Source organism: Juglans microcarpa x Juglans regia, chromosome 4S (assembly GCF_004785595.1).
Source record: "Juglans microcarpa x Juglans regia isolate MS1-56 chromosome 4S, Jm3101_v1.0, whole genome shotgun sequence".
Classification (NCBI taxonomy): Eukaryota; Viridiplantae; Streptophyta; class Magnoliopsida; order Fagales; family Juglandaceae; genus Juglans; species Juglans microcarpa x Juglans regia.
In genome coordinates this window covers 12788322-12860410 of record NC_054601.1, presented here as the reverse complement: position 1 = coordinate 12860410, position 72089 = coordinate 12788322, and the positions used below count along the sequence as shown (strand labels likewise).

The 72089-nt window shown below is 35.3% G+C and overlaps 4 protein-coding genes across 9 annotated transcripts; 1 reads left to right on the top strand and 3 right to left on the bottom strand.

The window, feature by feature from the left end:
• Window positions 1-8321: 8321 nt before the first annotated feature.
• On the bottom strand, window positions 8322-19349 carry LOC121263538 (small nuclear ribonucleoprotein SmD1a). The gene is made up of 4 exons (XM_041166485.1): window positions 19190-19349; window positions 18972-19048; window positions 8654-8845; window positions 8322-8518 (listed from the first exon to the last, which is right to left on the bottom strand). Exons 1-4 carry the CDS (start codon window positions 19201-19203, stop codon window positions 8457-8459), a joined length of 345 nt encoding a protein of 114 aa, XP_041022419.1. The 5' UTR covers window positions 19204-19349; the 3' UTR covers window positions 8322-8456.
• Window positions 19350-20736: 1387 nt separating this feature from the next.
• Window positions 20737-23370, bottom strand: LOC121262637 (uncharacterized isomerase BH0283). Its single transcript, XM_041165197.1, is given in 7 exon segments — window positions 20737-21081; window positions 21167-21250; window positions 21689-21780; window positions 21783-21849; window positions 22141-22446; window positions 22916-23122; window positions 23212-23370. Coding segments are annotated over 7 exon segments (894 nt in total). The 5' UTR covers window positions 23242-23370; the 3' UTR covers window positions 20737-20973.
• Window positions 23371-44657: 21287 nt separating this feature from the next.
• LOC121262638 lies at window positions 44658-48826 on the bottom strand. Of its 2 annotated transcripts, none has more exons than XM_041165198.1 (7): window positions 48559-48826; window positions 48225-48295; window positions 47033-47141; window positions 46484-46566; window positions 46020-46178; window positions 45486-45587; window positions 44658-45076 (listed from the first exon to the last, which is right to left on the bottom strand). In XM_041165198.1, exons 1-7 carry the CDS (start codon window positions 48629-48631, stop codon window positions 44924-44926), a joined length of 750 nt encoding a protein of 249 aa, XP_041021132.1. In that variant the 5' UTR covers window positions 48632-48826; the 3' UTR covers window positions 44658-44923. The 2 variants fall into 2 exon arrangements, with proteins under 2 accessions (XP_041021132.1, XP_041021133.1); XM_041165199.1 differs by having other exon boundaries at window positions 48225-48309; window positions 48559-48820.
• Window positions 48827-63311: 14485 nt separating this feature from the next.
• On the top strand, window positions 63312-67417 carry LOC121261840 (transcription factor bHLH7-like). 5 transcript variants are annotated; one of them, XM_041164234.1, is made up of 8 exons: window positions 63312-63429; window positions 64763-65197; window positions 65425-65502; window positions 65606-65764; window positions 65980-66045; window positions 66692-66757; window positions 66857-66916; window positions 66996-67417. In XM_041164234.1, the coding sequence occupies exons 2-8, from the start codon at window positions 64790-64792 to the stop codon at window positions 67158-67160; spliced, it is 1002 nt and encodes a 333-aa protein (XP_041020168.1). In that variant the 5' UTR covers window positions 63312-63429; window positions 64763-64789; the 3' UTR covers window positions 67161-67417. The 5 variants fall into 5 exon arrangements, with proteins under 5 accessions (XP_041020168.1, XP_041020169.1, XP_041020167.1 ...); XM_041164235.1 differs by lacking the exon at window positions 63312-63429 and adding an exon at window positions 63433-63580 and having other exon boundaries at window positions 65621-65764; XM_041164233.1 differs by lacking the exon at window positions 63312-63429 and adding an exon at window positions 63622-63755.
• The last annotated feature ends 4672 nt before the right edge of the window (window positions 67418-72089 follow it).

Sequence of the window (72089 nt, the reverse complement as noted above, 5' to 3'; positions counted from 1 at the left end):
TTAGCATCGCAGTTCTGCCTAAAACCAACCAATTATTACCAATTTCGTTTGTTCTTAGAATGGTTTATCCCTACGGTATGTCATTTTATAGTTTTGGCTTTTCTTGTCACATGCTCTTTTATAACTAACATCTCTTGAAGTTTTTAATTTTTATATGAATTTTTTAAATTAGAGTGAAAAAAAGATACACGTATAAAATAGATCATACGGTATTTATTGAGTATTTATTGTTGTCAAAAGATCCATTTAAATATTGTATACTCCACCTAAAATTCATAAAGCTCATTTGGATAATGAGATGAAATGAGATGAGATAGTTTTAGATTAAAGTTAAAAGTTGAATAAAATATTGTTAGAATATTATTTTTTAATATTATTATTATTTTGAGATTTGAAAAAACTGAATTGTTTATTATATTTTATGTAAAAATTTGAAAAAATTACAATAACAAGATAAGATGAAACCGTTTATGTATTTAAATAGGGCCTAAATGTTTTGTCATCTCGATCGAGGTGAACCACAAGAACTCTATTTTCTTAATACTCTATCATGCCTGAAGAACTTTATTTTTTTCATGCCAATGACCAACCAAGAGAATTTAGACAAATGAGTGAAAAACCAAAATGAGGGGAAGAGAATCAAAGAGCATATCCATTTCTGTCTATTGGATTGGCAGCATGAGTTAAGCTTAGATGATAAACATAGTTGATGTATAAGAACTAGCATTGGGATAAGGGTGATACTTCTCTTAACAAAAGAGGAGCAGTAATTTATGTAAAAACTATGCTTATTATTGTATTCATGATCAGTTGTGCCACCTTACCTTGATAAATTACTCTCTCTTTTGGACCCTTCGCCCACTTAGAAGTGGATTTGAACAATTAACACAAGGGTTTTCAGTCTTGTGCTTCAATTACCGACCAGCTGAATTATATTAACTACTTTTTCGAAAAGATAAATATTTTAGTTATAAATAAATTAAATAAAATAATATCTACAAATTAATATAATTTGATTCTTTTAGTATAAAATAAATTTAATGTATCTCGTGAAAGCATTTTAATTTATGAATTTATTTTTACGTAAATAGTTTATATTTATAATAGTTCCCTTTAAAAATAAAAATAAATCAATTTAATAAACTAACAAAAGGCCACATGTTAACTTTTGATAGGCTAACACTTGACATATTATGTCATGTCAGCCAATCAATGCTGATACATGACATGCTAAGGCTAGATGGCAATTCTTCCGTTAATTTTTTAACAGGAGAGATTGATAAAAATATCTAATTATTTCTTTCTTGAAATTCAATAATCAATTTTGTGAATATTAAAAACGTAAAAATACAAATACTAATTTTGAAACTAAACTACAACTTTAAGGTGCAAGGAGAAAAGCCTTCCAAGTGGGGTCCAATTGATTTTTATTAATCTTTAAAAGCATTCCTTTGTCAACTGAATCTATAAATAAATGGCTATAATTAGTTATGTTGATTAGAGAAAAATGGACTGTAGAAATTCATGGGGACACGCATTGCGTTGTATATTATTTTTTGATCACTACGTTGATGTTGCTAGGATTCAAGGGTCGTCAAGCTGGTTTTCTGAAGGGTGAAAACAGAACATTAGACTTGAAAAGAAGAAAATCTCTACATTTTGATGATGCCTAAGATTAGGGATGACAATACATGACATGACCTATGAATTCAACACCAACACAATACGAAATCAATGAGTTTGAATTAAATGTTAATAGTTCGGGTCAAAACAAATTAACCTGTTAAGATATAATTTACAAACGGATTAATAACAAGTCAACTAGCTTTGAGTTGTTTTCAACTTCATATTTGACACACTTATTAAAAAAGAACTTATTTTTGTGTGAGTCTTCAAATTTAAATGTTTTCAAAAATTACAATCTAAAGTAAATAATTCACGTTTGCTTCAATTTTAAAAACAATAAAAAAAAACTAAATAAAAGCTAGTAACATACTAACAACTAACATGCTTCAAAAAAATTTAAAAAAACATTAAAAAGGACTAATTACTACAATAAACATCCACTCTTATCATCCACATCCAACTAATCACTGTAATAAACATCAACACCCATCATTTATCAACCACATCCAAGATCATTCACGGGACCACACCCATATCCACATCAATCATAATAATATTTTCTTATAACGACTACAATTGTCATTTTCTAAGTTCCAATTATGACAAAAAAAAACCCAATATTTTCTAAGTGGCAACAAAATTAATTGCCCAACAACAAATATAATTGCCCAACAAGGCAACAAATGAACCAAAATACTTTAAATGTCTCAAGAGCCACACTTTCATTCCAACTTTTATGTTGTGCCTGAAAACAAATATGAAAAGATTTTAGTTAGAAAAATATTTTTGAACCTACATAATATATCAATACAGGAAAATATAAGCTAATATATTGTAGCTGGCTGAAAGCTTCATGTAATTTTCTTTTTCAAAAAATTAAACCTATCTGACTCATTCGAGGTCTCATGTGTCTTTGGACCTTTAGCCCTTTGGTCTAACTTTCTACTCTATACATAGTTTGGTTTTTAGCTCACACTAATACATAAAATAATTTTTTTCACTGATTATGTTATGTGTTTACACTTAATAAAATGAGTTTGGAATATTAGAAACTCTAATACTGTTTTCTAATTAAAGGTATTCCCGAAATTTATATTCCCTAAACCACATTACTTATGCTATTTTTTTTTAGGGTTCTCTATCATGTTTTTCGTGATCGATGATCTTAATTTCTTGAGGCTTAACACTACCAAAGATTTGGTCGATGTTGTCAGCTATAGACCATTACGTAGTTTAGAGATATTGATCTTTGTAGCTTTATTATTTGTTTTGGAGACTAAGATATTTATTTTTTCCAAATTACCATAAGTCTAACAACCAGATATCAAATTATTTCCAACTATCAACTAGATATTCATTATTTTCAAATTATTTCCAATTACCAAATATTCATTTTGATACTTTTCAGCCACATTCAACATAAGATAAGTCTAGTTTCATCTAGTAGGCACGTTAAGACCCAAGAAACTAGAACATGAAACTTTTGACCTATTAATACAAGACTTGAAAGTAGCAAGTATTTGGGGAGACGACTTCACATACTTAATCAAATTATGAACCCTTATGATTGAGTCATCAACATCTTTCAAGCATTCATTCACAATAAGGTTTAAAATGTGTGTCATACACCTCATGCAAATAAACTCGTGATCCGCAACACACTCCTCACTTCATATTTTCCTTATTTTAAACCAATCAATAGCGAAGTCGTTAGAGATAGCATTGTCCACCATAATTGTGAGGATTTTGTCAATGCCCCAGTCAAGCATACACTCCTCCAACTTGCTCCCAATCGTTGCCCCTTGTTATCGCTAATCCGAACAAATGTAATGATCCGCTTATGTAACTTCCAACTACTATCAATAAAGTGAGCGGTGACACATATGTAATTAATATTTTGGATAGAAGTCCAAGTGTCGGTAGTCAGGCACACCTTTGTTTGGTTGTCAGAAATATTTTCTTCAATCTATCATTCTCTCTCAAGAATAGCCTTATACAATCCCTCATTACAGTAAATCGAGAAGGAAGAGGAAACCTATGATTAAGGGATTTAGTGTATTTCTAAAACTCTTGGCCCTCAACAACCCTAAAGGGTAACTCATCCACTATCACCATCCTAGCAAGGGCAGCCCTGATTTTTTTCTCATTATACTTAGTCATCCCTAAACTCTTCTCCTCTTCCCCTCCTTCACTTCTTGCTTTCGGGACCAAAAATTGTTGACCCTTGTCCAATTTACTCTTACGGGTTTTTTAGGCAAAGTTGGATGTGCGTTCTTATGGCAGAAGTGCCTTGCCTTTTGGGATGACATTTTTAGTGCCTCCCACAATGGTTACAAATAGCTATACGTTCTTCAGGATCACAATCAGAAAGTCTTGTGAAGTGGTCCCTTACCTCAGACTTATTCTTGGGGTTTCTACTACTGGGTAGAGGGCGAGGCTTAGAATGGAAGGTACTAAGAGTGACTACCGAAGAGTCTATTGGTCCACTAGACTCTTCGATTATGGGAGCATAGCAAGGTTGTTATGGTACTAGGACGCCAGGACAAGATGCATATGTGGATGTAAGAGTGCTTATGCCTTCTATATTCATGATTGAAGAACTAGAACACAACATACAAACAAAATAATATGGTTAAGACAACCCACATGTTCACAAATAGGACCTACACAAATTGGACCTACTAAAATCATACAAAGACACAGCCCCAAATGTAATTAAATCATACCAACACAGTCCCAAATCATACCCACAAACACAGTCCCAAAGACACAAACTCTACATGCCAAATAGATTATAAAATACACATACACAAACAAAAACATACATTGAAAAAAACATACATAGACAAAAATTAGTTTCTTGTTAACAAATATATGTGATGTAAGGTCCTTATGATTTCTTCAAGAATGGAAACCACCATGTGACCCAATTATGTGAAATCACACGTAAATGTTTTTTTCTCAAATACTACACAGATTCAAATCAGTACGAGTCACTTTGATACCGTGATGGCACTCCATGAAATTTTTTACCTTTCTTTAGTTCTTGTCGCTTCATAGCCTTCTTTAGCCTCGAGCCCCTATAAACTTTTATGAAAAAATCAAAAATCAAAAGAAGAGAGAGATGGAGAGATAGACGACGAAGGCAAAATTGAGAAGAGAGAGATATGTGCTTTTTCACCACCCCTCTCAGTGTTGTGTTGGGGGTAGAATCATTGTTTTTTCAAACTCAATATAATATTTTATACTAATTTCTAACTTATAAGTTATTCCTATAGTATTTAATAGGCTATTAGTATTATAGACTTATACTATAGTATTTAATTACATGTTATTCTACTAAAGTATTACATATTATTATATTAGTTTCTAACTTAATTAAATACTAGACTTAGTATTCTATGTTTAATGTTATTATACTAGTGATTATACATTAGTATACATGTTATTATACACTAGTTATTATATATTAGTATTACATATTATATATTGGATCATTGGTTATTGTACATGACTATTATATCTTATTATATTTTAGTTATTATACATTACTATTACATTTAAAAAAAAAAAAAAAAACCGAAAGCCACATGTCCAATAATGACCCCGTCCCAAATTTTATTATACATTACTATTACATATTATTATACATTAGTGCTACATGTTATCATATATTTTAGTGTTTATACATTTAGTATTACATGTTATTATATTTATGCATTAGTAATTTAGTGTTACATGGTAGTAATATTGTAATAGTATGATATTTACATACACTAAACTATTATTAGTCAATTTAGTGTGTATATATATATATATATATTGTAGTATAAATATATTACTTTATAATAATTAGCACATGCTAGTATATTATTGAATTTAACTAACTATATAAGATATTGTTATATAAAATTTATATAATTAATATTTAGTTATAATACATTAGTATTATATGTTATTATAAGTTTATATATTAGTGTTTATCCATTAGTATTACATATTATTATGCATTTTAGTGTTTATACATTAGTAATTTAGTGTTACAGGATAGTAATATTGTAATAATATGATATTATTAATCAATTTAGTCTATATATATATTATACTATAAATATATTATTTTATAATAATTAGCTCATGCTAGTATATTATTGAGTTTAACGAACTATATAAGATATAGGTATATAAAATTTATATGATTAATATATGGAAAAACACATATTTTTATAAAATCTGTACAATATCGGAGGCAGGGGCGGAGGTGGAGTCAGAGTCAAAGCCTAAGTCAGAGTCGGAGTGTCGGAGTTGGAATTAGTCCAGTAACACCTTCGACTCCGACTTCTCAAGAGAAAAAAACTTCGACTCCACCTTGTCGGAGAGGAGCTGGAGCGGATTCGAAATCAGATTTTTGCTCAACCCTAAACTAGCTTAACTTGAAATCAACCCATTTTGACCATTTTATCTCAAAATTACAATTTTATTACTATTGAGTTGTAATATTGATATTTCTCAGTATATTTATGTTTTTATTGTTGAAATTGTAATTTTAGACCTATTCTTATATTTACTATTGTAGGATCTGTAATATTGATTTTATTATATGTTAAAATTTGAAAAATATTGATATTTTTTGTTACTAAGTAGCCTTATTTTTTTTAAAGATATTATGGCTACTAATAAATATAGATTTTAACTTTTATGTGAAATTATGTTAAACAGGTCAAATGAATTATGCGTGTTAGTTCAACTCATTTATATGAAACGAATTTAAATGAGTCGATTGTGTTGACCTATTTCTAATTAGTTATTATACGGGTTAAAATAGGTTATACGACAAGACTCATTATCTAAATAGGTTGGGTTATAGTTTGAAAGTTTGATATGTTTAACTTAACGAGTCAGGTTCGAATGGACCTATATAATCGAATGTTTATGGTTATACACAATACGAAAATACGAGTTGCCACCCCTACTAATGACCACTAATATTCGACATGTAGAATGGACTTGACAGATAATATCGTTACTTTCAAAATTGTTTAGACTTCTCTAATCTCAACAACCAAAGACCTGAAAAATATGATACAACCCCTCTATATCTAACCATGCTAAGGACCATTGTTATCCCATGGAAAACTCAATTCTAGAATTGATGATGAAATAAATTTAAAAATGTATATACAATTAGGGTTGTAAATGAACTAGACTATACGATTGCTCGCCCAATACTCGCTCGACTAAACTCGAATCGAGATCAACTCGTGAAAAAAAAGCTCAATCGTGAAAGTAGAAACCTGCTCAATTAGTAAATGACACATACTCGGTTAAACTCGACTCTACTCGATTAAGGCTCGTTAAGACATTCTCGTTCAAGCCCAATTTGGCTCGTTAGCTCGACTCAAATATAGCTCGTCCATAAATCATTGAATATATATAATTTATTTCTATATATTAGTATTCTTACACGCGCACAAGCGTGCACACACACACACACATATATATATATATATGCTTCTATACATATTAAATTTAATAACAAAAGCATAGTTACCTTTATAATTAAATATGTAATATGTAACTCAATTACTTATGCCTAGTCATTTATACCTATATATTGAATATAGTTCATAATTATATGTTAATTAATTAAGTACTTAACTGATTAATTATAGTATATATTTTATAAGAGTAGTGCTACATATACATATAATTTTACTTACACTTTTATTTACAAGACTCATTTGTTAACTTTCTTTTAAAATTCAAATTTTAAATTTTAAATTTTATAATTTTCAGCATATCAATAACTGACATGTAGAGAAATATTTTTTTTTTGTAAATTTTTCATTGTACTTAGCATTTAGGATTTTATAATGTTTAATAGTTATTATATAGGACTTAGTAGTTTCATTATCTACTAAAATGTATAACCATATAAGAAATGAATTCATAAAGATGTTATAATTTTATAGTTCAATATAAGGTTTATATATTAATTGTAAAAATTTCATTAGATTTAATATTTTTTTTTGTAATTAAGTATTTTTAATTATTCCATTCATTCAAATATATATATATATATATATATATATATATATATATATAAGAGCACAAACAAAACTTGAGCATTAACTCAACTCCACTTAACTCAAGCTCGTTAAAGAGTACAAATAAAGATTGATAAATAACTCAACTCAACTTGACTTGAGCTCATGTTTGATTAGGTGAACTCGGCTCAGGGCTTGGCAAGCTCTCAGCCCGAGCTCAAACTCGAGTTATTTGATTCTAGCTCAATTCGGCTCAGATCAATTACAACCCTATATACAATCCTGTCATCTAAAAATAATTACAAACTAATGCTAACACTATCAATTATCTTCATGGATATAAATATCATCAACCAATCAGCTGGTTGACCTTCGGTCCCTGAAACACATTCTGGGGTTTATCTATAATGGAGGTTCTATTATTTGAGTTCTTTTGAGGTCAAAATGATTGTCTATAATGGAGGTTCTATTATTTGAGTTCTTTTGAGGTCAAAATGATTGTCTATTTATACTTCTAAAGTGAAATGTTTCATTACAACTACTTAAAGCTAAAGGTATTATTCTGATTGGTCAGCACCCAAAAAAACATGTTTCGTGACATTATCAATACCAACTTTGTAGATAGGCTCTTTAAGAAAATATCAAGCATAACAAATTCAAAACATTAGATTTAAAAGCAATACCACTCGTTTCCGGTCTGTAAAGATCACCAATAAATTCTTCCTACAACAGAGGTGTTTACAAATCCGGGTGCCCCAAAAATTGAAAGCAATGCAACATGACTTAACGGCCACGACCACGTCCACGCCCACGCCCACGGCCCCGTCCCCGTCCCAATGGCTTCCCTGGAATTTAGGATAGTGTTAGAAAGATTACTAGAAGAAATTCATCACATGCCAAGAAAGATTACTATGCCAAGAAAGATTACTAGAAGAAATTCATCACATGCCAACAAAGACATCAACAGAGAGTAGCAATACCAGCAGTTGGCTTCTTGGGCTTGACTCTAGGTGCCTCTTCGACAAGCAAAGTCTCAAGATTTAAGCTGTCTGGAAGGATATAATATCGAATATTGTTACCCCTCACGCTGAGATGATCCAGAGTAACTGGATTTTTTCCCTTCAATGTTAGTTTCACTGTCTTCAAGTGTGTATTCATACTGATATCCACACCTGCAGCCAACAGGTCAATCCATCGGTCAAAACATCTATAGCTTCCGTGCACCTATCTGTGCTTTCCAGTTTAAGAAATTAGTCAAGGAACATGCAACACTATCCAACCGATCTTAACGCTATCTTCGACTCTAAACGCAACACTATCCAACCGATCTTAACACTATCTTTGACTCTAAACACATGTAAATGACGCACAATGCAACCCTGCCTAGCTTAAAGAAATCACAGCTGTGCTGAAGGAAATTCTGAATCCGAAATATCATATATCTTTAAGGAACAAGATTTTGCAGGCGCTAATATATTTGAAGCAAAAACATATTGCAACAGAACATTAGTTCTGAAAAAAGTCCTAATGGTATAGTATAAGATTCAGTCAAATCTATCAAAACACAATGAGCTAACTAAGTGATGTTCTACAAATTGGAAGTTTCCCATGTAAGCTGTCCTGGAGAGAGATGGCTCTGATACCAATTGTAAGGTATCTGCTGATATACCAACACAAGATCCAGAATTCCACATGCAGGAAAAGAACAAGAACAAGAATGAAATCAACAAATGAAAGAAAGGAAACCAAGAATCCACTTTATTGATTCTTGAAATAAGGTTTTCGAAGAACCTTAAACCTCCATACACTTCCAAGAATGAACTTTAAGCAACTGACCAAATGAATCAGAGTTCACTTCAGTATTTATACAAACAGATGAAAAAGAAACATAAAACGACGCCATAAAGCCTCCATTGCATTTCTTCCCTTCTAAGCAAAACGCACTACTTCACTTAAGGATCAAACGCCCCGTTCCACTGCTCCAGTAAGTTAATTCTGTTAACTTCCACTATGCACCATTTCACTAAAGTGCTACGCACCATTTTGCCTTATCTTTAAATCCTTGACTTCACCTCTTCACCCACACGAACCCAACTACACTGCCTCAGTCCTTCTCAGCTTCTTCTCCACCTTACTCCTTACATCCTTCTACTTCAGAAAGACAGAAGTTTAGGCTATAAGGGCATACTTACCATTTTTTTGTATTGGCTCCAGGTGTCTGAGAACAAAGTCTCGACTAATCCTAGGGGTGCATAGGCCATTGGCAAGAAGTTTCCCACAAGTGCACCTTGGGTAATTCAAGGGGAAGTTCCCCCGGTTCGATGGCCCCTAGAAATTGCTTACAACCAAGAGGATTCGAACTTTAGACCAGGAGGGAGCATACCGGCCTTTACCACTTGAGCCAACAAAGTTAACATCAAATGAAAGATCACAAGTAGAAAACAGATTGGATGAGAATTCCGCAATATTATATATCTTCCTTATACATGGGGTCAACATCCAATCAAGACAATTCTTTAGGGGGCCTAAAAATATGCATATCCAAATCTCCGTTAGATGGACTTTTCTGGAGATGCTTCGGTTGTTCAAAGTGGAAGAAGCTACCCACATCTAATTTGGTAAGACAGATACTTCAGCTCTTTGTTATTGTTGTACCTACATCTAATTTGGTAAGACAAAGGTGTTTCAACTCTATTATTTTTGTGAAGCAGATTTTGTGCATTTCAGGCGGCATGTATTAGAAGCAAGTAGCTGAGCTCCACATATTAACAAAAAATTTGCAGCCCTTCAAAACTGTCTCAAGTGTTCTCTTTATATTGCTCTCAATATTCTTTCAACTGAAAAAGTAAAAACATGTAGGGTTCCTCTCCACAAAACAGGCCTGGGTACAAAGAGCAGAAATTTCTTCAACCTCTTTGTGCATTGCGCACATACCAAACAAGCTGCGCTATTTCATGCATTATTACGTTGATCTTTGTTGGACCATTTAATTCCATGCTCATGAAACTTCATCTACTATTTTACTTTTTGAGGAAAAGTAACCTTACCACCTATTTGTTAACTAATCACACTTCCCAATGCATCACAAGTTACAACTAGTATCTTCCCAGCCGCCACCCCCCCCCCCCCCCCAAAACACTACACACACACACACAGAGTTAAGTAGCACTGTTCATCCGGGCCGGGTTTTTTCCCGGCCTTGTCAGGAACCCGGAAAACCGGGTTCTGGCCTGGATCATATACAGGCCGGAACCCAGGTTACAAAACCCGGGTCAACCCGGGCCGGGTACCGGGTTTAGAACCCGGGTTCCGGGTTTTTTTAAAAATCAAACCCGGCGTCGTTTCGCCCCCCTTCAGCCCTCTCTCTCTCTCTCTCTCTCTCTCTCTCTCTCTCTCTCTCTCTCTCTCTCTCTCTCTCTCTCGTTAAGGAACCCTAGCCTCCCTTAGTGCCAAATCTGCCGATCAAAGAAGCCCATCATCCTCGTGACCCTACCATTGTCGTCGCCGTCATCCAAGGTTTGTTTTCTTCTTTTTATTTCGATTTGGATCTCTGTAAATCTCTCCGTGCGAACTTGAGCTTGAGCATGTAGGCTTTGGCTAACAAGAATCTAGCAAACTGAGTTTTCCCATACACTACTGGTCTGATCAGTTGATGTCCTGAATATGATTTTAAGTTTTTAAGTTGTGTTTGGGTGGAAAAGGCTCAGCATTATAAGTTTTGCTGGGGGATGGTCTGGAGTTCCTAAATTAATTCTTTGTGGAGTTATTTCTTTGGTCTCTTCAGTTAAAAGTCGACTTGTGCTGTCAACTTGGCTAAGTCTCTGGAAATTTTTGCTAGCTGTCATTGTTATCTCTAAGTCTCTGGAGATTTTTGTTGAAACCATTTGGTCAACTTGGCTATTGCTTGCTGTGACTCTGGTTGGTATGCTGAATTCTTGTGGTTTTTGTGTTCTCGTTGAGTTTGCATAACCACATAACAAGTCCTTGTGTCAATGAGAACTTTAGTGATAATAATACAGAAGTAACTGAAATTAAATCTTCAGAGGATCCCATCTACCAAGGTTATAAGGCTGTCTTAGACTCGAAATCCATTGATGAAATGTTGGTAAGCTTTTCAAACTCTCCTGGTTTAGTTTGTTATACTCAAGGATTAATACAAAACATATGCTAGCTCCTCAATGTTCTTGGAATGCAGTACATGTTCATTGCCAATGGGATGAGCCTTAAGGCTCTACTAAATTTTAGCAATAAGCAGCTTTACTCTCCCAATCAGCCACCTAATCATGAACTTCATGCATGAACAAGTAGTTTCCAGCATATAAATTATACTGAGATTAGTTCCAGAGCACTGCAGGTTGTAACAATCAGCCACCTAACAATGACCTATTATATTGCTTCTAGTTTGTACAGGTTGTAACAAATGCTCCTTTCCCATATGGCGTGCAACAGCATCAAATACTAGTTTCTGATTCAGCCAAGAGAGCTATCCTGTGATTGATGGAAGAAGAAAGAGCTAATTGATGGAAAAATTTCTGATTTTTTGCAAACAATTTGTTGTGTATTAGAGTTTCATTAAAGCAATGCATGTGTTTTGTAATATTCTTAGCAAATTAGTTCAAACAATATAATATGTAGTTGATTGCATCTTGTATGTCGCATGCATTTTACATGATGAATATTGATTTTTTTTACATGCATTTAGTTAAAAAGTTAATTAATTGTTTATATGCTTATGTTGTATTAAGAAGTAAGACTAAAAGAGATTTATATTGATTTTCTATTGAGAATATGATTTGAAATTTTAGATGAAGACAAAATATTTGAAGTACAATTAATAATAAAAAAGCTTTTGTTAAAAAAAAAAAAAAAAAAAAAAAAAACGGGGTTCAACCCAGAACCCGGAATCCGGGTTTTGAAAAACCCGGATTCACCCGGGTTCCGGCCCGGGTCTGACCCGGACCAACCCAGTCCGAGTTTCAGCCCGGGTTTGAAACCCGGGTCCGGATCCAGGTAGACCCGGGTTCCCGGGTTGGAACCCGGATGAACACCCCTAGAGTTAAGGATCCATTATCATACTTCGTTCTTTTTGTCTACCTAAGCATCAGGGACAGAAAAAGGTTGAAAATGAGGAGTGCTTGGAGTTCATTTTAAATTATTCTATGAAAAGTGACATTTAAATAATATAGAACAAGGAATTAAGCATTCCACTCACAGGAACTAATTTCTCTTAAAAATAAGCATCCCAACTAAATAAGAAAATTACGAATAAATTAAGTATCCTGCTCCTGCTGTTTTCTAGTCTAATCATAAGGAAAAAAACTTCAATATGAACAGGCTGATGCCCAAGATATTATTCCATCAATCCAACCTTGTTTTTATGGGGAAAAAGAAATTTTATTAAACCAAGTAATAAGGCATAGGCCAAGTACACAAGGAATATACAAGAGAGAACATCTAATTGGAAATAGAAAAGGCAATAATGAAATCATGAAAACAAGCCTCATTAAGTACAATAGCAGATGCCCAAAGTAATAATGTATGGAAGAAAAAATATCTAATCTCTCCCAACGAGTGTTCTCTATCTTGAAAACTATGGTCGTTCCTCTCAAGCCAAATACACCACATAAGGCATAGAGGAACCATTTTCCAAACGGCAGTAATTTGGTGGTTATCCTAGATACTTCTCCAGCAAGCCAGAAGATCCACCAGCCCCCTATGCATCACCCAAGCAATACCAATCCTATCAAATATTTCATCCCATAGAACCTTTGCAACCTCACAATGGAGTAGCAAGTGATCCACAGATTCTCCATTCCTTTCACACATAAAGCACCAACACATAATGATGAAACCACGCTTCTCAAATTATCCATCGTCAGGATTTTCCCATTAGAAGCCAGCCAATCAAAAAAAGCAACCTTGAGAGACACCTTGCTCCTCCAAATACACAAAAGAGTTAAGGGATTGGCATGGCATACACTTATACAAGGATATGACCGAAAATTTCTTGATCCCGGGTTGAATCCATGGCAACCTATCCTCGCCGCCACTATCAATGTTCAAAGCATACAACATGCTGAAAAAATCAGAGATATCACCCACCTCCAAATTCTGAACAGCTCTAATAAATACCACATTCAACAGTAAAAGAGCCATTGAAGTTGTCAATCTAATTCTCCACAGAAGCATCCTGACTTCCGTCATTCCAACTTGAGACGATCCCAGAGTTAAGCATACACTATACCATAGGTGAAATTTGAAACATCAACTAACGAACTGATGCAACGATATATTTTTTTATAGGTAAAAGCTGATATTAAAATTCAAGGAAAGGCCAAAACATATCTAGGTTTATCCTCTAAAAGGACTCCTCAAGATTCATAGTTGAGCACATTGAAATAATTACAACATGCAAAAACTTCTTCCTCTAAGATAATGATAAATCCCATTCACCACCATGTCCCTCCTATACTCAACCAGGGGTATTACATAACCCCCTTACATCCCTAATGCCCCTGTTGGGCCATTTCGTTGTAGATTGCACAGCTAAAGTCCCATATTTCTGGCTGTAAATTGGCTTCAATACCATTTGTGACTTAAGAAAAGACCAAGCCACATCTAGACTTAGGATATGTTTTTTTTTATAAGTACGAAGTAATTGTATTGATAAAGATAGGCATAGCCCAAGTACACCGGAGGTATACATATGAGTACACCAAATTAAGAATTTGAAACTGTTACAAGAAAATCATGGAAGCTGAGACCATTTAACTCTAAAGCAATGGCCCACATAAATAAAGTCTACCAAAACAAACTCCTAAATTCCTCTGAGCGTTCATGATCCTCAAAAAGTCTATCATTTCTTTCACTCCAAATACACTAGAAAATACAAATAGGAGTCATCTTTCACACAGCTGCAATCTATGGCGTCCCGTGATCCCTCCCCAGCTAGCTAGTAGTTCCACCACCCTTCCCAGCATTACCCATGCTAATCCCAATCTGCTGAAGATATAATTCCATATGTCCTTTGCAAAATCACAATGTAAGAGTAAATGATTTACCGTTTTCCCACTATTTCTGCACATACAGCACCAGTTCGTAATAATAAGTCCACGCCTTCTTAGGTTATCCATGGTTAGTATCTTTCCTAAAGCTGCTGTCCAAACAAAGAACGCAGCCTTGGGAGGTGCTTTACTCCTCCATATGTTCTTCCAAGGAAAATTGGGCCTATCTTGAGCTGTAAGGACGTCATAGAAAGTGCGTACAAAGAATTTCCTTTTCTTAGAAGGCTTCCATTCCATCGTGTCTTCAGCTGGAACCGCAACATTGATGTTACATAGCAAGCTGAAAAAATCCACCAGAGCACTCACTTCCCAATCTTGTGCCTCCCTAGTGAGGTTGATGTTCCACTCCTATGAACCATGTCTAACTGCCCTCACATCAGCCACCATAACTTCATTTTCTCTTGCAATTCTGAAAATATTAGGATAAGCATTCTTAAGAGCCGTATCTCCCACCCCACACATCATTCCAAAAGCTGATTCTGTTGCCCTCCCCAAACAGCCTAGTATTACTCGAGAAAGCCCCCCACCCTTGCCTTATGTTCTTCCACAACCCAACACCATAAGCCCCCTCCCCTCATTAGAACACCAGCCCCCCTTGCACTCCCATACTTCGCATCAATCACCCCTTTCCATAAGGCTTCCCTCTCATGATTACATCGCCACAACCATTTTCCTAATAGCGCCTTGTTAAAGAACCTAACATTACAGACCCCCAACCCACCAGCTCTCAAAGGGCACACTCTTTATCCCATCCGACTAAATGAAATTTAAACTCATCACCTAGTCCACTCCACAGAAAATTGCGTTGGAGTTTCTCAATTCTATATGCAATGCTTGCCGGAAGGGGAAATAAAGACAAGTAATATGTGGGAAGGTTAGATAGAGTGCTCTTGATAAGTGTGAACCTCCCCCCTTTCGATAAGTATAACCTTTTCCACCCAGCCAGCCTACGCTCTAATTTCTCTTACACCTCCTCCCAAATTGTCTTAGCTTTAAAAGTTGCACCCAACGGGAGACCAAGATACTTCACCGGCGGCGAGGAGACCACACATCCCAATATGTTGGCCAACCCTCAAATATTTCTTAAAATTATCAAAACTTCTCATAATTTCATTCTCAAACATCACTCAAACACAAAACACTTTTCAATTTTAAATTTTCAATATTTTCATCTAATCATTGCCTAATCATTATCCAAAACACAAAAATTAATACAACTTTTACAAACTTCAAAACAAAACACAAAAATCAATACAACTTTTACAAACTTAAAAACAAAACACAAAAATCAATACAGCTTTTATAAACTTAAAAACAAAAATTATATTCAAACAATTTTTTAACTCTAATATTTTTATTCAACTTTTTCCCTCGTTTCCAAAACCCAATAAAACATCCTTACTCAAACTATTTCACTACTATTCACAAAATTCTGAGATACTCCAAGTGTCCAAACATGCTCTTATACTCCGAAAGGTTTAGCCAAGGTTACAACCAAAGCTCCTTGGAATCAATAAAAACTGCAAGAACTTGTTTCTCTAAAAAAAGTTGGGTTATCATTCACCACTCTTTCCCTCTTATACTCATTCGGGGGTATTACAACCAAACCAGTGTTGTCAAAAGCGCTAGGCGCGCATAAGCCACCTAGAGCCTAGGCGCAAAGCGCATGCATGCGCTTGAGCGAAGTAAAGCGCACATTTAAAAAAAATGATATAATACAATAAAAAAGGCTTTAAAAAGGCAAAATAATAATTTTTTATAAGTAAAAGGCAATCTAATAATATATATTTTTCTTTGCTAAATATAATAATATATTTAGCAATAATATTATTGCTATGCCTATTCCTAAACAATAAAATCTTTATTTACTAAGAAGAAAATATTTTTAGCATATGAACTCTTTTATTTCTTTTTATAAGTAAAAGGTAAATTTCATTGATGCGAATGAAATAGCCATTGCCCGTGTACACAGAATATACAAAAGAACACCTAAATACATTCTAGGAACGATAGATTAAGGACAAGAAGTCATGAGCATTGTTCCCATTAAGTACAATAGCAGAAAACCAAAGCAATAGTGTGTACAAAAATATGCTGAAGCTCCAACATTGTGCGCTCCCTATCTTCAAAACACCACTCATTCCTTTCCGCCCAAAACTCTTTTAATAAAACTCTTTTATTAGAGTATTATGCAAATGAAAACTAAGTGATTAACAAATTATATAGAATTTGAACATAAAAACTTACATACTTCTCTTGAGAGATCACGATATTTCTTTTGAGATCATGTGCGGATGGGGTCCAAGAAAAAGTGTCTTCTTCTCTTCTAGTCATTCCACTGAATTCTTGTTTTGTCTTCCAAATTATTTTATAAGCCATGTGTTATATATTTATTACTTTCACTGCCTAGCTATTGATTCACATGCTTAAATACTGAAACAAACTTTTTTTTTTGTTAAAATGTAACGAAGCACACCTTTTGCTCTTAAAGCTCTCACTAAAAGAGAAAAGAGAGTTTTAAGAGCAAAAAAGCATGCTTACACGTGCTTTTCGAAATCCACTTTACTTTTAATAAGTGAAGCACTTAACCCTTGGCGCTTGCGCTTAAGCGCTCTTTTGACAAAACTGAACCAAACACTTCAAAGAATGAAACAATACTATATTATGGCAAGGACTTGGAGATCCAAGCGAAGTTATAACAAATCCTGCAGCTGAGTCCACAACTGTTATTAGGAAAGCTTGATGGCACAACTATAGAATATAACATGCCTTAAAGATCAGGTTTTTTTACTATCTGAGAACGACTCTCCCCTCAACAACTTTTCCTTGCACATGTCAAGGCCACCCAAAATCCAAGACACCACATGCATTTTATATACAAACATAGTACAAGAAAATGAAAACCTAAGAGCTTGTTTGGTAATTGAAATTTTTTGAGATTCTCAAAACAGTTTTGAGATATGTTTTTTATTTGGTTTTGTGAAAGTGGGTAGGAAGAATGAAAATTTTGTTTGCAAAAAAAAAAAATTAGATGCGTTTGGTTTGGGTTTTGTGAAGGTGGGGTAGACAGAATGATAATTTGCTTTGGTTTTTTTTATTTTTTTCCTCACAAAAACTGAGGCAAATATTAGATGAAAACATTTTTTGAGGGATGATTTTTTTTAGGGGGGGGTTTAAAAGATGTTTGGATTAAAAGAAGAAAATATTTTAAAACGTGTTTGCAAAATCTCTTAAACAAAGCATACCCTACTTTTTTGTCCACCCCTATATTATCTCACCAACCCCTCGAAAAATTGTCATTAAAGATGTGAAGAGTCAGTAGGTGAAATTTTGAAACAAATTCCACTTATCAAAGTCCAAATAATAGTGCTATTGGCACATAAATAATAACGAAAAAAGAAAAATATGTGTCCAATCCGAAAAAAAAATTCTTCAATGAGCATAATGTTGGAAACTGAAATTCCCAACCATTTTGAAGTCAATTGTGTCTTATGTTACGCTATGCCGGTTCATAATATATTTGATGCCTATCGATGGTATGCTACTCGGATTAAGCAAGAATGAAAGCCCATACACATCCTTTAAAAAACAATAAGACAGACAAACGTTCCAACATTAAAGTCATTTATGTCCCCCGTGGTTCTCTTAATGAAGCAACTGTTATAACATAAAAGAAGAAAAGGAGAAACTACCAAAATTAGAATTTGTACCTCCATTTGCTTCCCATGTCATAAGTTCAACCCAACAATGTCCAGTGATATTTCACAATAATATCAACTAAACATTTACAGTCAATCCTCCCCAAATTGTAAAGTTAAAATCAGCATTTGTCTTAGAAACAGAAAAATGAAAAATGAGCACAACTGAACTTTAACTTAAACCCGCTAGAAGAACATATTTGCAATCTATTTGTCCCAATGCGCCATTTCCGTCAAATTTCCAGAAACCTCAGAGCTTAAATGATATAACTAACAACGAAGTGCAATCAAACCACCTATCAATACGCCTAGTTCTATAAATTAGCTTTGATCAGAGATCACTGTAAGAAAATACCAAAATGCTAAGTTAAAATGCCCAATAGTGACGGTCCAAGATTGACAGAAGCGAGCAAACACTTTTTTCCATTAAAAGCTATCGAAGAATACTAGCGGCTAAAAAGACCTAGGGTTTAACATAAACCTTAAACATGTAGGAACTTGTACTAATATAAGAAACGGGTTAGAGAGCGGGAGACCTGTTATCGTGCCGTTAACGACGGTTCCATTTTTTAGCTCGATCGACACGGTCTCGTTGTTCAACTTCATTAAAAACCTGTTCATTCTCTCAAATTAAATTTCCGTCATAAAGAAGTTGTTAAGAAGAAGAAGAAGAAAAAAAAAGAAAAAAACACAACTCTATTAGCATTGAGAGGAAAGACAAATGAAGAGGAACAGAAAGAGAAAGTGCGATAACCTGACGAGCTTCATTGTGGGGGAAGGAAGACGAAGGCTCGATGGGGGATTAAAGACAAAGGCAAAGCAGCACTGCACCGCAGTTCACAGGGTGAGAGAGATTTTTAAGTTAGGGCTCGGGCTGGCGCTGAGCTAACCGCCTTTTTTATTTACTTGTTGAAACGACGACGTAGCTCAAAATTTACTTGGAATAAATTGACTTGGGAACACTTCTAGAATACTTTCATATATTTTTTTTCAAGAGTAATACTAGATATAGTTATGAGTTATGTAAGCGTCGTATACTTCTTTTTGAAAAAGAGCAGAGTTCACCTTTAAAAAATTAATTTTTTCATATAAATCTTATATTTATTTACTTTTTTCAAAAAGCGCTTACGTACTCCATGAATGCAAATATTATTTCTCTTTTTTCAAACATCACTCAAATATAAAATACATTTTAATTTTAAATTTTAAAATTTTTCATCTAATCATTATGTAATCATTACAATTTTTTCAATCTCCCAAACAAAACACAAAACTATATACATCTTTCTCTCCTTTCCCAAAACTTTAGGTATTCTCGGAATATCTCACTACTATTTATTATTTTATTATTATTTTTTACCTAATTTTCATTACTATTCACTACTATTTAATATTTTATCATTATTTTTTTACTACTATTCACAGAATACCTGAGAATACCTTACTGCCCAAACGCAACCTAAACTCAAACTATATCATTACTATTTACAAACTATCTTACTATTAATCACAAAATTTTCATCTCATATCACTCTCCAAACTTATCTTCAAGTATTCTCAGAGATTCTCATGTATTTCATTTCACTACTCAAACACAAAACACTTTTCAATTTTAAATTTTTAACATTTCTATCTATTCATTACTTAATTATTATAACTTTTCTGAACACTCAAACAAAACACAAAATCCTATACAACTTTTCCAAGCTTTTAAACAAAAATAATATTAAAAAATAATATTCAAACAATTTTTTAACTTTATAATATTTTTATTCAACTTTTTCTCTGTCATTTTTCAAAATTCAATAAAATATCTTAATTCAAATTATTTTATTACTATTCACAAATTATTTCACTATTATTCACATATATTATAAAATATTCTTAATACACAAACAGCAAGTATGGACTTGTATTCCTTTCACTCAAGTGCCTCCAAGAATCTTAAAAAATTATCCCCATCCAATTGTCCCATCACAGTAATGCTCGTCTCCATCATTTATTTTGTCATTCTTAATCATTTTGCTTGATGTATCATATTTTAAATGAATTCATAGATCAATTTCTTATATAAAAACTTGCTTAAAATGTGACGCATTGACTGTTATAACTAAAAATGACAAAATCCAAAATAACAAACTTAATTTTTCCTTACCTTTATCTTAAATACACTAGTTTTCCTTGCCTTTATCATTGACACTGTATTTTGGATTGGACATTGGAGGATTAGATCTCAAATTAAAAAAAAAAAAAAAAAAAAAAAAAAAAAAAAGCCTTGCTTTAGTTTGAGGTGTAGCAAAGGACCAAAACATCATAAAGTCAATGTCCCAATCAAAGAAGATAGTGTAACAATGATCTTTAGAGCCCTTTTGGATACAGACCTCATCTAATCTCATTTCACTATATAAACGGCCCTTACTATATCAAGGTTGAGAAGGGGAGGAGAGTTCATTTCCAATTCCTGGGGATTCTTTCACCCAGAAAAACTCATTTATTTCAATTATACGATATATGCCAATGGATTGCAAATCCATCTCTCTAAACTAGAAGAGACCCTTCCATGACAGTGACAGCTTTTCCTCGCAGCAGCACTTTCTTGTTTTGTTCGTCTAGATGAATGTTCACTACTCCACTTCTAGGTGACGCCTGAACAAGTTAGGAAATGTAATTAACATGATGAAGGCAAAGATTAAAATGATGAGTTTGCATGCATTAGGGGAATCGAGAATACCGCATATGCGACCAAATCACACTTCCCCAATTTCTTGCTCCAGTAAGGTGCCAAGGCACAATGTGCACTCCCACAAACAGGATCCTGAAAGATGAGTGAGATGACTTTTTATAGAAAATTCTAGACAGTTACTGGAAATGGATTTTCTCTTCCCACTTTTGGTAAGGCAAATCTAGTTTTACCGTCCAAGAAGTTAGGACCTTGAAGAAATCGGTAGGAGGAATGTTATGCAGAAGTATTGTTTATGAATAACAAATTTCTTATTGAATTATCAAACAAATGCAGATGTCAGCAAGGTGATGTTAGAGAGTGGAACAAGCTGTATGCAGATGTTCTGAAATAACATGTCTCTTGTTTGCTTTGGCAATAGCATCATAATTCGATTCTGCATGCCATGATAAGTAGAAATCATATATAGAAAACGTGTAAGTGCAAGAAAGACATACAATAGAGATCTATTTATAACCTCGAGCACTTCAAAACCACAACAATTGGTTAATCCAAAAGGCTGACATATTTTACCTCGTTGATCCCAAGTTTGGGGCAAAAGAATCGACTGAAAAAATCAAAACCAGAACCCGGGGGAGCAGCACCTGAAACAATAATCCCCTTCCCGGGCATTTACGTATAGCATCAAACTCTGGCTTTATTTCAACAACACTTTCTCCTGATGGGAGTACAACCTGAAAAATTGATAAGCATCACAATCTTTTAATAAATATGTAAAAAAATAAGACATTTTTTCATCAAGAATCCCAGCATATTCTAACCAATCACACATCCAAATTATACTAAAACAAGTCATTATACTCACTTGGGTCAACCAATTAGACACAAATATTTCATCTCATTTATTGTGAGAAATCATTAATCTTTTGAAAGAATTTGGATGCATATGTCATTAATAATAATAAGCATTCTAACTAATGTATAAAAGTGAGCAAATAAACTACAAATTGGATAGCAGGCCTTACAAAGAGATCATCCGCAGTAGTTCTCTTGATATCGATGAAAGAAGCACCGTTCAAGGAATTGGAAATTGCTGAAGCTTCAGCAGAATTAAAATCTATTAATGGGATCATTGGGAAATCCAATTCGATGAAAAAACACTCTTGTGCTTCGCCATTCTGAATATCCGAGCCATCTGATTTGATTTCCAGAACCTTTCTAGCAGATAGAATTCCAGATAGTGTAACAAACTCAATAGTATTTGAATTCACCAGACCAGATGTAAACAATGCATGTGAGGTTGCCAGTGTAGCGTGACCACAAAGCTTAACCTGCATAAGAGTATCATATATATGTAGTATTATTGTTTCAGAACAAGAACATGCCAACTTTACACTATTACTTGCTTGAATAAAATTTCATTTTATTTATTAAAAAAACTATTACACAACACCTTAATTAACTAAAGGTTAAAGACTCACATACCAATTCGAGCCTATGACTCAAACCCATAACTAAATCTAACTATCAAAATGAACATGAATCACATAAAACTAAAATCATACTTGTATCACAAATTTAAACATGACTAAAATCAAAATAAGATATGATAAACAAGAATACCCACAAGGAAAATACTAACAAGGATTTCGATCCTTGGAAAATTGATGTCTCTTATCTTTCCTTTCATTTTTTTTTTTCCTAACAAGGAAAGGAAAGGAAACACTTTGAAAGTTGAAACAAACTCAATGTTTCTGAATTCTCCCTTTTTGGTATTGAAGTGGAAGTAAAATAACTGACCTCACAAACCGGAGTGAACCATCTAAGACGGAACCTAGGGACGGGAGAGTCAAGAGGCTCAGACCCAGTGAGCCTAGTGAAGTAACAGGTCTCAGAGATGTTGAACTCGGCGGCCACCGCTTGCAGCCAATCCTCGTCTCTCTCTTCCTCCAGCAAACACACCGCCGCCGGGTTACCCTTGAACGCTGAGTCAGTGAAAGCATCAATCTGGCCACCACCCAACTCAGAATCAATCTCAATCCTAAAACTACAATTAATGGGCAACAAGAGATAGAGAAAAGGAGACAAGAGTATACCACGGAGTATTTGACGAGTTTCTTTGCCATGTTCGAGTTCGAGAGGGAGTCAACGGCCGCCACGACAACGCACTTCCTTCAGAAAGGAGTTCGTCAGGTCTACTACAAATGGTTCCTACAATCATTTTACTAATTTATTTACAACTATTTTATTATATATTAATCCCAAATAAATAAAAGAAAAATGATAGCTTTTGTTATCAACCTAATTAATTTGGGTTAGGCTTGATGGGCTTTACTTGTTATCCCGTATTTTAATTGATTGTTAGAGTTGTTAGTGGCACATGGCCTTTTGCTGTTAGTTGTTGAATGAATAGACGTTTTCTAGTATAATTACAGAAGAGGGGGTGATGCTAATGGGATCTGAAATATGGAAGAATCTAAGTTTACTATTTGTTTGGAGGAAGGAATTCTCTCGAAGAATTCAGCGTGACTATCTAATACTATTTCCATATTTTCATCATCTTCTTTCTTATGTTCATCTCTTCTTCATTTTGTCAAACACATCACATGCATTATTGTATTTCCAACGCAATAGTTGTCTATCTCCATTTCCATCACTTTTTCTTTGATACAAGTGACCACCCCATCAGCTTTCTAACAAGTGGTATCTAGAGCCGACGATCTATAGAGGACGAACTATTTTTCGAGCAGCAACAAAAGGCCTTATAGCGACGAGTAGACGCTAATGAAAAGAGTCTTCAAGGGCTTAATAACAGCTTTAATGACTTGATAGATATAATGCTTCACTGGGTGGTAAGGCAAAATAATATTACTAATCGGTACGATGTTATGGAAAAATTAGTGAGATTAAAGGTTAGAAAACAAAGGTTAGTAGTTGTTGAGCGTCCTGGACGAAATGTCGCAGTTAGTGAAGACTTTGACTCAAAAAAATTAGTGGAAGAGAATGAAGCAGTTACGGCTTCAATCGACGATTCACAACCATTGATAATGCAGGAAGAAAATGGACTCATATAAAAAAAGGGTGTAGATATGGCCGTAACTCCTGATGGTGCCAAAAAGGGAGCGAAGGATAAAGAGAAGATTCATCTGCAGGACCAGGTTAGTGCGAAGCAAAATGAAGAACCAGCAACCAAGGATGATCCCAACGAGTTACCTCTTTCATCAGCTCTAAAATATTCCGTTAGAAATTCCATTTTCTCGTATCAAATTTCATCTTTTCTTAGCAATCCAAATCAAAAATTAATTTCTATACAGCCAAATTTTCCTCTCCGATTTTGGTCTCCTTCGTCTCATCTCAAAAATGAATTCCTTCATCTCCGTGTCTCGTCTCCTTTCTCCATCAACACATCATTTGCTGTTAACCTCACCCAGATAGAACACTTGATCGGTGATGGGCCAAGAACCAGAACACCATGAATTCCGTCAACAATGTCTTCGATGCTAGGAGGTTGATTAGCTATAGAATTAGTAATGTGTCGGTTCAGAGTGGCATTACATTGTGGCCGTTCAAACCTACGGTGGTGGTCATTTACATTGGTGAAACCCATGCTTCTGTACGTCTCATATGGCATCCTCCATGGCCAGATTCACCAGAAAGGGTCACTCACTCGCCCAATAACCAAAAAAAATCCCAAACTCTAGTTTCTCAACCTCTTCAATCTGAGCCCTCGTCTAGGACTTGGATAAGCAAGATGAAGAACTGGTACAGTATGACTTCGGTAGCTAGCAAATCTGATTCGGGAAATGGTAGAATTCGAAAAATGTCGTTTCAAGAGAAGATGACAGAAACTTAGAGACGGGTGGGTGGAATCGGAAGTGGAAGCTACCGCTGGGAAAAGAAATCAAACATGATTGGGAAATTAGGGAATCGAATTCCTTTTGGTTTTGCGTTCGAGACAGGGAGTGCTTGGAATTCCAAAGCAGCGAGAGAGCGAGTTGGACTCTGGCGCCTGAAGGAATTGAGACGTGAAGGAATATCAACAATTGTTACTTGGTTTGGAGTTGATGTTGTGGAAGTAATTGCTACTTGGACCAAATGCTTGTGATTTGGTATTTCTCATGGTCATTTGCCAAATCCTGTTGATGATATCAGGTCTGAGAGAGTTGGAGAGGGTGAAATAGAAGCTGTCATTATTGCCACTGGAGTCCACACCCATTGAGCTGGGAACTTCCAGAATACCATCTCTACATGTGGTAATTCCGTTATTTGTTGGGTTGATATCCTCGAAAGTAGTAAGCAGATTACTATACTATGGAATTTTCTTATGGAAATTAGAGCGTCTCTTTGCTATGAGATTTATATAAAAATTTTATGAGTTGTTTTTAACATGTATGATGAAGGATCTTTACTGGATGGTTTGTGTTGGTACTAAAGTTGAAGCAAGCTGTGGATTAGAAATGGTTAAGACAATGGGTTTTACACTATATATTTGCACACTGCTTGGGCAGGTTACACCTGAATGTTTGGGTCCAGGAAAAATGAACCTTAGCCTTTGAGTTCATGGGGACTTGGTGCTGTTTTGTCATCAAAAGATGAGCCTGTACTGATTGATTGGCTTCCTAGCTATTTTGAATTACAAGGGGCTCTTGAAATTTCTGGATTGCAATATAAGTTTTCATTCAATAGAGACTATTTGCATGCTGGTTCTAACCGTGGAGGGCCTCAAAATATTAGATCTTGGGTCAGATTTGTTGTTGCTTATAGTCATGTACGGAATAAACTCTCTATCCTTTCAACCTCAAAAGCCGAAGAGATAGTTGAAGTCATTATTTTTCTGTCCTTAGATCACCAACTTCATGGTCATATGGTGCTTTTATACGAATGCATACAATCACTTCACCACAACAAATAGTGGTTTTTGGGATAGAAATTTTTCTTGCGAATAATATTTGATAGCAAATACCTACTATTTGCCACAAAATACACGTCGTCAGCAAATTCTCGTCGCAAATATTTATATTAGACCATTTTATTTGTCACAAGTTACAATCTGTGAAAATTAAACGTTTTTTCTCACAAAATTAAGATCCTCAGAAAAAGTTCGCAGATAATAGTTTTTGTTGTGAGATATGTATTCATTAGTGACGGAATTGGTTGGTTACAAAAAATAACTAGTTCCCGCAAATATTATTTGGTAGGAAATAAGTAAGTTTTGCCACAGAATACATGTTGTCATAAAAATCTCGTCGCAAATAATTATATGGGACCATTTTATTTGTCAGGAGTTACAATTTGTGAGAACTAAAATGTTTTTTCCCTCAAAATTATGATTATCAGAAAAAAGTTGTTAAATCAAATTTATTTAAGGTGAGATAGGCATTCATTAGTGACGGAATTAGTTGGTTAAAAAAAAAAAGTTTCCGCGAATACTATTTGGTAGCAAATAATTAACATTTGTCACCAAATACACACTGTTAGAAAAATCTCGTCGCAGATAATGGTATGCCACAATTTTATTTGTCAAGAGTTATAATCTGAGAGAATTAAAAGGTTTTCTCTCACAAAACTAAAATTATCAAAAAAATTTGGCAGATCAAATTTATTTACGAAGAGATATGCATTCATTAGTGACTGAATTTGTTGGTTACAAAAAAAAAAAAAAAAAAAACAGTTCCCGCGAGTACTATTTGGTAGCAAATAATTAAATTTTGCCACCAATTACATAGCGTCAGAAAAATCTCGTCGCAAATAATGATATGAGACCATTTTATTTGTCAGGAGTTACAATTTGTGAGAATTAAAATGTTTTCTCCCACAAAATTAAGATAATCAGAAAAAAAAAAGTTGGTAGATCAATTTTTTTTCGGTCACATATGCATCCGTTAGTGACGAAACTGGTTGGTGACAAAAAATTTATAGTTCCCGCAAGTACTATTTAGTAGCAAATAATTACTCTTTTGCCACCTAAGTCACGTCGTCAGAAAGTGTTCACCGCAAACATCTATATTGGACCATTTTATTTCTCACGAGTTAAAATTGTCTAAAATTAATATTGTTTTTTTCACAAAATTAAGATCATTAGAAATAATTTTACAGATAATACTTTTCCATTCTTCCTTTCTTTTTTCCCCTTCTCTTTTCCCACATTGGTTCACTGATTGACTTGAAGTATTGCATATTTTATACATATAGAACCCATATATTTAAATTATTTCATTACATTATTATTCATTTTAGATAAAAAAAAATGGTTAAGATGCATAAATCTAAGTCGTGATTTAAATTGATTTATAGCATAGTTAATGTTTAATTTTATAACTTGTGATTTAATTAGGTAATATTTCTTCACATGCCCAACACATTTTTGATATTCTATTCTTTATTTTTATTTTATTTTATTTTATTTGATTTCTATTTTTATTTATTTATTTTTCTTTTCAAGCTAAGAAATGTAAAAGTATGAGAAAAGTCAAAGAGGTACCAAAGGCAAGTAAAAAAAGCGCCAACATTTTTTTATCCCTTGGTCTTTGGACGAAAGCAACACACAGGGCTTTCGGGTTTATTACTCACGTACGCCGCAAGAACATTTTTTTTGGCTAAGGGTCTTTGACACCAACACAAAAAAAAAAAAAAAAAAAAAAAAATTGTTTCCATTTTTTGGGTTTTCTGGAGACACGCACAAAACGCACGCTACAGTTGGACCCTTAGAGGAGTTCTTCATTCACCCTCCCCTTCCTCTCTCTTTTTTCCCCTTTCTCTTCTTCACCTTCTATTTTCCCCACGTTGTTGAACCCACACCCCCCACAAAGACCATGACGACCCTCTTCCTCCCTTCACTCCTACTGACCATCGCCAACAGCCACGGAGCCACCACGAACACACGCACGGCCAACCAACCTTCACGTGAAGAGCCGTCAAAGATTCTCCTATCGACACCATTGTCCACAACCTATGTAGTTCATCGTAGCTCCACCCAAGACCGCCTAGTGTGCCTCAGCCACTCTCAGCCACAAAGCCGTGGCCCAACTGTGACCTCTACATTCTCGAAGTTCTCATACATCTCTCGGTATATCTCTTTTTGTAATTCTCTGTTTTATAAATGCATCCCTCCTTTTTTAGTTTCATTAAAATTTATGTGTTGTACATGCAAATTTTTTTTGAAGAAATTGCAAAATTTCCCTTTCTTTTGGTCAATTTCTCCAAATTTTTCTGTAAAAGTGCACGTTTTTGGTCCATTATGCTCAAGGAACATCAGCGATTTAGAATGTCTCAGTATTGATGGAAATTTTGATATTTCTCTGCACTTATGTAAGTACTAGTACTATATACATGTTGGTGACTTTAATGACACCATTATAACGGCAATATATATATATATATATATATATATATATATGTATGTTGGTTGATTAATTCTTGGTTTGTACTTAAGGGTATATGAGGAAGCTACTCAATCAAAAGTAGAAATTTTTTTCACAACTTGCCGTACAGGTCTTTGCAGTGAAATAATGAAAATGATCAATTAAATATTTAGAATAATTAGTGGTTGAATTGGTTAATGTTAAGCGAAGCATTTTACCCAATTAACTACAATAAAATAAACACAAATAAGTAACTCAAACACTCCTTACCTAAAATACTTATGACAAAAAAATTAATATTATTCATCATTTAGCTTGCAAGAAATACAATTTTTTAGTAATAAAACTGTACATGGGTAATAACTATTATCAACATTATTGGATGTTCCAAGAAATACATTTTCCTGACCTTCTTTGCATGTAGGAAAATACCTTTTACTAACCAAGTAATTACATGGCAAGAAAACAATTATGTATATTAAACTCTATAATAAATGCCATTTTCCAACAAGTGTATTTCTCGCAATAACATATTTCCATCGGAATATATATGCAGCAAGTACTTGAAATTCATGTGAATTAGTTGCAGGACAATAACTTTATCAACAAGAAACGTTTGTCGAAAAACATAAATTGTGACAAAATAAAATGGTATTTTTGGCAAAGTTTTTTTGTTAGATATAAGTATTTCCCGCTATATATTTTAGTTACGAAAAACCTTTTCCGTTAAAAAAATATACAGTGGGATAATCTTTTTCTTACGAAAATTATATATTTGTCACCACCTAATATGGTTGGAAATAATTGTTATTCCAACGAAATACATGCTCATAGCTTTAACCACTTTAGGTTGCGATGCAATTCTGAGGAGTCAACTACAACCATATTTGGCAAGTAAAACTTTATTCTGGCATAAAAAAGCTTTAATTACAACGAAATCACCCGCGGGAAAAACCACTATCTATTGTAGTGCTTATCAGTTACTTCATAGAGAAAGATTGGAAAAACAACTGTAACAAGTTAGCAAAATCACTTGCTTGCAGAGTTCCTAGGTACTTAAATTGCTTGCAAGCTATGGAGTGCATTTTAGGATACGATAATCTCAGTAAGCAGCTTAGAAACTCAATTGCCTATCAAATTCTTCTTGTTTGTTTTGATATTAAGGCTACTGGTAAAAGAAGCGATTGGCCTAGTGGTGAAGCTTATTCGAGAGGCCGCTAGTAATTGTGTTGCTGTAGATCTGAGTGCCAAGGTTATATCTTTGAGTGCAGATATGCATTGTGTACATGCATGTGGATTTGACAATCTCCAATGCTTCTCCATTTTAGTTGGCAAAATGCAGTGGAATGAGCTGCAAGCAGCCGTTCAGCAGGTCTGAAATATCATCAATCGATGCTTAGTGATACATGATAAGCTGAAGGCATCATTACGTGATCTTCTAGGATGGGAGATGTCCAAGCTTGTAGATCTGCTTAGAGGGAGCCTCAAGTTATTAATGCTCCAACCTTGAGGACAAGGTTGCTTAAGGGGGGAGAATTTGTTATGAACCCAATTAATTTGGGTTGGGCTTGATGGGCCTTCTACTTGTTATCTTTTATTTTAATTGATTGTTGGAGTTGTTAGTGGCCCATGGCCTTTTGCTGTTAGTTATTGAATGAAGGGGCGTTTTCTAGTATAATTATAGGGGATGGGGTGGTGCTGAAGGGGATATGAAATCTAGAAGAATCTAAGTTTGTTGTTTGTCTGGAGGAAGTAATTCCCTCAAAGAATTCCAACGTGACTATCTAATATTATTTCCATATTTTCATCATCTTCTTCCTTGTGTTCATCTCTTTTCCATTTTGTTAAACACATCGCATCATTACTGTATTTCCAACGCAATAGCCTTCTATCCCCATTTCCATCACTTTTTCCTTGATACAAGCAGCCACCCCATCGGTTCCTAACAGCTTTACAGCACATTTTGCAACTTGAGTAATTGTACTCTTAGACCGGTTTAGTCTCCAACACCATACATCAGCTAAGCTGGTAAACCCAATTTCTTAAAAATGATTTAATCCCTCTCTGCTCTCCCCCTTCCCTGTCAAATCCTTCGTCTCCCCTTCCCAAAACCACTCCTCCGTCGACTTTGCTCTCCCCCCTCCCCCTCCCCCTGCCGAATCCCTCTCCCCCTTTTCAGAATCGAATAGTTTTTCCACATCGACACCTCTCGAGAAGACAGGGGATTAAAAAATCTCCCATGAAATCCCTCCCTCCATACCTCTGCCGACTGTGATAAACCCATCGACACCCCTCAAGGCATATACCAAAAGATCTGAGAAATACTCACTCCTTAACCCAACTAAATCCCCTTCTCCCTTCAAGAAAAGCCCTAACAGATCTGAGGATTATAATAAGTTGCCTAAAAGATTATGCATTTCTCTTTCGATCTTACTTTTGATTATAGCATTTTTGTTCCTGTTTGTTCATTCTGATTTGATTCATTATGTAAAAGCTAGGGTGAACCAATAGGAGGATTTGCCAAATTTATGTGTCATTCGATGTGATCTAGGCAAACAAACTAAAATGGATTGAAAATTATTGATTCCGCTACATTATTCAGTTGAGGTTGGTAAAGAAATGGCGGAGGGGGCAAATCTGAATAAAAGATTTGGGGGAGAAGGTGGAAAACGTGGGGACTAGTCTTCAAAATGAATCGTTTTGAAAAAAAAAAAAAAGCCAGCTCAGCTGTTGTGTGGTGTTGGAGACTAAACCGGCCTAAGAGTAAAATTACTCTTTGCGACTTTCCTTGATCAAAATCAGGTTGCCACGCCATTTTCTTTAAAATCACGTTGAATGCAAAATTGAGAGGGCAGAGACAGAAACGAGCTAATCGGGCTCAACTATCTTGTTTTTTTATTTTTTTTCTTTTCCCAAAAAAATGACTTTAATTTTCATAGAAACTAGAGATGTCGCAAAATGGGTCGTATGGGTACCACAACTGAATCCCAAATCAATTACTTTAGGCCATGTTTGAAGAATTAATTTTTGGTAACCACATTTTGAAGAATTCTCAAAATTTCATGTCCAGTGATTAATTCTTAAAGAAATATTGGACCAGAAGGGTGAGATGAGTTTTCTTTGCTATATTATAATTTGGTCTCTTGGGCATTAGTTTGAAGAGATGAGATTGGAGGAACTTGTTCTACCAACAAAAGCTATTCACAAACAAATGGGTGGCTTTGTTTACTAGTTTTGATTATTGCTGACAAAGCAATAAAGGGATAAGCTTTCAGGACAACTATTTCAAAGGTTTGGAAGCCAGAACGATGGATAAAGTTCAAAAAAGTTGAAGAGAATCCATTTATTTTGGAATTTCAAAAGGAAAATGACAAAGAAAATGTGAAACTGGGGAGATCATGGTCTTTGACAAATATGTTGTTTGCCTCTAAGATTTTGAAGGTTATACTTCTCCAAAGGATATCACTTTTATTAAAGATTTTTTTTAGTCCAATTTCATAACATGTCATTGGCTGTTATGACAAAGGAGTTTGGTGAGCAATTAGGCTCCACAATAAAGAGGTTAGTAATGGTGGATGTTGATGGAAAAGGCTACTGTCAGAGAAAATTCCTACGAGTTAGAGTGGAAATTGACATCACTAAATCGTTAGTTAAAGGCAGATTGTTGAAGATTGGTGATAAGTAGCTATGGATTCCTTTCAAATATGAACGTCTGCCTTAATTTCTATTTTCAATGTGGAGTCATATAGCACATGAAGAAGAGTTGTTCAAAGTTGATTCAAGGTACACATATGACAGATGAGTTGTAGTCCCAGTATGGTCTATGGTTACGAGCAAATTCTATAAATTTCAATGGGAACAAGTCAAGTATGATGGAGAACCGATACAAAATCAACAATCTAATCGACATCATAGGAGTTCTGGTGAGGTAAATTGTAACGAAAATGAAAAAGTCAATGTTGTAACTCAGGAACAATCAGTGGCGTGCTTTGAGGAGATTCTAGTAATGTGGGAGAATATTGATCATTCAATAGAGCCTGAAATACCAAGGGAGCATACAAATTAATGAAATCATAGATCTGCAGGGAAAGAATTACCGTTACAAACATCAATCAATGTTGTGGTTTCTTAACAAGATAATGGTACTGATAAGGAAAGTCAAACCAAACCAGCAACTAATGTTTTAATGCAAAAATGATTCTTGGAGGATAAGGAGGTCGATGGAAAGATGAAATCTGAGGAATCTGATTAAGCTCAAAAGACATAAATGATCATTGATAGCATTGTAAGTACATCGGATCAACTCTTTCTAAACCAAAACAAAGCTCCTACTAAGACTGGAAAGACTACTGGTTGAAAAAGAAGAGCTAGAGAAAGCTCTTCTAAAAACCAAACTGATTTACTAGGCATTGTTAATCGATTGTTAAAAATATCTCAAGGAAAAATGAGATAATTGATTATGAGGAGATAAGTTCGAAAAATTGCCTTGCTAAGAAATCAAAAAATTTGCTCTTACCTGAAGGGAGTCTAAACCAGGATGCATTAGTGGTGGCTGTTATGCAGTCCCACCAGAAGGCATGAATTGCTTTAGTTGGAACTGTCGAGACTTGGGAACCCTCGAACAATTTGAGAACTTCACCATTTGATAAAAACTAAGAGCCCACATTTTGTTTTTCTTATTGAAACAAAATGCAATAGATCTAAGGTGGAGAAGGTGAGGAATCAACTAGGTTTTGAGCATAGTTTTGTAGTGGATGGCAAGGCTATGAGTGAAGGACTAGCTTTCATGTGGAAGAGTCAAATTTCAGTATGCTTAGATTCCTTTACACAGTGACATTTCTTTTAGAGTTTCACATTTACAGACTAGGAAAAATGATTTTTAACTAGTTTTTATATAAGTCCTCTTACTATAAAAAGGACAGACAGTTGGAAATTACTTAGCGCATTGAGGCCAAAAGCTGGGGTGGCATGGTTATGTGTAGGAGACTTTAATGAAATTCTTCAACATGATGAGAAACATGGAGCTGCTGTAAGGCCATATAGTCAATTGGAAGGTTTTCGAGATGCTATTGAAGACTGTGGGTTGAGTGACTTGGGATTTCAAGGGGACAAATACACATGGGGTAACCATAGAGAAGGCAGATCTTTTACCAAAAAAATATTAGATAGAACTTTTAGGAATTCAGCTTGACATATTCTAAATGAACTCACTTTTGTTTGAAGTTTAGCAGCTCAAAGTTCAAACCATTATCCTTTGCTCATTACTATGGAAAAGAAATGGATGGAGCAATGAATAGAAGAAGAATTCTCAAGTATGAAGCAAGATGGGCAAAAAGAGAGGATTGTCACTAGGCTTGGGCAATAGGGGCCCGCACACCAATACCCTGCCCAGCCCTAGCAGGGTGCGGGGGTGAAAATCCCACCCCTGCCCATGCAGAGGCAGGGTGCAGGAAGGGTTGACCCCGCCCCCACCCCTGCCTATGTGAGTAAACAATGGAGGCTATACTAAGAGAATCAAAGAATTCAGAAAGAGGTGGATGTGACGCTTGAAGAAGAAAATCACAAATAGAAACAAAGAGCTAAACATAAATGGGTGAAAGAATAAGATAGGAATACAAAGTTTTATCATATGGGTGCAAACCCAAAGAAGAATGACAAATTCTATTCACAGAATTACAGATGGTGATGGAAATGTTGCAACTCTACCCAAGGCGATAAGTGCTCTTTTTCACTAGTATTTTTAGGATCTTTTTACATCCTCTCAGTGAGCAGGTATTGAAGAGTGCTTGATGCTAATGACTTCAAAAGTGACAAAGGACATGAAAACAACTTTACTTAAAGAATTCATAGTTCTTGAAGTGGAAGCAGCCATTTTCCAAATGAATCCATTAAGCTCCCTACGTCTAGATGGCTTTCCTACAACCTTTTACCAAAACAATTGGAGTACAATAGGACAGGAGGTTTGTAAGGCAATCCTTGAATTTCTTAATTCAAATGGTTGGAATGATACTATCAATGAGACTTGTATTGCTCTAATCCCTAAGTAAAGTGACGCCGAATAGAATAATGATTATTCTGCAGGCTACTTTTAATAGATAATTCACAGGAAAGAAGACAAGATAATCGCCCAAAAAATATAGAGAAACACCTCTGATGTTCAATTCAAAATTATCAAAATTCAAGAATAGTTCCCTCAACCCACAAGCCGGGTTGTAATAGCTAAAAATCGATCGTATCAGAATTTTACCAAAAATAGAAAAATCTCAATAATCATGCCAAAATTAAATACATAATAAAAGAAGTAATCTGCCAAAACTCTGGCCCAAATTGAGTTCAGAATCGCTTCCTAAACAGTAAATGAAATATTACCATCAAAGGCAAAAAAATAACTAAAATTAGGAATTCAGAGGGGAAAATAGTATAATTTGGCCTTGAAAATGATGCAAACTGAGCATACATGGTGCCCATGGCGTGCATGCTGAAAAGAGTTTTCTAAATTAGGGTCATATGTGCGATTCTGATACTCGTAGCCAAAGTTATAACCAAAATACCGAAACGTGCTCAAAATTGTCCCAATCTAGGAAAGATCACGATTTCCTACCATCTTTGCACTGATCTGCCACCTCAAGGTATTTTAGTGTAGTCAACATGCAATCCGACAATTCAACATCATTTGACTCGAATCCTCCTGCATCATAAAGACTCCTACAAAAGTGTCTGAATTCAAACCCATCAGTCTATGCAATATCTTTTATAAAATTATTGTTAAAGTTTTAGCCAATAGACTAAAAGTCATTTTGCCTGAGGTCGTATCACTTACACAAAGTGCTTTTATCCCTGTTGGTTGATTTCAGATAATATTATTGTGACTTATCAATCCATGTATACCATGAACAACAAAATGTCAGGGAAATCAGGTTTCTTGGCTTTGAAACTCGATATGAGCAAGATATATGACATAATAGAATGTGAATTCTTGAAAGCAGTGATAGTTAAGGTTGGCTTTGATGGAAGGTGGATTGATCTAGTAATGAGATGAATTGAATCTATCTCTTACTTTATTCTTATAAATGGTTCTCCTCAAAGTGTCTTCAAACCAACAAGAGGTATCAGACAAGGTAATCTTCTATCACCCTACCTTTTCATACTATGTTCTGAAGCCTAAAGCACTCTCCTCAATAGTGCAGAAAGTACAGGTTCCATCACAAGAGTACCATTGACCCGATGCAAGATTTATATTAACCACCTATTTTTTGCAAATGATAATTTACTTTTCTGCAAGCAAACTCAATAGTGTGGAGCAGACTGATTGGCATATTGGAAATTTATGAAAAGGCATCTAGTCAAAGGCTAAACAAAGACAAAATCTCCACTCATTTTAGCAACAATACCAAGAAGAAACAAAAGATATCATATTGAATCAAATCAACTTTGTCTTATAAAAAGTACCTTGGTCTGCCAACCATTGTTGGAAGACCTCGATCAAAGGCTCTTAAGAGCATATTGGATAAAGTGAATAGAATCAACAATTGAAAAATAAAATTTCTTTCACAGGCAGGGAAAGAAGTTTTCCTCAAATCAGTAGTTCAAGCTCTGCCCACTTACAGTATGAGAATCTTTAAACTTCCAAATTCTTTTCTAAAAAATATCAACAAAGTTATGCAAAACTATTGGTAAGGACTAGGGGTGAATTCGGTCCGGTCCGGTCGGTCCAAAGGAGGTGTTATGGACCGGACCGGACTAATTCGGTCCAGGGTTTTTTCACCCTGGACCGGACCGAATAGGCAGAAGCACCGGTCCGGTCCGGTCCAATTCAGTTCGGTCCGGTCTGGTCGGTCCAATCCTAACTGGATGGGCCAAAAGCCCAATCTTCTTCCTCTGTTTTTTCGGCCCAATGGTGAAAGCCCACTAACAATTTATCCAATTTGAAGCCAAAAAATACAAAAGAACTTAAAGGGAAAATAAAAATAATCATAAAAAAATTGTCAAATAATAAATTAATAATACTTGTGTTGCCAAGCAATATGCTAACTAAATTACAGTTAATAAATTTGAATAAAAGGTTTTAGTACAAAAAATAAATTTTGTCTATATCCATAAAAAACTTTAAAAAATGAATAGCTACTTGATTTTCTTACTACTAATCCATCCAAAGATTCCAAACAATTTAAACATGGTTAAACTAAAAATTATACTAGATAATGAAAGAAAATTGAAATAACATTCCAAGCAGATTTGGCTTCTAAAAGTAAGAAAGAAAGAAAGAAAAATTATTCCCAAGCATAGATAAATTATAATGAAAATTAAAAATTATACAATTCCCAAATAACTGAAAAATTAAAAGCTTTAAATACAAATTACAATAAAGATAATTCTTCTCCTGACAGCTTATAAGCCATAGCTTCCTACATCTTTTGGCTTGGCATACTTTTCAGTTTTCACAGTATTCTGTAAAGTGTAGACAAATAAATTATTAGGAAATAGCAAAAGTGAAAATTGAAAACTAGCAAGCTAAAATAGATTCACCTCATTAACTTGCATTGGTTGTAGACATTATATTTGAAGCCTCCATAGAATTGTCACCGTCCCGAACAAGTTCTATACAATAGAGAAATAAAGCAAATTCATGATGCATGCATGTTATTGATCTGATTATGGTGCTAGGTAGATCATGCAAGCTAATTAAACATGGCTAGCTGTGGTGCAGGTATTTGGCTTCAAGGAAATTAGGTCGGCCAACTGTTTGATATATTGTTGTAGGGGGTTAGGCTACCCTTTAATTGCAACGTAATGATACCAAAATAGATGCATATAACTACTACTTCTACTACTAGTCTATGATTTAAGACATAATAAACTATAGTCTATAATCAGGTTATTAAAATTTAAGACATAATAAACTATAGTCTATGATTTAAAAAGAGAGATTTTTCTGTAATCACCGATTCACCATTAAAAAATTTTCTAACCAACCAAACAAGAGGGCCAATAAATAACCAAAATCAAGAGGAAAAAAGGGTTTCATATTCGGGCATCCGAAATTTTATACCCACACAAATTCACAATATTCAAGATCAAAATACCGAGAATTATAAGTAGATGAAATGAAATAAACATACCGAGAGTGAGGTTTTGAAGTCTAAGGCAGCACTGGAGCGGTTGAGTGGGGCTGTCGGCTGTAATTTTTTGGGGACCCAACGAAGACAACTCAGACGATGGACTGCCGGCTGGAATTTTCAGGGGACCGAACGGAGGGGCTGGGCTGCTGGAGAGGGGGGTTGTCGCGCGGCTGCTAGGGTTGCGGAATTGGGAAACTGAGAATTCCAATTTCGTGGCCCGTGGAGTGGGGGGTTGGGGGCCAGGGGCTAACTGGGGAAGTGGGGGTGACGAAACGGCGCCGTTTGGGTTAAATTTGAACCCAAACGGCACTATTTAAGTAAGCTTGCACTCATTTAAAAAAAAAAAGGTTGTGTGAAACGACGCCGTTTCACGCAACCAGTGAATGCATATTCGGACTGGTTGAGACTTAAACGGCACCGTTTAAGTCCAATTTTGTTTTTAACGGCGCCGTTTGATGTTTTCCAAACTTGATGTGTTTTAATTTTAAATTTGTGATTTTTTTTTATCTTTTTAGCACATAAATTAATTAAAAAAATTATTTAAATTAGTAAATTTAATTAAACTATTTAATGGTGATTATTCTTGTAACTCATTGAAAAAATAATTAATGATAATATTATATATTATACTCTAATAGTAATAGTGATACTAATAATATAATTATATATGTTATATATTATGGAATATATATTATATAATAACACATGGATACTAAATTATGGACTATACTATACTAAATTACTAATAGTAAATTAGAGTCATAGTGAATAAGTGATATATCATATAGACTCATTACTCATACTCATTAGTAGTACTCATTAGTCATTAGTCATAGTATTAGTTGTATTGATACTATATATAGACTTGTAGACTTGTAGTTACTAGTTATAATAACTTATAGACTTACATTGATTTAGTTATAAATTTAGTTTAGTTATAAACTTATAATTATATTGATGATGTTAATTGTTACTTTATTACTAATTTAGAGTATGTCAATGTATTACAATTTATTATAGTTCTAACTTCTAACTTATAAATTAGTTAATGGTGAATTAGTCATAGACTCATAGTTGAGTTAATTGATATTCATGTCATACATGAATCATGAAGTTAATTATAATTTACATTAGTTACTTTTAAATTTTTAATTGCTTTATATTTACTTACAATTTAGATATATTAAAAAATGTTATCTAGTAATGTAGAATCTAGATAGATGTAGTCTTGTATTTGTAGATGTCTACTAATTAGTTAGTGGTGAATTGATGATAGGTTAATTGGACCATGTGGTAGGTTAGATGAAAATTACATAATTTATTATATAAAAAACATAAATATATAATTTAATTTTTTTGTCGGTCCGGTCCGGTCCAATGCTTCTCGGTCCAGTCCGGTCCGGTCCGAAAACCTCTAAACCCGGGACCGGACCAAAGACCGAAAATCTCATTTTGTGAGGACCGAAATCGAGAAAGCCTATTCTTGGTCCGGTCTGGTCCGGACCGAACCAGTCGGTCCGGACCGACCGACTTACAGCCCTAGTAAGGACAGTAGGAGAATGAGAGGAAGATTCATTTAGTAACATGGAATCAAATGGGGAAGGCTAAGTCAATTGGAGGCCTAGGATTTAGAGACCTGGAAAGTTTCCGTCTGGCAATGCTAGCAAAGCAAGGATGTAGACTAATCCAGAGGCCTAATTCCTTAGCAACACAAGTCCTCAAATTGAAATACTTACCTAGGGCTACATTATGTCATGCTAAACTAGGTAGGAGACCATCTTTTATTTGGAGGAGTATACTTGAAGCAAGACATTTAATTGAAGAAAGCACTATTTGGAGAATTGGAAGTGGAGAACAAGTTAAGATTTGGAAAGATAAGTGGATTTCCCATCCCACACTTTTCGAAAACAAAGTGCAGTGAGGTTCCTTGATGAAGAGGAAAAATTTGAAGTTCTCATTGACTCAGAAACAAAACAATGAAACTTAGCACTAATAGAAGAGCTTTTCTCAAGTATTGAAGCTAATGTTATTAAGAAAATTCCTATTAGCCAATGTAACAGCCCTGATAAGTTGATTTGGAGACGCACTACAAATAGCCAATTCTCAATAAGGAGTACTTATCATCTTCAAAAAGAAATTCAATATTGAGCTAAAGGACAACCGTCTAGTAGTAGTAGTCAAGAGGATGAATAATCAGTTGCACATTTGTTGTGGGGATGTACCAAAAGATGTTTGGGGTCAATGTTCAAAGACAATACAAAAGAGTAGAATAACTAATGAAAGTTTCTTGGAAGCTCTGGAAACCATGTATAAATTGTTTCAGAATAAGCAATTGGAAGAGATAGCAGTAGTTGCAAGAAGATTATGGCAGAGAATGAATGAATTTGTGTGTTCAATGCAAAATTCACCCATCCAAATACTGTGATGCAGCAGTCAAAACAATTCCTGTTAGATTTCAAGAAAGTGCATCTCGTTAATGCTAGTAATGCAAGAATTTCAGAAAATCAGAACTGCAGTTGGGAGACTCCTCCAAATGAGGTCTTTAAGACCAATTGAGATGCAGCAGTAGGTAAAATTTAGTGTACAGTTGGAGTTGGATGTGATCCAAAAGAGATTATCCATATCTTTAGCCATCTATACTATGATATTAGATGTTTACACATACAACAATAAATATTATAGATCGATGAAGTGCCTATCAAGACATATTAGCAACTTGCCATTTAGTTGTCAAGATTTAAACCTATTGTCCACCATTCAGTGAAGCCTATAAATAAAGATAAGGAAGAAGAATTAAAAAAAAAAAAAAAATAGAAGGTCTTTAAGAAAGATGCATGTGAGCTCAGGTGGTATCTATTCTATCCATCAATGTCCGACCACTGTCTTGAGTACAATGTCCCATTCATTTGAGTTCTTCAAACCTAACAAGATAAGGTTTAGTTTTGGCAGTTTTTTGAAATCCATATGCTTACCAATCAATTCTTTGGTGAACATGATGACAAGGGCAATGCCCACGTGGATGTTGCCAAATATGAGTCAGCACTACAGTTCTATCTAAAACTAGCCAATTATTATCAATAAAAAATTCTATTTGCAGTCCTCACTTGAGAATTGTAGGTACAGACCCTTTATTAAATGAGAAAAAATATCATTTTAGAAGGAATATTTTTGTAATTAATTTTAAAAAATTTTAAAAATAAAATTGTCTAGGCTTGCATTATAGTCCTCAAATGAGTACTGTACGTGCATTGCTCTTTATTAATTTTGTTTGTTCCTAGAATGGTTCATCTCTTCCCTATGTCATTTTAGTTTGGCTTTTCTAGTCACATGCTCTTTTATAACTAGCAACATCCCTTAAAGCTTTTAATTTTTAATAAGAATTTTCAAAATTAGAGTGAAAGAGAGATAAAAATATAAAACAGATCATACGGTATTTATTGAGTATTTATTGTTGTCAAAAAATCAATTTAAATATTGTACAATACACCTAAAATTCATAGTCTTTCTATAAATTTAAATACGAGATTTTAGACAAAAGTTTCTTCTTGTTTCGTCTTCGTGATATGAATGTCAAAAGCGATTGAGGAGGTTGGTTGTGACTAATACCAATTATAGGTGATTGTTCTTAAACAAACTTAATGATAGTTTTCTTTAGCTAAATATTCTCAATACATTAAGGAATATTAGTATAGGAGATTGAATGTCATCTCTATCAAGGTGAGCCACAAGAACTCTTTTTTTCTTAATAGTCTATCATGCCAATGACTAATCAAGAGAATCCAGACAAATGAGTGGAAAACCAAAATGAGGGGAAGAGAATGAAAGAGCATATCCATTTTTGCCTATTGGATCGACAACATGAATCAACCTTAGATTAAAAATATAGTTGATGTATAAGAACTAACATTGGGATAATTTTCATGGGAAAACTATGCTTTATTATTATATTCATGAACAATTATGCCACCTTACCTTTAATAAATTACTTCTCATTTAGACCCTTCTCTCACTAAGAAGGTGGATTTGAACCGCGGAGACAAGGATTTTCGGTTTTGTGCTCTAATCAACCAATTGAATTATATTAAGAGCGGTGCTACTCAGGCCGCTCATCTATACCGCTAGTTTGTTTTGAATCTTTTTATTTTTTTTATTTTTTTCTCATTTTTTTAATATATTTAAATATTTTTAAAAAAATAAAAAAATACACCAATACATTTAAAATCAATTTCTTAATCATTTAGTAAAAAAAAAATTTAAAATGACAATTGGTACACTTGAGCGGTAGATTTCGGATGGCAAAGTAGTATTTCTCTTATATTTACGTGATGTCAATGCTGCTAGCCTACCACACATTACTTATGGGAAGATGATCGCTCTTTCCAAAGGTCACATAATTTGATGGAATTCTCCGAGTAGAATAGATTGGAAATACTCTCCTTTCATTGAAAAGGCTCTCACGACGAAATCTCATTATCACTGCACAAAAACCTTTTATGGTAGCGGCATAAGATGACACAGATTCTTCCAATCATATCCATCTTTCAAGTCGACTAGTCTATTATGTCGACCCTTACATGCATCATCAACTGCCAATTCATTGTGGGCATAAAACCATCTATGAATGCTCAATATATAGGGGGTTCTGCCACTACCCAAGGCACGACCAACTCTCTTGTATTCAAACCACAAATGTTAGGCTCATTTTGGATACAGAAACGGTTTCACTTCATCTAATTTTATTATTACAACTTTATCAAATTCTCATACAAAATATAATAAACAATTCAACTTTTTCAAATTCTAAAATAATAATATTAAAAAATAATATTCTAATAATGATTTATTCAACTTTTAACTTTCATCTAAATCATCTCATTTCATCTCACAATAACTATTATGCTTGCTCCCTATATTGACTCAAGTGTTGGAGAGTTTCCTTTTATCACATGAACATTTTATCACATCGATATTCAAATAAGGAGTAGTATTATTTGAAAACATTTACACCACATACTATCTATGTGGTATAATTTGATTTGTAAAATTCAAATTTTAAAATTTATCTTTCAAATCAAATTACGTCATGTGGATGGTATGTTGTAAAGGTTTTCAAATAAAATTAGTCTCAAATAAATAAATTAGTCTCAAATAAAATAGTCAACTTAACTTATTGCCCGACAATCAAGGGGAGTAATCGGTTAGGTTCGGTTAGGTTTTTGACATATTTTGTAACTGAACCGGTCTAAGTGTATTTTGTAATTTTAAAAACCAATACAAACGAATCTGAATAGAAAATCGAAACTTTAATTTTTTTCAATTTTGGTTCGGTTTTACAAGTGTGATTCGGTTTTGGGCTTTTTTTGTTGTTTAGCTATTTTTTTTCACTCAAATTAAATTTTTTTTACCCCAAATATGATAGAGTCCAAAACATTATTTTAAAAAACACAATGTATATAACTACAAGAAATGTGTAAAAATGTAATTATGAAAAATGAAATTATCCTTGATATAAATATATATATATATATATATAATATACTCTTATACTTATACCATATTATATATGTAAGTATATAACTTAATATATAAGGATAATTGATAAATAATAACTCAATATTAATATGCATGTTTAAGAGTAGGTTTATGTCAATAAACCTTAAATAATAGGATAAAATATCATGTTATATTAATTTTATAATATGTATAATATATAATATAAAAAATCTAAAAAATATAGAGTTTTTTCGATTCGGTTCGATCTCTATTTTCGTGATTTTCAATCCAAATCGGTTTTCAATTCAAAAAAACCAAGACCAAACCAATTTTCAATCGGTTTTGATTCTTAAAATTCAAAACCAATTGAACCTAGTGTGAATCAGACCAACCTTCTTGGGTTGGATCGGTTTTTTCTTACATCCCTAAACATCAATGAAGTATGTAAATGTGTTTTAAAATGGAAAATTTGAAATTGCTAATAATAGAGATGAAGGATTTAAAGGTGGAGAAAAAGAATTATCCTTTTGAAGACTTGAAAAATGAATGTCTGGTAGACATTAACATTCTCCCTTTTTTTTTTTTTTTTTTTTTTTCTAATCAAGCTTCACACACACACACACACATATTAAACAGTTACAAGATACAAGAGTTTAAAGGGTGGGAGGTCCCAACAATCATCCCCAAACCAATTAACACAACATGAGAAAAGAAAAAAAAAGGAACTGAAACCAATGGCTTCTACCTATTTCCCACAAAAGGGAAGCTGCTAAAAGTAGTTTTTTTGCAGACTGATTTATTGGACTGCAACACTACTCTGACTAAGTGGTAACAAAAAAAATAGCATCTGGTAGATAGTCTGATACACTGGCGAACAACCGTTAGTGGCTAAGAAGACGCATGAGAATCACATGCCACTAGATGCTTGTTGGATTTGCAAGATCCAAGGTTGTTGATCCTATTTCTGTCGCGCGTGGATGCAGAACATGCACCGTAACAAGGTGACGCGTGGATCTCATGGCATAGGCCGCATGTGATACTCACACGCTACTTGAATGGACATGGTTCTTCTGAAAGCCAACAGATTGGTAACTGGGAAGTCCTGTGGAGCCGCGCATGATGATCAAAGGTGATCGAAAATTAGTGGATTAGCCCATCTCCGTGCTATTTCAAAAAAATAAAAGAAAAGATCGGACAAAAACCGATGGACAGAGTCATAAAATACTGAAAGGAAAAAGTGGATGACCCGAAGCTCCACCTACCTTTGGACGGTGGAAGGAGGATCTTATGAGATAAGTTTTGGGAGAACTTTTCGGAAGGAGAGAGAAACAAAAAGTCTTAAATCTCCCCCTACTTTTAACATTCTCCCTTTTAATTTGCGGTATTTATAGGAGAAGTTACTGCAGAAATGGTAGATATATACTTATAAAAAATAATAATAAAAAAAAATGGTAGATATAAACATGCCTAATTTTTAAGTGGCGGCTTTCCAAGAAAACAAATTAATAGCGTTGACTTAGTATTGCCAAAGCCAAGATAGAATGGAAACTAATGGTGACATCCAACAAATGAAATTAACTACATAAGCAATATCTTCTAAACAGATAACAATACAAAGTAAATTTGTTCTTATTGTGCCCTAAATCTAGTTACAATCAACTTGTTAGTTGACTGATGGTAATGAAACATTCACACACTAGCTTTTTCAAATATACATGTTTATCAGCTACTTTTGCTGATTATTGGGACTGAACATGATACATTTCAGTGTACATTAAGTTAAAAACTAAGCACGCATTTATTATATTGACAGACAAAGTTCGTGCACAATTGAATCACCAAGTTCCTTCTTTGGACATCCTCAGAAAATGAGTCAGTGTGATATTTGGGAGCTCAGCAGCACTCTTTTTCTTCTTTGTTATCCTTGTCATCTTCGATGACCCTGCATCTTTGGACTCTTTAACTGTCACTGAGACCAAGTTGTAGAACTGTTCAAGGACAGAATTCATGTGTATTAGATAAGGAAAAAAGTACTAACATGAGCACTTTAATGTCAAAGTTTAGACCAATCTTTTGATGAGGTATCAACTGAATCATTGTGTTACATTATTTATAGGAGGTTGATAATGTTTTCTATATCCAGCAACTACTTAAGTCTTGGCAATAATATTAAAATCACACATAAGTTTTTTACTCATTTAGTTGTAAAAATAATATCCTCTAATAGTAATTGACTCGATTGTAGATTTTCTTCCATACAAATTGTTTCTCAATGTCTAGATAAAAACACAGTACCCAGTTAGCCTAACATTAAATCTCAGTAGTGTAGCCACACCTCCATGTCTACAGCATGAAACAAACAGTCCTAATCCAGAATGATAGTATTTGGAAACTTACCTCACAGACTCCATGTAGCAATAATCTATGAAAAGGATCTTGAACCCGTAGCACGAGAATATCCCCGTCTCCACTATCCGTGATGAAGGCTCGTATACACTCCTAAAAAGGGGAAAAATTAAAATAGCTATTAATAACAACAAGCCATATTGGTTGGTTGGCAAAGAATTTTAAGTGCCAGAAAGTTCAATCCACAATATTGAGATGTGCTGAAATTAAAATAGCTTAGAAAATAAAATAAAAGAAAACAAGCAAGAACCATTAATATCTACCGAATCTAGGCCTGAGTAACAGTGGGATATTTGGTTGTGTCATATGGCACAGGCAGACAGCCCAGCCAAGCAATCTACTTTGACATTTAAGAAATAAGAAAATCAGTAATAAATCAAAACAAAATTTTCTTCGCAGATAAGAGGCATGTAATCATTAGTAGACACCGATGATATTCATTTTTTTAAAACACGAGCCAAGGATATTTATAAAAAAATCATATCATTATAAAAAGGAATCATGAATTTCATTAATACAATATACCTCATAGCCCTCAATAAGTTCTGAAAGAAAGCTACGCCGAAGTGCCTCTCTTGTTCGACAGTTAACTCTATGCCATGCATTCAAGACAGCCATCTTATCAGCATCAACACGACCTGGCTTTTTCAAGGGTGATCTTTCTAAAGCATCAAGAATAGTAGCCTAGCAAAATAAATAATGAAATAATAAACATTTGCTGGAGTTGAAACATGTTACCACATAGCATGCCAAAAATGACAACGAACAAAACAAGTTTCAATCCGGAAGTTTATCAAAAGTGTTTTTAGAAGTAACATACAAAAAGCTAGAGTATGCAAAGCATTTCCAAGATCTAAAAATACATTAGTTAATACTATCCATAACTTAATGAAATATTAAAAATTACAAAGGACAAAAAGCTTTCTCAACAGAATTTTGATAAAAAAAAAAAGAACCGAAATGTTCATAGGTGATGGAAGCAAAAGGACCTCTTTATCCATGTCTATATTCCTAAATTTGTCCCATTCTCCAACATTAGTCAAGCAAAATGCAGACAATGGTACCTCATCACCTGTAAAACAAATTCCAGATCAACATTTATTATGAGACTTGACAAGACAATAATGGCCATAAAGAGACTGTTGCAAAGTGGGTGTTTGCATGTTTAACCTCAGTTAAAATTACCAATGGCCAAGAGGTTTACCAATATAAGTACAAGACTTGATACTTCTGCATGTTTGTCTGTTCAGTCCCAGTTAAAAGTACCAATGTCGAAGAGTTTTACCAAGAAAAGTAAAGGACTTAATACTGTAATTAGTAGGCGTTAAGCAGTTTTTGTCTGGTACTTACTATAACTAAAATGATATCTCTAGCTCGATTCTCACCTTAGGGAAAGTCTTAGGAGGTGCTACTATAACTGTATAATAGTTTCATGGTCAGAACTTGTCGAGGCTTAATCAAAGGCCCATAACGGTAATGATTTCCCATCAAAACTAGAGAAAAACTAAAGAGTTGGTTTCTTTCAGAGATATAATTACCCCAAGGTGGGGGTGCAAACAAGCCTCGAATCTCTTCTGCATTTAAACGGGGAACAAGTTCCATGAGAAGACGGTCATTTAACCATCTGCGAGACCGTCGGTTGCTAACCTGCAACAAGTAAAACAATAATAATAATAATTAGAGATCACATGACCTGAAACATTCCAACAGAATCAGCGAATAAGTTTCCAAAGATTGCCAATGACACAACTCTAGAAGCTTAAGTTCTAAGAAAATGATGTAAAATTTACTTTTAGCAATTGTCATAGGATTGAATATAACCAAGTCACGATTTAAACGAGTAAACACCAACAATGTCTGGATTTGAAAAAACAAGCAGTAGGGACAATTGTAGAAGCTACATTCCCAAATCCTTCATTATCAATGAAGTCAAACAAGCAAGAGTTTTTTCCATGTGAAGAGTCATTGGAACTTCTTAACCTACAGAAGGATCATTAGCAATAGAAGGAATATGTTCGCTAATATCCGTTGAATATAAGAAACTGTAATTTAACAGTTGGAATACGCCAGATGCCTCCACTGGAATGTGCATAAGTTAATGAGAGCTGTTTATAAGAAAGGCCACCATAAATAGAGAACTCATATACCAATTAGGGTTGTTTGGAAATAATTTTCATCTCATCCCATCTCATTTCATTCCCAAACGTCACTCAAACACAAACACTTTCAAACTAATCATTACAACTTTTCTAAACTAATTATTACAACTTTCCTAAATTTACAAACAAAACACAAAAATAATTAAACTTTTTCAAATCTCAAAACAAAAATAATATTAAAAAATTATATCTTATCAATATTTGAACTTTAAAATATTTTTTATTTAACTTTCTCTCTCATTTCCCAAAACCCAATAAATGCTTAATTGAAATTATCTCACTATTATTCACAAACTATCATACTACCATTCACAAAATTCTCATTTCATCTCATTCTCCAAGCATCCCTAGTAGACTAATTTCATCCAATCTTAAGATTCCATGTTGGAAGATAGACTATAAATTTCGACACACAATGGTATTGGACAGGCAATCATTAAATCGATAAATAAATAGGGCGAAAGTATTCGTTCTTTAATTCTATATCAAGTTATAGAAAATCTAAAATCTTTTCCAAGAAACATTTGGGGAAAAAAGAAGAAGAAAGAAAATACATATATTAGAAAATTACCGTTCCAGTCAAGCTCTCAAGAAACTCGATCTTCTTCTCAATTGACATCCCATGGGACTTCGCATTCTCTCCTGCACAAAAACAACTAAAATACTAAAATTTCTAACGGAAATCCAATTAACATAGAAAGCAATAAAAAGACAACAATAACATCTGGGTACTCCAGAAAAACTACGAAACCAAACATATAGAAAAACCCAAATCTACTCGGACAGCATTTCAATTATTCACACGACAACCAAGGCAAATTATAAAACTTTACACATCGTCCTCTGTATAGCCATCTATATTTCAACTGCTTATACAAACACAAGAGAGACAGAAAGCGGGTTACCTTTTCGAGGGTCAAAGAGAGAGGATGAAAGGAGAAGGTCATCATCTCGCTGAAGAACCTGAGGAGTCGCCATGATTGGCTGATTGATTATGAAACAGATCTGGAGCTCTGGTTTTCTGGGTGCGTGGATTTGTGCGTTGGGTCAGGAGTTTTGAGTAGCAGAGGACAAGAAGCAGCAAGTCTAGGACGTGAAACAGATCGAACCTCAGAAATATAGAAGAAAAACAGAGACGAATATTATGTTGAATATACTTTTTTTTCGTCCGGTGTTTAATCTAAGGTTGAGGTGAATTTCTTGCTTGCTTGTTTTAATTTTCTGTAAAAAAACAAAACATTTTGAAGGATTTATAAATAATAAAAAAAAAAACATTTTGAAGGATAAAGATCCGTTTCTGTTAGGAATATTCTTTTTATTATTTGCACACAAAAAATTTCTTTTTTTCAAAAAAAAAAAAAGAAATATATCAAACTATGCCTATGCCCATAATAAATTTATACGTTTTATTCTTTTATTTTTATAAAAGAAGGATATCAATTATCACCTACAAATCAAAAATCAATTAATATAACACATTTTAAATATTATCATATATCAATTATCTACCACTTAAAGCATGCCACGTTGGAAGAAAAAAATGCTACGCGTAACAAACATAATTATAATTACAAAAAGTAATTTATACAGTCCTAATAAACAAATTTTATGTATTTCTTTTAGAGGTTGAGAAATTTAAAAATTTAATTTTTTAATAATTAATAATTTTTTAAAGCAACTGTCCTATATATCACTATATATATTTAATCTAATTCAAAATAATAAAATATAAAAAAAATTTTGTTACAGTGTACTGTTGTTGAATAAAATATTATTTATTAATATTATTATAATTTTAATATTAAAAAAATTAAATTATTCATTATATTTTATATAAAAATTTAAAAAAATTATAATAATAAAATGAAATGAAATAAATAATATTTTTTTTTATCGTATACGAATCTAAGGTGGACGGTTCAAACAAAAAAAAGAAAAAAAAAAGAAAAGGGAAAACAGAAAAGGTCCGGTCCAAGGTGTTTACTTGGTTATATTAATGACAGAGATATTACGTCCACGCAACGCGGTTGCTCAACCTGTGTACTGTACTTTCCCTATTTTTATTTTTACTTTTTCTTTCACCATTTTTTAAAACTATTTAGATATGTTTTAAAAATAAATAAAAAATATCATATTTATTTAAAAATACTTACTTAATTACTAAGTAAAAAAAAAAAAATCGATAGAGGATCCTCTATGAAGCTAGTGTTTTCGGACAAAAAAAATTACTTAGGTCTCGTTTATTTTCAGAAAACATCTAATCTCATCTTATCTTATCTTATTTCATCTAATCATTATAATTTTTTCAACTTTCAATATAAAATAAAATAAATAATTTAACTTTTTCAAATCTCAAAACAAAAATAATATTAAAAAATATATTCTAACAATATTTTATTCAACTTTTTAACTTTAATCTCAATTCATCTTATCTCATCTTATCTTATTTGCGAAAATAAACGAGACCTTAATTTCCATAGGCTCTCTCAATTGGACCAGTTTGGCATCACTTCAAAAAGTTTGAGAAATTAAGGAATCAATTTGGCCTTTATTTGAGAGTGTTCAAAATCTATTTATATTACGAGCAATACTACATGTATTTATATTTTTATTTATAAAAAATTTATAAAGTTTCATTTTGTCAATTTCTTTTTGAATTTTAAATTTTAAATTTTGTAATTTTCAACTTATTAATAACTGACATATGGAGTTTTCCTGAAGATTAGGTCGGAGGAAGTTACCCATATAAAAAATTGCCATGCCTCCCCTAAACATGTGACAAACACATGGGCAAGGGACATAAGACATATTTTTAACTTGAATTTTTTTAAAAAAACATGTGTTGTCACATGGTCAAAGGGCAAATGTCATTTTTATAATAGATTGGAGGAACTTTTCTCCGATTCAATTTGGAGGAAACTTTATATGACTTGTTTGGTATATTGAATTAGAGCTTGTTTAGAAATGGATCTCATTTTAAAATTATCATTTCATCTCTTTCTCAAATATAATTTAAATACAAAATTTTCAAACTGGTCATTACTGTTTTTTCAAACTAATCATTATAATTTTTCCAAACTTTCAAATAAAAAATAAAAAAATTTCAACTTTTTCAAATTTTTAAATAAAAATAATATTATAAAACTATATTTTAACAACATTTTAATTTTATAATATTTTATATTCAATTTTTTCTCTTTCGTTTCTCAAAATTTAAAAAATACTCAATTCAAATTATCTAATTATTATTCATAAATTATTTTATTATTATTTATAAAATTTTCATCTCATCTCACTCTTCAAGATATTGTTTGTGCTATCTTTCGACTTGAACTTAGCTCCAAAAGGCTTTCAAGACCATTCCATAGACCAGGGCACCACCATCTCCGATTATAGGATGGCCTAAACGGAGCCATGCATGTGGTGGCCGAGATCTGGCCCCCTATGCTAAGGATAATTACATGTTTAGGTTGATTTTTGAGGGGCTGAGAAATATTGGAATGTCATGGGTTTTGATTATTGCGATTGAGGTAATATTTTTTGGATTGGGCCTGACAAGATAATGGCAGAGAATGAACATTTTGTGGGTTTAATTTATGAGTTTTGTTAGAGCAACCGAAAAAGTGTTCCGAATTAGGCTATTAAATAGTGCATTTTATTTATTTATTTATTTAATCATCTTAAACATTTTTTAAAAGATAAAAAAAATCACAACATTATTAAAAAACATTCTTAAAAAAAAAAAAAATCATTCCGGACACTTTTTAGATCCCGAATGCGGGACCTAAAGCATTTCTCTTAATTTATATTCTCTGAATATGCCTGAGATTTTATTAATGATTGATAATTGATTAGTTGCTAGGTTTGTATATGCTCCTCGGATTGCGTTTGGATGCTCAATTTTTGAGTGCAGTTGAGTACGTAGTTCCCAGAATTTCTACTTGAAAGTTGAAATGACTAGTTTTGGGCATGTGTAAGCAGAATGACTCATTTTTGTAAGCTTATAATTTTCTATTTGTTAGAATGTTAAAACAACCAGCCTGAAATGGTTTTTGGACTAGTGTGGAAATGAACACGACATGGTTAATTGTTTATGTTCTTTTTGGAATGTTCCAGAGTTTCAATTATTCTTTTCGTTTTTGTTTGTTTGTCATGTAGAACATGTTTTTAGCTCTCATTTGGATATTTAGAATATTTCAATATATATGTGAATAGTAATAAAATTATTTGAATAAATATATTTTATTAAATTTTAAAAAATAAGAGAGAAAAAATTAAATAAAAATATGAGTAACGCTCCTAGCGGGACGAGTACCATTTTTGTTTTCACGCCAACCAATCAGAAAAAGCCATGTAGGCGTCTCACCAAATTTGGAGTTGGACTCGCATACAGGTGATCTTCCTCTCATTCTATCTCTCTCTCTCTCTCTCTCTCATTCTCTCTTTTCCTCTCCCTCTCCCTCTAAATCGACGTACAGATGCCCCCAAACAGAAGAATTAAAACAAATCCCAAACGTGATCTAGCATCTCCCTCTAATCTATGGACGCCAATGAGAAAAGAAACAAAAACGAAAAAACCTTACAAGAAATCTTGAGCTGGAAAAACTTTATGTTTGTCTAAAAATGATTTTGTAATGAACCTGATTATAACAGATTTTTTATGGATGATTGTGATATGAAATAGCAGTTCCGACTTAGGAGTTTCATCTTGCATCTTTATTGTATTTGGTGGTATTGCAATTAGGTCATTGCTCTTTGAATTTAGCGCGCACACAATGGTTGCCCTAAAGCATTAGGGAGTTTTAGATCTGTAGAGGAGAAAAAGAAATTCGGGGGAGAAGAGAAGAAGTGATTCGGAGAAGAAGGGCTATAGGGTTCCAATTGAAGAAGTGATTCGCTGCAGAGATGGGCTATGGGGTTCCAATTGAAGAAATGCATCGCAGAAGAGAAGGGCTACGGGGGAGGAAGAGGAAAGAGGGAAAATAGAGAAGGGTTTACCTGGATCTAATTCCATTATAATTTCTATAAGTTTTTGCCGTGTTTTTTTTTCACTGGTTAGTGTGAAAAGGAAACTTACACCTGACCGACTTAAAGGTTTTTCCTAAAAATAATATAAAGTTAAAAAATTGTTTAAATATAATTTTTTAATATGATTTTTGTTTTGAAATTTGAAAAAGTAGTATTATTTTTTTGTATTTTGTTTAAGAGTTTCATAAAGTTGTAATGATTAGTTAATGATTACGTGAAAAAGTTAAAAATTTGAATTTGAAAAATGTTTTATGTTTGAATTACATTTGGGAATGAAATATCTGAAAATATTTGAAAATACTTGAGAACAATTATGTTGCCAATCGAATCCTTACTCTATATTAGTATTTTGTTGTCTGCATAGTTACAAAGAATTAGTTTAGGCTAATATAATTTTAGGCCTCATTTAGATGTTTAGATAAGATGAGGAATTTGTTAATAATAGTGAAATAGTTTATGAATAGTAATAAAATGGTTTAAGTTAAGATATTTTATGGGGTTCTTGGTAAACTAGAGAGGGAAAGTTTAGTAAAAATACTATAAAATTAAAATATTGTTATAATATAATTTTTTAATTTAATTTTTTGTTTTGAAATTTGAAAAAGTTGAATTAGTTTTTGTGTTTTGTTTGAAAATTTGAAAAAATTGTAATAATTAAATAATAATTAAATGAAAATGGAAGGGCCAAAATCCCCTCTTTGACTTGATGGGCCCAATTACGCAGTCCAGAAGCCATTAGGCTCAGAAAGGGGGGCCACGAGAGAAGAGCCTATCAAATCCATACTGGTTGAGGTATTCCAACAACCTCCTCGAAGATCATATAGGATCCAAATAAAGAGGGAGATTCAAATGATGAAACCCAAACTTGATTTCAAATAAGAGATCAGGTCATTATGATGCAAAAAGAGGATCTTTCTTGCTCTATATATATTCGTTGATGCCCATCCATCAAGTAAGTGCACATTACCTCTATCCTCTACTGGAAAGATTGAGTAACACATTTGACATAGGCGTCATAGACGTTTCTTTTCCCTTTAGGCCTTCTTGTTTCTTTGGTAGTAGGTTTGTGTGAGTCACCAGGAGTGCGAAACATGTCCATAATATTATTGGTAGGATCGGGCCATTTCACGACCGTAACAATGATCAATTTTCTCGTAGTCAAGACCCAATTAGTGTGCAACACCATCATTGGCCGACCTATGCTAAATGCCCTCAGGGTAATCACATACACCTATCACCAATTCCCCATGAAGGTAGGGATAGGGGAAGCTTTTGGTGAACAAGTACTCATCCGAGAATGTCATGTACAAGAGCTCAGAGAAGGGGAAAAAGACGTGAGAATGGCTCAATCACCATGAAGAGAAGACGTGAGAACAACTGGACATGGCAACCCGAAGTAGAGACAAGAGACGAGAATGCCCTAAAATAGGGCGAGGACGTTGAACCTCTCGAACTAGTCACCCTTAATCCGACACACCCAGAGACCACAATCAAAATTAGGACTAAGCTAAGAGGCGAAGAAAGAAAGCAATTGAAACAAGGATATCTTTTCCTAGAGTCATGAAGACATGCCTGGAATTAATGAAGAAATCATAGAACACCAACTCAGTATCAACCTAGAGGCATGACCGGCCAAACAAAGAAAGAAAAGCTTCAGCACCGAGAAGTATGCTGCCATTGTAGAGGAAGTAAACCTGCTCTTAGCAGCTGGGTTCATAAGAGAAGCCCATTATCCCGAATGACTCTCGAATGTGGTGCTTGTGAAAGTCGAATGGGAAGTGGCAAATGTGTGTAGATTTCACAGGTCTTAACAAGGCCTGCCTAAAGGACAACTTCCCTTACCATGAATAGACTTAATTGTAGACTCCATTGTAGGGCACAAAATGCTAACCTCACGGATGCCTATTCAGGGTATAATCAAATCTAAATGAGCCAAACCAATTAAGAGAGAACGAAATTCATAACCGACTGAGGATTGTACTGTTACAAAGTCATGCCATTCAGTTTGAAAATGTGGGAGCAACATACCAAAGGCTGGTGAACAGGATGTTTAAGGAGCACATAGGGCGAACCATGAAAGTCTATGTCGATGATTTGCAAGTCAAGAGTAAAGAACCAAAGTAGCATGTGAAAGATTTAAGGGAAGCCTTCAGGGTGTTGTGGTGGTACAAAATGGAACTCAACTCAACGAAGTGAGCCTTTGAGGTGCAATCGGGCAAGTTCCTGGGTTTAATGGTGTCAAAGGGAGGAATTGAAGCGAATCTAGAGAAAGTTCGGGCAATCATCGAGATGAAGTCACCTGAGAATTTAAACGAAGTACAAAAACTAGTCGGAAAAATAGCAGCACTTAATATGTTTGTGTCTAGATTGATCGACAGGTGCCTATCATTCTTTCAAGTCTTACTAAAGGTATAAAATTGGAATACCAAGTGTGAGAAGGCGTTTGTACAACTTAAGGAGTATTTGGCGTGCCCCTTGCTGTTAAGTTAGATCAGACAAGGGGAGCCTTTGCTATTGTATCTCAGTCACACCAAACACAGTATTGGCTTCATTGATGCGTGAGGAAAGGGCCGTTGTAACTGCAACCTACCAACTGTGACCTTATTTCCAAGCACACCTTGTAAAGGTAGTTATAGAAGCACCCTTATAAAGGATACTGCAGCGACCATACATGCCAGGGCGACTGGTCAAATGGTCCATCGAACTAAGCGAGTTCGATATCAACTATGTCTCTTGGACAGTAGTGCAGGGACAAGTCTTAGCCGATTTTGTGGCAAAGTTTCCCGAGGAAGTATTGAACCTCCCTATAGGGAAGTCCTGACTAGTGTATGTCGACAGGTCGTCCTACCTAACAGGAGGGGGAGTAGGGGTGTACGTAGTAACAGCAGATGGCACTGAAATGTTCTACGCGACAAGATTGGGGTTCAAGGTCACAAATAATGAGGCTGAGTATGAAGTAGTATTAGCAGAACTCGCCATAGCCATGACCTTGGGGGCTAGAAAAGTCTAGATGGAGGCGGACTTGCAAGTTGTGGTTGGTTAGGTAATAGAAGAGTACCTCACAAAAGGTGAAAAACTGGTATATGAAGGACGCGATCGCCTTCATTACTTCCAAACTGATCGCATCCCGATGGAGGATAATTGGAAGGCCGACTGGTTAGCACACACAATGTCTGGCAAGGATGAAGCGGCCTTACCATGGGAGGTGATCACAAGAGCAATAGAAGTTCCAGCCATCAGGGCCAAAGTTTTGGAGATAAACGCAGAAACCCCTACATGGGCAGACGACATAATCAAATTTTGGACAAACAGGGAACTCCCACAAGTCGAAAAAAAGGTGAGGAAAGTCAAGAACAAAGCTGTCCGATTTACCATAATTGGTAGCACACTATACAAGCGACGCTTTTTTAGCACCCCTCCAAAGGTGCGTTTCAAAAGAAGAAGCTCACTACGTCATGGAAGAAGTGCACAAGGGTATATGAGGGAACCATTTTGGAGGAAGGGCCTTGGCGGCCAAAATCATCAAGGTAGGATACTACTGGCCATATGCCCTTAAAGACGCTAGGGAGTTCACCAAAAAATGCGTTCAATGTCAACTAAACCGGTCCCAAATAATCCGCTTGAAGAGTTGACATCGATCATCTCCCCTAGCCCATTCGCCCAATAGGGAGTGGACCGACTAGGTCCCATGCCACCAGGCAAAGAGGGAGCCAAGTTCATTATCGTCGCCATCAACTATTTCACGAAGTGGGCAGAAGCTGAGACAATGGTGACAGTAGCTTACCAGAATGTCACCAAAATCTTATTGAAGGTAGTGGTGGGCCGGTTTGAAATACCACAAAGCATCACCTCAGATAATGGCAGACAGTTTAATTCCAAGCACTACTAGAGCTAATGCTTCTAGCTCGGGATCAAGGTCAAGTATTCTTCCCTTGGACATCCTCAAGCAAACGGACAGGTTGAATTAACGAATAAAACTATATTGAGTATGCTGAAGAAAAGGATGGATGTAAAGATAGGGGCTTGGATCAAAGAGCTCTTAGGGACCCTATGGGCCTATAAAATGACAATAAAAACCCCAATCGGCGAAACGCCCTTCGCCCTGGCATATGGCAGCGAAGCGGTAATACCTTTCGAAATCAGGATGCCAAGCCATAGGACCCAGAACTCCGACACAGGGCAAAACACCAAAACATTAGAAGAGAACTTGGACCTACTTGAAGAAAAAAGAGCCGATGCAAAAATTAAGGCAGCAACCAACAATAGAAAGATGGAGCAGTATTTTAATAAAAGGGTTAGGCCAAAATCCTTCAAGGTAGCAGATCTAGTCCTAAAAAAGACGGGAGTCACTACGGCAGAAGAAGGGAAGCTAGACCTCGGGGGAAGACCCTTATGTTGCTATAGGTAGCCCATAGACCAGGATGGTACCACCTCAAAGACGCACTCGTAAAAGAGCTACCCCATCCCTGAAATGCCAAACACTTGAAGAAATATTTTGTATGACCCTCCTTGTAATAATTTTGATGCAATAAAAGGTCCATTAAATCCCATACTTTGTCTCTTTCAATTAGCCCAGTCGAGGCATCCTTTGCCATATATAAGTTGAGTGTCTCCACTCGCCCTTGGCGACAAAAGGAAGAAACAACTCAATGGAGTGTTTCTCTCCTCGCCCACTTAGCGCGGTTGAGGAATCTTTCTGTCATACATAAGCCGAGTGTCTCCACTCTCCCTTCGTGACAAAAGGAAGAAACAACTCAACGAAGTATTTCTCTCCTCGCCCACTTAGCGTGGTCGAGGCACCCTCCCTCCATACATAAGCCGAGTGTCTCCTCCACTCGCACTTAGTGACCCAAGGGAAGAAACAACTCAACATAATGTTTCTCTTTAGCGCGGTTGAAACATCTCCAACTCACGCCGACTATCAAAGCAAAAGAGATACACAATACAACCAAGTATACCCAACCTCAGAGCACAAGAACACAAATCCCTCTCCCAAGCAAACCAAATAAACAACAAAGCAAAGATAAGGAGCTAAGGGCGAGTAGCTGGAGGAGGAAAGGCATCCATCATCTTCTCACCCCAAGGAGTTGAGAATATGGTAGGCGGCACGATTGGCTCTGATAGACTTCCAGTTCAACTCGTGCAAGTCTATACCGGGATGGGCAAGCATGTACTCTCTTAGCTACTTAATACCAAGCTTGTACCCGGGCCCCAAGCTCGATTTCGGATCGTGCGAGTAGCCTTCAGTTGAGGAGAAAGACAGACAAACTCATCTTGAGAGACTGCCAACTTGTCGGCCAACTTAGTCACCTTTAACTATAAGTCTGACAGCCTCTCCTTATAGGACTCAGAGACTTCATGTAGTTGTAGATAGCACCGGTCGTGGACCTTAAGGTCCCGTCTAACCTTCTCCAATCGAGCCTCAACACTAACCTTCTCGCCTCAGGTGATGCTGAGCTGGATATTCAATTCCCGCAGGTCCTCTTCAGACTTAGCCAGCCAAGTGGCATAGCCGGTGCCCTTCCCCCTGAGTTCCTCCAATTCTTTCTCCGGCCGGTTTAGGCAATTAAGCAAGCCCTCGGTTCCTCACCTAGGACTTTGGCCTCATGGTGGCATCGATTCACCTCCTCTTGAGATCTCTCCAGGTCTAGCCGAAGCCCATTGACCTCTTTATGAAGAGAAAAAATTTGATCCTCCAGAGAGTGGGAAGATGAATCACTTTGGGATGAACTCTCGACCATTTCCTCCCTTTCAGCATGGGCAACCAGGACAGCACCATGCGCACAGCTGATGAAAGAACGCATTGATGGGTTCTCTTCCTCCAAATCAATTTGGCCACCAACCAGAATGGGGGCCAAGTGATCCACACCATAAGGAAACAAGCAAGTAAAATAATAATAATAAATAAATAAATAAATAAATAAAAATGACGAGGAAGAGCAAAAAGGACTTACTGGGGAAAAGATGCCTCGAAGCCTACGTACCATTGACTGAATAACCTCTTGTCGAAGATCGCTCATCACTTGATGGGGATACTCAGGTTGGGACCTTGAAGAGCCAGTCAGACCAGAAGATGCAAATGATCTCCTGACAAAGGGTGTAAAAACCCCATCTCGCCCATGCCACATGGTGGTGAAGGGCTTTTGTGAGAGCACAGAGGGGACAAAGGGACATATGAAGCACCAGACCCCGCTCTATTGGGCGAGGCCAGATGAGCTTCTACAAAAAGAGCCCCAACAAAAGGTAGATCAGTAGGAAAGGTGGGCGATGGAACATCCTCTCTCGCTGGCGAGACACTAAAGGGCGAGGAGGGGATAGAAACCCTACCGCCACTAAAGTCCGTCCCCAAAGGCTCAACGTGAGGAAATTCAGGGAAGATAAAGGGAATCTCAGGGGTCACCCCTCCCGAAATTGTTGAAGCTATAGAAAAGGTTGACGGGGCCAGCATAACCCCCTTTTTTAGGACCTCACCATCAACAGCCAAGGACATTTCATTAGACAGGTCAAAAGGGATTGAGGGACAACTTGGGATGACTGGGGAAACCCCCAAGAAAGTAGGGTCAAGGGTCACCACTACCACACCCTCATCCGAACTAGAGACCTCTATTTGGCCTCCCAAAGAAGGAGAAACTGGAGGAACGACCTCACAACCAGGAGACATGGTAGACTCGGCCTCTAGTACCAACTCTAAGTCTGCCTTAGTTTGCACCCTAATGTCCTCAAGAGAATCAACCAAAGACCCCTGGGGACAAACTAAATTCCCCTTGCTAGACGCAGAGGAAGGATGAGAGGGGACTTCTTTGGTAGAGCTCGACTCATCGGAAGGATTAATCCTAGCATGAACGGGGGGTGCTTCAAAGTGAGCTTTCTTCACCTTCATGTCCTTCGCACCTGAATATGCTCTTTTTTACCCTCGAGGTGGTGATGGAGCACCCAAAAATTGGCGGCCAAATACATGAGCCCAGCTAGGCAAAACCACAAACCTATTAATATTTGCATGAGTCAAAGGGGCATCCGTTCAAGTAGAGCCATCGTTCTACTCCACCCAAGCATGCACTAGGCGAAGATGAGCCTCTTCTTGATTAGGGAGGATGATTGCGAAATCATGATTTTCAGGAATGAGACCCCACGTTGCCCGAACGGGGAATTCGCGATGGCTGGCCTCACCCAACTCTCACCAGAAACAAAGAAGAATTTCCACTGCCATTCCTTCGTATGAGAATAACGACGTTCCAAGTGTGCCACAGACCTATGTGGGCTCGAAAACTACACAGGTTCCCTTCCAAACGCTGAACATCGTGGACAAAAAGGATTTTCCGTGTAGTCAAATCTGGATATTCCTCACCAGTGGGCTCAAGACTTGCCTCCAGACAACGCATCAAGCCATCAGTATCCTCTAAGCATTGGGCATAAGTTGAAAAGGAGCAAGCCCTAAGAAGTCCAAAACATTGTGCATAGGCCAACATAAGGGCAAATGAAAACCCCATTAGAAACATCACTGAGTACCGTGCCACTTGGGCAGCAAGACCTTCGACATTAACCGCCCTGCGACGAGGTTCAGGCAGACTAAGGACCACAGAGTTAGGAACCCCATAACAATCCCTCACAGAGTCCAAATCAGAACATGACGTCGACACCACCCATTGATGCCCCTTAAAAATAGGGGGACGACTGGCGCCAGCCTCGTCAGCATGAGGAGGAGAATCGCGGGTCAAGAATACCTACCCCCTCAAGAAGTGGTTGGGCAAGAGGATTTCTAGGACGCCATTGCTGGGGATAAAGGAAATAGGGAAAGGAAGCAATAGGGAACAGAAGATGTGACAACAAAGATGCACATTGGGATGAAAAAAGGACTGACAAACAAAGTTGAATATGCATAAGGAATACTTGCTTAAGAAGGACAACACCACTCGAAATGACGAGATACTAAAAGGTGGAAACCTATCAAATGCAAAAAGGAGGAAACCAAGGAGGCACGAAAGTGAAGCGACACTCCCCACCTTCTGACACACAGAATTTGAAAGGACGGCAGCCCAGGTCACGAAGCGAGGTAATGAGTGAAAGTTCCATCACGCCCCGCATGATGAGACTTCACGGGGTAATTGGAAGGGCCAAAACCCCCTCTTTGACCCGATGGGCCCAATTACTCAATCTAGGAGCCCCCAGGCTTGGAAGAAGGGGGGGCTTGGGTCAATGTCCCAAAAAGGTTATGGACGTTAGTAACGACTTATATAGCCCACGGGAGAAGAGCCTATTAAATCCATACCAGCTGAGGTATTCCAACAATCTCCTTGAAGATTAGATAAGATCCAGATAAAAAGGGAGATTCAAATGATGAAACCCAAAATTGATTTCAAATAAGAGATCAGGTTATGATGTGCAAATAGGATCTTTCTTGCTCTCTCTCTCTCTCTCTATATATATATATATATTCATTGATGCCCATCCATCAAGTAAGTGAACATTATCTCTATCCTCTACTGGAAAGATTGAGTAACATATCTGACTTAGGTATTATAGCTATTTCTGTGCCCTTTTAGCTTTCTTTTTTCTTTGGCTACAGGTTCGTGTGAGTCATTCAGGAATGCAAAACACGTCCATAATAGAAAACGTTAAAAATTTAAAATTGAAAAATATTTGTATTTATGATGTTGAGATAGGATGGGATGAGATTTGATGAGACCATCTTGCAATCCAAACGAAGCCTTAGTGTTTGCAATTATCCAAGGTAGCTGCTGGTTTTATTTGGTTACATAATACTCTCAATTGAGAATACTAGATTTATAAAGAGATATTGTAAAAACAAATTCACAAATTGACATTACTTAATTTGATACATGAGGTCTACTGTATATAAAAAAAGTACTTAACAACCTAACATATCATATTAAGTCATATCAATTTGAAAATTCGTTTTTGTCAGATTCTTTTGTAGATTAAGCATTTTTGCTCTCTCATAAAACTTTTTATGTTTGGTATATGGATTTTGCATTATCATCTCTTGCTAGTGATCCAGTCATTGCCATAGATTAAAATTTCGATTCTAGAGAAATGGTACATCATCCATGACAACACACTTGGTCTCTTGTAAAAAATACTCACACAGACAATTGGATAAGAACCAAACTTTTATAATTGTTAAGATGAAACTAGGAACCAGGGATAAATGCTTCCAGAAATTTGGTGGTTCACAAACTTAATCCTAATAGTATAAGAATAATACTTTCATAAATGATTATTTGTAATGAGCCTTAGAAATTTAGTATTTTACACTACAACAAAATTATTTATTTGTGACCAGTTATTTCCTGCAAAAATTACTATTTCCTGCAAAAATGAGTATGTTTTCGTCGCAAATACTTATTATCGTCACAAATAATTTGTTACAAATGTTCGTTTTCTTGTAGTGTTAGGAAATTTTGTAGGGGGATGAAGTTGAAGAAAGTTCTTAGGTCCATTATTAGTAGAATTTGTTTTGCTATTCATTCATTGAACTCAATATAGAGTCTAACTATATGTGTCTCACTATACATTCTACGTCAATGAACGATACATATACAAATCACTGTTTAAATTTCAGATATTTAAGTGAGGAGATGTACTTGATAATGCTACTTTCAATAACGTTGCTGTTGATTATTAGAAGAGACATGTAAGGAGTAGTGCATTGGATGCTAACTATCTCTGCAAGATGTGTTGTGATCATATTTTGAATTTTATTAGAAGTGATGAGTTACGTTAAGGCTGCGTTTGGTTGTAAGACTCAGTTGAGCTTAGTCTAATTTGTCTAACATCCAAGCATCCAACTTTCAAATTATTAAATTAATCTCAATTCAAAATCTCTTTATACGTGAGACTCACAATCTTTTTTAACTTAATACATCTTTATACATGAGACCCACAACATTTTTCAACTTCCCATAAAAATTGTTAAACTCATCTTAACATCCAAATACATTTTAAACTCAGTTTAGATGGACTCCATATAACTTCCTCTACTACTAAACTCACTAATATGCATAAAGAACTGAACTCAGCTGAGCTCTCAGCTTAACATCCAAATGCAGCCTAAGAATGCAATAATTAGAACACGAGAATTTGAATTATCTTAAAGCTCCAAAAGGGATGAGTGATCCTTACTTCTGAAAAAAAAAACATGTTTTTCTTTATCTAGTTTTTTGTTTTTTTTTTCACACAATAGTTTTGTTCATTGAAAATTAATGAGTTGTCAAGAATAGCCTAAATTAAAAGAAAGGATGCTAAAAAGTGTGATTGATTTTTTCAAATCCTCCTTTATCTTTTCTTTTTTATTTAATTTTTTTATCTCTTTTGAGGAAAATGAAATACAAATAAATACAAAGGAATAAGGTAAAACCCAATTTCTACTGTACACTATCCAACTGGACAAAACAACACTGCTTACAAAAGCATAAACTGGACACTAAAATGCATGTCGCCCTATGTTCACATGTCCACCATGCACTGGTGGAGGGAAGTGTGCAGGAGTGGCAGCACTTCCGCTAGTGGGGTGCAAATATATGGAGATGGTGGATGGTATACATCCTGTCAGAAATTCTTGGACCGGGACAATATGTTTTGTTCATTGTATTTGTCCAACAACCTTAAATACTAAAATTGGTTTTTTATATCCAGTCCACCTGATGGCAAAAAACTAATAATAACAATAAACAATGATAATAAATCCCTTCTTATTACATGTACGTACCAGTAAGAATGCGTGAGCTACGGTACGCCCGGAGTTTACCATCATCTCTCTCTGTCTCTCATTCTCTCTGCGTTTCATTCCCTCACATTTGGTTTTCTTTTTGTGTATCGAGCCTCAAGCGTCTCCAAGCTCACCCACCTCGAGTAGCTAATTTGTATTGTGTCTTTACACTAGTAAGTTCCAAATCTTAACGAAAGTGTTTTTTTTTTTTGGGAAGTTAAGCAAAGCCCTTTTAGTCTGTTTATTTTCAGAACAATTTGTTCTCTGTTATTATGGGAAAGTTATTTCTGTTTATCCGTTGTGAGAGCATTGCTGGTGGGCATGGACTGTTTTTACTTGTCAGTTATGGTACCATTAATTTTATTCTTTGAAGCTTGTGGATTGAGTATTGCATTTATTGAATATTAGTGTGGGTTTTATGGGTTCTTGTCTTTTTTTTTTTTTTTTTTCTTTTTCCTTTAAAATTAATTTGTTCTTGACTCAGTAAAGGAACGAACCAAACTAATGGATTTTCCTACACAAATATGTTTGGTAGTATAATTCTACTACGGTATTTGTTAGGGATTTTTGTCGTGTAAGCCTTACCCTTTGTCTGTTAGCAGTAGCACAAAGATTGGGTTTCTAATTTCCTCTTCAACAGTTCTTCATTTGATTTCACTGGATTCATTTTCTGGTATGTCTCTTCATATTCATTTTTTTGGGGTTGGCATTAGCAAAATGATGGGGTTTCCAATTGCCTAATTTTTTTTTTTTTTTTTTTAAGAAGAAGACGGTACCCAAATTTATTAATAATCCACACTTATGACGGAGGAATACCGTGGTTACAACCCGGATGCCTAGGGATTACATATAATCAAGAAAAAAACCAAACCTAGGCATCAAAATAAGAAAAAGACTAACTCAAGCACTATACAATATTAAATAGACCAAAACAGGACTCAGTTCTACACAAATCAATTAAATCTAAACAAATCAAAATAAATCAGCCTATAAAACAGCCCAGCAAAGAGAACCTGTATAAAAAAACATGCATAAAACCTGCATAGTCCTGCAAAACCCAAATGATCTAGCCAAATAGCTCCAATAAAGAATAAGAAAAGAAGACGAAACTTGGAATAAAGATCACCAGCCCAATTGCCTCATTGCGGCCTCAGTTTATCCTAGTTGTGCAATTATTAATCAACACCTACGAAGAACCCTGTTACTTTTATCAGTTACTTGTAGATACATGATATTCAGAAGCTTATTATTGTTAATCTGTGCTGATGTTTCTATTCTATGAGGAGTTGGTTGTTAAGCCTATGAGAATAGCAGTGGATGGTAGTTCATGCCGTTTCCTTTCTCGTGACCGTTAGGTTCAGGAAGTTTGTGCCCCGGGAAATATGGAAGAGGAAAGTGGAACCAGTAATGACAATCCTCTGAATTTGGTGTCTACGAATTTTGGCGGAAAAGCCAATGAAGTCTCTCATTTACCTGAAGATGATCCGGCCCAGAACTTCATTTTGTCTGATGGAAAATGTGGCAACCAGATTAATGCTCTGCCTTTAGCTGAGTGGATTGAGACCCCGAGATTATGTCACAATTATGTCGACTATCTCACAGAAAGTTCAACTTTTTTCCCGAAGGCTTCTACTGAAGACGTGTTGGAGAGCGTTCCTTCAAGTGTTGGTGGAATACATTCTGTTCCCTGTGGTGTCTCTAAAATCCAAAGTGATATAATGTACAACAACTTTGGAATGGCTCCTGCTTCGAAACCTGTTGGTTCCTTACATGACATGGATACTTCTAAGGTATAGTAGCCTAATCAACCTACAACTTCAGAATATGTAGCTGGACCTTTGTGTTCTGGCCTTCATGAGAAAAAAGATGGCGATAGTTTCAATGTCTTAAGTTCTGCCCCTAACTGTTTCATATGCATGGATTCAAATTATCCTTTGAGTTTATGGTATTTCATATTGAATTCCTTTTCTGACGATTACATATTTTGAAAGTCATTGAAATTCTTTGTTTTGAGTAGGAATGGTTTCTTAGGCCACGTGATGAAGGGGAACCCGGTAATAAATCCATTAGCAAACAATGTCAGATCCATGTTCAGGTGAATCTCCTTATCTTTACTTTCTTTTTAGTGTGACCTCCAGCTGAGGTTGTTGCCTCAACTGATTTTATCAGTTAGAGATTGCTCATTTCTTAAGAATTAGCATCAAACATTACAGGATTCTCTCAAGAATCATACTTCTTGGGCACAAGAATTGGTTGGACATAATGATAATGTTTCTCAACTTGATCCTGGAATTGTTACAACACCTGGTTTCTCGTCCAAATCACTTCGCAGAAAGGGAGCTATGGCAACTGATCGAGTAAGCAAAATACGTCTACAAACCACTTGACAGTCTAGTTGACTTTGCCCAAAACCGTATTAGGTCAAAAAACATGCGTCATATACTCTGTCAGTCAAAGTGAAAATGTTAAGAATACTCAAAAAACATGGTTAATTGTTTTGAAAAATTGTTTCAATTACATCACATATTTCTTGGATCTTTCAAGCCTTTTGACTTGCTGTTTCTTAATTCAGAATCGCAGGCTACGAATTGCTGAGAGAATCAATGCATTGCAAGAACTGCTTCCATATTCTGCAGAGGTAATCTGTTTTCGTATGCGATGGCTTGTAATATGTATGTATTCTCACTGCTGCTTGTTTGTTTGGAATATGCATTTTTTTACCTCATTATCTTTTTGCATCTTCTTACTCTGATGCTTTCATCTGTAATCAATTCTCAGTAGCCACTATAGAACTAGCGCAAACAGTGGATTAATGGGTGCTTTATCCTCCCTCAAGCATCATTAAATGTGATGCATAAACCATCACAGTCATCAAAAGTAGACTGAATGTTAGCTGGCTGTCAAGAAAGAGAAGGCATCTGAACTTGTTGCCTGTAAACCATAGAGTAGACCTGAAAATGCATCGCATTGATTAGTAATATCTGCTTATGATGCGAAAAGACTCAGTTGTGCAAATATACAAGAATACAGCATTTTTGTTTTTGTAGATATGAAGGTCCTGAACTTCACAATTACAATTGTGCTAATATAAGTGCGTCATTCAATATTGCACAACACTCTAAAAATGGGACTGCATTGGAGGCAAATCCGTCATAATGTAATATGTATGTTGCTTTTCATAGCTGTATGATAACACGTCAGCGTGGAGGCTTAATGTGATTCTAAGACCAATTGATCACTTTCGAAAATGTTATCAAAATTCATGTTTTAATTTTGATTTTTAGGGTGGTCAAGCATCTGTACTGGATGATATCATTGACTATATCAAGTATTTGCAGCTTCAAATAAAGGTGGTTCTTTTTTTCCCTTTCCAATCTTAGAAATCAGGCACAGGTAGGCATGTTAGTTTATGTGAGCCACTACTGATTGCCGGGAACTTTAATCTGCAGGACTTAAGTCGAAGCAGACTGGGAGGTGAATCAAGTGCCGAACCTCTCATTTTCCGCGAGGTAACCAGTCATCTATGGAAAGCAGCTCATTTTATCTCAAACTCTATATGATATGTTGTCAGTTTTTAATGATATTCAGGGATATGGCCACTACCTTAGCCAGCAGATGCTGAATGAACCTCTTGAAGAGATGGTGGGAAAATTGCTGGAGGAAAACCCAATAGCTGCAGCCCAGCTCTTGGAGAGTAAGGGTCTTTTCGTAATGCCCATTGATTTGGCTGATGGATTATGCCAAATCATATAGAGTATGGACAATTGGGATGGCTCATATATGCTAGACTTTCGGCCTTTGCCTATATTACTCTCTTTCCCTAACCTTTTCGTGGCTGTGTCGGATACTGAAATTTCTCCCTTGAGTGATTCTTCTGCAAAAATTACTCAAAAAGTGAGAAATTTGACAGTGTTAGTTGTGCAGTTTCCATTTCATGTACTTGGTTTTGTATTACTACCTTTGCTGTATGAACACACGAGTGAGCGATTGGTTTCATGTTTAGAGTGAAAGATTGCTCCCTCCTCTTAAACTTCTTAAGCTCCACACTAAAATATAATTCTAATGCTGGCTGTTTTCTCTATTGATCAATGGCATCACGCATCTTAACATAATACATAGAAAGACTTAAGTTTTAGATTTGATACACTGTGACGAGGTGTAAAACTATCTGGTCATGTCCTTGAAAATTTGCTAGAGATTTACGGATTGGTAGAGATATATATATAATCTTAATTCCATTGTGTCGTATTTAAGATAATAAATTTACATTTTCTTCTTGTTGTAAGTTCTGGGTATGCTTATAAGATTTGAGTTCTTATCGTGGGCTTATCATCATGTGAGGCTATTGTTCTATTAATTTCTAATGTTATGTTAAAAGAGTGGAAAGCTGCCTTCAACAATTATGCCATCACAGAAATCTCAAATAGAGAATGAAACAATAAATGATTTTCGCATGGTGGGGGTTACAGGCTTTTTGAGAAAGACATGCCGCCTAAGGAAATTTTAGAGGCGCATTGTAGAGGACTGAAGTGAAGCCTGATGAACAACCAACCTACATTCATGGAAAAAAAGAGCATGAATCTCTAGAGAAAAAAACCGTAGCGTACTTCAACAACCATGAGACCCACGTGCATCAACGAGCGGCACGTGTGATCTACGACACTAAGGCTACGTTTGGATAGTGAGAATATCTGAGAAGTGTTGAGAATGTTTGTGAATAGTAGTGAAAAAGTAGTAAAAAAGTAATAATAGAATAATAAATAGTAGGTAAAAAGTAATGAATAGTAAAAAAGTAGGTGAAAAGTAATAATAAAGTAAATAATAGTAGTGAGAGTACTTGAGGTACTCTTGATACCCAAACGTAGCCTAAAGTGTGATGGACGTGTTTCGTCCTCCTGCAGAACGTCTTTAACAACCTGCAACTAGAAAATAAGGGTGATTTGATTCTCAAGTCAGTGATATCAAAGTGGATATATTGCTTTTCTAATTTTCTCTTCAAGTCTTTTTGGTACGTACCTTGTCCCCCATTTAGTTGGGCTTGCCTTCTGGCGCGATTCCCAATGATCCCTCCTGGGATGTGAAGGCAACCGCGATTCCCGGTGATCCCTCCTCGGATGTGAATTGTTAGGGCTTTAATTTTGCTTGTGCGGGAGAGCAACGTATTGGAGATTAATGCAGAGTGAATATCGTGGGCGAGTATCATGTTGGGGTTCATTGACACCCCTCGTCACTCATTACGTCATTAAGTCGGTCTACATTAATGATAACTATTTTTGAATTCCATACCCTTGCGCATTTGGCGGTTCATGCCTTCGTTGGCCAGGCTTATGGTTTTCAAGCCTATAGGCCTTTGGGTCTTGTCATCCGACCCAACTCTTTTGGGAATATTTGGCCAACAACTATGGATTTTGGTGTGGGAGATGAAAGAATTGGTGGAACATGAGGTGGGGTGGTGTTTATGTAACGCTCCAATGGAAGACCTAAGTAGCATGACCTGTATTCTAAAAAAACTAGTCAATGATACAATTGGATCCTCATTGGAACATTATAAAGAGTAAAACTTTCTCATTTTCAAGCTATGTGAGATCATGTACACCACCTATCCTTATCACTTTATCATTCAATATGAGATATCACAATCTCTCCCCTTACATTCCCAATGTTCCCGTCAGGCCGTCGTCCTTGATGACACATGTAACACCCAAGCCTAGTGCCAAGCCTTTTTTTTTTTTTTTATATATATATATATATATTTTCGGGTTAAGTATATGAAAATGCCAGTGAAAATTTTTCGAATATTATTTTATGAGTGAAGATATTTTTTAAAAAAAGTTGGATTTTTTTTATTTATTTGAGTCGGGGTCCAAAATTCAGGAAAAGAGCTTTTAATGTGACCTAGCCAATCACCTAAGGGCCTAAACCCTTGCACCAAAACTCAATCCCATGTGAATCAATTTCCAGACTCCACACTTTGCACGTCTTCACCCCTGTCACCGTGCCATGCACGTCTCTCATGCACATCTCCCTTTTTTTTTTTTTTTTTGGTTCTCATCTAGGGTTTTCAATCACCTTTATAGATACACATATTTCTCTCAAAGAAGTCACCGCTAGCCATTGCCCAAAGGTCTATTTCCTGCACCTCTACAAGACATGGTGATCACCTCCACAAGTCCAACGCCTCACTCACACAACCTGTAGCCCCACTGCCCAACCTCTTCCCCTCCGTAGCCCACTTCTCCTCTACACCATGAGCCCTCCCCACAGCGCAGTCATGCAGCACCCCCAACCACTGCCACAAACGAGCCAAGCCCGTAATGCAACACGATATATCCCGTGGCGCCGCTGCACAGGTCACCCATTATACCGCAGTGCAGCACGAAGACAGCAGCGCTGCCGTAGAAGCCTCCCAACAAACCACCATTCTAGTCGTATGCCACCAACCTCTCCATGTAAAACACCACTTTTGTTTGCACCACAAAAAAGCAGAGCACCATATCTCTGTTTTTCTCACTCAAAATAGAGAATTCTTACCACCGAACAATCGTACCTCGCCAGCTGCTCTAAGCTGTCACCACCTTCACGGAAAAGGATGCCGGACACCCATAGGCCACCTCAACCTGTAGCAACCCCTCACGGTGAGCATCTCTTTTTGTTTACTTGCTCCTTTCTTTCCGCCCTCTCTCTCGCTCACCACTCCCTCTCTTTCGCTCGTGCTCAGCCCAGCTTGACGGAGTCTCCGCCGCACTCCTGCTCTTCTATCGCACCACCTTGGTCCCTCCAGCCAGCCCCGTCGAGCCTTACCCCTCTACGCGTGCCTCAGTTTCCCTTAGGTAAGCTCCTGTCGCCGCATACTGGGTGTTAATCCCGTGTGTTTGTTTGTCTGGTTTATTTTCATAAGTTATATATACATACATAATATATATATTATATATATGGAAATTTTTAACCTAATGGTTGGGTACTTACCAGTTTACCCAGTGTAGTTCACAGATTTATGTTTTCGGATGATAGGTCTTTTTGGGTTATGTTTAAATGGGTTATGTTTTTAATAAATGGTCTTGATTTAATTTTACTTAAGAAAATACATGATTTTATAATGATAACAATAAATATTTGTAATATGGTATTAGTATTATTATATTTTTTTAATATATTTTTAGAAGTACAATGTAGTGCAAGACTTTTATTTTGAACTCTTTAAAGAGAGACTAATTAAGTCTATTTTAATTAAATGGTATTTTTGCTTTGTCTACTTTAATAGATTTTTTATATAATTATGTTACCCAATTTTATAATTTGATCTCATTAGTAAATAACTTGATTTTGTGTTTTGTTTGGACTGATTATTGGGACATTGATGAATTTAGAAAATGTGACGATATTTTAGGATTACGTGAAGTTAGGTTTTTGAATAATTAAAATAGGTTATTTTAGCATCTTAGGCTTAAATATTGAAATATGTGTTCGATTGGAAATTTATGAAAATTACATTATTATGTTATAGGTGACGATTAATAGTTGTTCGGCATTTTGAGAAAATTTTTGAAAAGTTAAGAAGTCCAGGTAAGCGGGGTTCCTATGCTAGATTTTGCATAAAAATAAAATGGGCTGAGGTTGATTTTTGAGAATTATGCATATTTTGTTATGAAAGAAAATTGAATTATCTCAGTTATTTGTTCTGCATTACTCATGAGATTTTGTTTAAGAATAAAACATTTTTCTAGCATGACAGGTGTAGACATAAGCTTATTTTTGACATTCTGTTTCTAAACTATGCAAAAGAAAGCGAATATGAAATTTTGTGCATAAATTACGTTTTTGTAGTCTGATTTTGTTCTGTTTTGAAGATGTTTTGTACTTTGATATGATATGATGTGATTACTGAAAACCTCTGGCATAACATTTTGTTTCTGTTTTTGTTTCGTTCTGACTTTACCACGGGTGTAAAACTGTGGCCTTTATTCAGGTTGGTACCAACTTTTCTGTTTCTGGTGCACCCACTTTGGAAACAAAGTAGTTTTCTGCGTGGTCTTTCCTATCTGCACACTCAGGGCTTCGAGAATAAATAAGGGGAAGATTCACATTCTGTTTCTACTTGTTAGCTACTGGGGTTTGTACAACCCTACCACGGGAGTAAAACATGGTATCTGTTCTGATATGATAAGATAAGATGTGATGTTTTAGTTTATGCTATGCCAAAGAGATTTTGATTATGAATATTTTCGAACTTTCACTCTGATATTTTTGATAACATGTTCTGACTCTGCAATCTCAAAATAATAAGTGTTTTGTTCTGCATTCTCAATTTTGTAAATGCTCATGTTTACACACTAGTATATGTTCTCTGCTTACTGAGTTGTTAGTAACTCATCTCTTATCTCCAAATATTTTTCAGATGATTTTGATGGTTCAGCTGGAGAACAAGAGTAGGAAGTTTTAGTAAGGTGTGAGGATCATAGAGAAATAAATGGCCGATGATACAAGTACTTATTTGAGAGTCATAGTTAGTAAATTGATTATTTTCGGATATTTGATGTGTTAGGTTAAAGATATTTTCGAGTCATTGGAGAGTTTCTAATTTATTTTATTGAGAATTTCTTTGTTGTTTCGATAAAGGAACATGTATATTTGGGTTGAGCAAAAGAATTAATATTTTATTGAGTTTTCTAGATTTTATAGTTG

Coding starts and splice junctions, on each gene's coding strand:
- LOC121263538 (XM_041166485.1), bottom strand. Junction 8,846..18,971: donor CGTTAACGGCACGATAACAG/GTCTCCCGCTCT, acceptor TGTTGGCTGCAG/GTGTGGATATCAGTATGAAT. Junction 8,519..8,653: donor GCCCAAGAAGCCAACTGCTG/GTATTGCTACTC, acceptor CCTAAATTCCAG/GGAAGCCATTGGGACGGGGA.
- LOC121262638 (XM_041165198.1), bottom strand. CDS start 48,631: ATGGCGACTCCTCAGGTTCTTCAGCGAGATGATGACCTTCTCCTTTCA. Junction 47,142..48,224: donor TTGAGAGCTTGACTGGAACG/GTAATTTTCTAA, acceptor TACTTGTTGCAG/GTTAGCAACCGACGGTCTCG. Junction 45,077..45,485: donor TGCTACATGGAGTCTGTGAG/GTAAGTTTCCAA, acceptor GTCCTTGAACAG/TTCTACAACTTGGTCTCAGT.
- LOC121261840 (XM_041164231.1), top strand. CDS start 63,680: ATGGGAAAGTTATTTCTGTTTATCCGTTGTGAGAGCATTGCTGGTGGG. Junction 65,765..65,979: donor GAGCTATGGCAACTGATCGA/GTAAGCAAAATA, acceptor TTCTTAATTCAG/AATCGCAGGCTACGAATTGC. Junction 66,046..66,691: donor TGCTTCCATATTCTGCAGAG/GTAATCTGTTTT, acceptor TTTGATTTTTAG/GGTGGTCAAGCATCTGTACT.